At 36.7% G+C, this 64,027-nt stretch overlaps 1 protein-coding gene across 1 annotated transcript; it reads left to right on the top strand.

Annotated features, from left to right (window-relative positions):
- Positions 1-3,642: 3,642 nt before the first annotated feature.
- On the top strand, positions 3,643-37,187 carry RAPGEF5 (Rap guanine nucleotide exchange factor 5; the record flags this gene model as incomplete). Its single annotated transcript, XM_072412558.1, is given in 15 exon segments — positions 3,643-3,721; positions 5,964-6,108; positions 7,514-7,611; positions 9,210-9,240; positions 10,650-10,728; positions 12,851-13,000; positions 15,677-15,768; positions 17,186-17,308; positions 18,577-18,755; positions 20,941-21,031; positions 22,392-22,442; positions 23,416-23,503; positions 24,786-24,850; positions 28,199-28,253; positions 32,603-37,187. Coding segments are annotated over 15 exon segments (1,445 nt in total), but the record flags the coding sequence as incomplete, so codon positions are not given.
- Positions 37,188-64,027: the final 26,840 nt, after the last annotated feature.

Genomic DNA, 64,027 nt, shown 5'->3' with positions numbered 1-64,027 from the left:
GCCAAGGTCAGCTGCAAGCTTTTTGCTTTATTAGTAATGAATGAACTAATGATGCAGTGTTCTGTATATTAGTGAGTTTTACCAGGAACTACCCAAGGTATGGAGTGGCTGTGCATGGTTATATTACGATTATCCATGCAGTAACATTACTTACACAATGCAGGGCACTAATTTACAGGTGCTTTCACATTCATTTAGGTTATAACATCTTGCAGGTGACTGTAAAGACTTTTCAAAAGAATTTGGAGTGTGTTTGTAGAACAAAGTTCCCTTTCAGTCACAAAGGCATTTTTGAGGTCAGATGCTGATTTTAGATGTGAAAACCCGACTCACAACTGGTGTTTCAGTTCATCCTGAACTTGTTCAGCAGGGTTGGTCAGAGCTATGTGCTGCCTATTTAATCCCTGACAACCTGAACCAAACCTGTCAAGCTATTTCCTTATGAAGCTGGTTTTTAATACAGGTGCATAATACTAGAAGAGAAAAGACCTGTCCCAGACTATTTTTGTTTTTATAGAACAGAATTTTAAAGGGGTGTCCCAGGAACCATAATTGTTTACTATCCTGTATGTGTAACACCTCTTAAACTAGTTTAGAATACATTTTAGTGTTTTAGCATCCTTTACAACAGCCTTAACTGGTGACAGGTAAAAAGGATTGAGTATGACAGGTAACTGTCATGGAAATCAATGTTAACTTATTGATAACATTACTAATTGGTCCTTGGAAACTAGCACAAAGACTTTATAGCTAACAGATCCAGTAAAATCCCGGTGGAAAAATGATTTGCAAATTAACACATAGACTATTCATTTATTTATAAGAATGTCACTTTGATATTTGAAAAAAAAAAAAAGAAATACTAAAAAACTAGTGACAATTTTATGAAGCCATTCTATATCAAAACTAAAATTTGAAAATAACATGCATTGAACTCAAATACAAAGAAAACACAGCTAGAGCTCCTGCATTACCACTGGTGAAAGCCAATAAAACAATTGTACTCGCTTGGTTTTTAGCTCAGTTGTGTTCTATGGATATGGCACTCAATGCTCCAGATCTGCATATTGCAGTATGCATTTCCAATATATATTACGTCAAGGTATTCTGAGAAAGGACCCCACCCTAAAAAAAAAAATACATCTAATTACAATTTAAAAGAATTGTGTCCTAAATTACATGCTTCGATGTTTCACAATAATCCATTACATTGTGGCCTGTAGAATTCATTAGATCAACAGTTCCACTGTGGCCCCAGGTTCAAATGCATTTTATAACAACTCGAATATGCACAATATTTGTAGTGCTTTGTGCTTCGTATGCAATAGAGTTACAAGATTTTAGGCTGTTCACAAGTATTATTTTACTTAGATTAGTAAATGAAGTGAAGCTTTGTTGACTTTATTAATCCAATAATACGTAATCAAAAATCCAGTTTTTTCCACAACTGTTTACATCATTCCATTTTGCTGCCCTGCTTTTTAATTTCAGGCTTGACCTAAAAATGAAGTTGATTCCCCAAATTGTTTTTTTATTTGGGTAAAACTTTTTTTGTCTTTATAGCATTTAGGGAGGGTCTGTTGGCATGTTCTCAATTAAGACAGTAGCTGCCAATAGGCATGTAAGCAATGTTTCTTCATGAAGCAGTATACTTTCATTGAGTGCCAAGAGACTGTTACATAAGACATGATTGTTTCCAGCACACACCTTCCTAGCTGAACAAGTGGACAGAGACCAGGCAAGGACTTGTCACTTTCTGTATATAGCTTCAAGCTGTTTTCACTCGCTGCCACTTCATCTCCCTAATTTAATCTGCTGTACAGAATGATGTACTGTTTTGACTTGGGGCAAGGTGCCATTTTTATCTGTCATATGCAGGAAAAATCATGATGGTGACAAAGAAATGTACAGATGTATTTAAAGAACTGCATATATCTATCAACTGCAAGGCCCACATTATGACTGCTACACTGGCCAAGTCTAAGCAGTGTCTTTGCCAAGCCTTTTTTTTAGCAGTGGCTGAAAAGCATCAGAACATCCAACCCTGCCAGAAAGTGGTGATACTACATATAAAATAGAACAAGTGCCATACTGTACATATTTGTACTATTGGGCACAAATGTAAAATAAGCTTATTACTAAAGGTAGCAAGGAGGGCATTTGGGTTATTGGTGAGGTATGGTCCCATTTGACCCCTAGCCTGTACACGTCTTAGATGGACCTATATACCTTCAAAGTAGTTTGTACCAGAGCTAGTAAATGTGCAACACATAATGGGGGTAAGCCAAACCCCATGTCGAGATTGACAGAAGACAATGAAAGAAATAACTGAAGCTCCAACAGTGTGTACTATCAGCAGGGAGCGTGTTCTAGTTAGCAGCCTTTTGATTCCTTATCCAGTGACATATTTCTGTGCCTTCACTATGTCAGAGAACCAACAGATATATTTAGCTATTTTTGTAAAACAGGAGTTTCATGCTCTCAAGAACAGGATTTTTTTTCTTTTATTCCATACTATTTTAATTGAGTAATAAAATATTATTGCATACAGACATGCATTTATTTGTTGAGCAGATCCTCATGGAAAGATTCACAGGTAGCATAGTCTGTAGAATAGGTAAATAGTGTGTTGGAAGAAATCATTACCCTTGAAATTAGTTTCTAAACAAAGAAAGTAATTTGGTCTGATCCCCTTTTTGTAACCTCTGATACATTTTGAGTTAAAAAAAAGCACACACACATGCTTTTTTTTTTTTTTTAATATTTTTTTTTACAGTTTTGTGGCCATTGGTGATCCTAAAACTGTAAAAAAAAAAAATAAAAATTAAATATTTATAATGTCCCAGTGCGTAGTGCTCTTGCCAAGTTCAAATTTCAGCTAACATACTGTCTACAAAGAAATTTCTTCAAATGCCTGCATGGGTTTTCTCCGGGCAACTTGGGTTCTTCCCGCAATTTAATAAATATACTACTAGGATAACTTGCTTGCTCCAATTGGCCTTAGAATATGTTAGGTACATTAGATTGTGACTGTGGTAGGGAAACCAGATTAGGAGGTACAGAGGGACATGACTACAGACCCGAATATGTTGGAGCTATATAAATACATAATAATAAATATTATTATTACAAACACCTGAAATTTAAAAATATAATTACACCAGGTAATAGTAGCCATGAAGCATTCTCAAGTGGCCACCTAGGAGTTTTGTTAGGTATTTGTATTGTCCTTTTATTGGAAAAAAAAATAAATTATTTAAATGTCTATACATCAAACCAAATGGGGGGGCAGACAAGGAATAAGGAGAATGACTTTGTACAGGATGTTCAGTCGACATTATCTAGGTGACAGATTCTCTTTTTTCTTATTTTCTTTATGCAAAAACATAATTGTTATTATTCTGTTGAATAAATAATATTTAAGTGCTTTAGACCTTGTTAATAGTTTCATTGCCTTGAACAGACAGCAACCCTGCCAAATTAGGGGTATCTCTTGAATAATTCATAATTTTTCTCATGATTAATTCTCAGGGCATTATACGTTCCCTTTGGGCATGTTGGTGGATACTGTTGCTGCGACAATGACAGTCTTTAGAGGCTCACACCCTCACCTTGTGATGTTATGTTTGTGTTTTCCTGCAGATACCCTCCTGGATGACTTCCTCCTCACGTACACGGTCTTCATGACAACAGACGACTTGTGCCAAGCGCTCCTCAGACAATATCCTTAATTAACTGGAACAGTCATGCCCCTGATTTCAGAGAATGAAAAACAGATGCCTGCCATTAAAAGCAGATGACATCTGGTAAATTGCTACCAGAGATACACAACTGACACATTTCTCCATAATGTGGTTGCACCAGATTTACGTACTCTTGCAAAGCAGATTGTTGATAAATAGGCTTGTACAACTGTTGAGGTTGCACGGTTCTGTCATATCTCCCTGGAGTATTACCTGTGGATATCCAACATAACCTGGCCAAAAGTATCCAAGGTCCTATACTAAAAAGGTTTGTGCTGATTTCACTGCACACTGTGAACCTATTACAGTGGGCATTAGAAGCAGCAGCAAGTCAGATAAAGCATCCTGACTGAATAAAACATTAAGCATCCTCTAGCCCTTTCATCCCAAGCCTTACTGTTCCTGACCTTCTTTTTTGTCATGCAAACTCAGCATCACATAGAGCAATCTACATGCAAATGCAGTCTGCCAAAAACTCCCACTAATACAGGCTGATATCCCCCATCAGAGCTTTTCGATATGTGCAGGACTCCTCTAAATAACTGGCTTACTTTTTCTATCAAGGCTAAAGGCTCTTGAGAGGAGCACTAAGGTAGTGTGCTGTGTTCTCCAGATGCTAGTACAGTGTTCAAACCAGAAATTTTTTCAAGCTGGTTGATCCTGGCCGTGATTCAAACCTGGGACCTAGCGCTGCAGAGGCCAGAGTGCTGACCACTAAGCCACCGTGCTGCCCACGAGACACCTGTCTTTCTTTGGATATAAGATGTGAAAAGTTTGCTATCCTATGCGTGTGATGAAACATACCTACCTTGATTATAATAAGGAGCCAAAACGATGGCATGCAATAGACAGCACGCATATTGCACCACACATTTCCCTTTATGATAAGCCGCTGATTAATTGTTTTTCTTCTTCTGCTTCGGGAGATTTAATGCATTCCAGCTTTTCACCCACATGCCATGTTCATGTACTGACTTCTGAGAGGTATAGCGCTCCAGGGCAGAGTACACAGCTAATCCAGGCAATAGGAATATTATGAGATCAAACGCTGCTTTGCAAACAGCCCTTGAAAATCGTGTTACCTGAAGACAGTTAAATATCAGCAATTAAAACTTGTCTGTTCCAGCACTGTCATGTTTCAGGACAGGCACGTAACATACCTTCAAATGTGATCAATCATTTCTGTGGAAATTAGGTAACGGATGATTTTACATATTCTGTGCCGAACAGTAGAATAGACAAAAATAACATTGTGTTTTTATTTTACATGGAAAAAAACATGATGAGTGTTATATAAAAAGGTACTGTAAATAAAAAAATAAAAATCCTACTGAAATCGAGGTAATTTTCATGTTTGCCTGTTTTCTCCTGTTGATGGTATGGACTAGCAAACTAAAAAAAGCTTGATTCATATGAAATGTTAATATATTGCACGATTCCTTTATTTTCTATATAGAGATAGTCAGGGCAGTTAGTGCCACCCTAATCAGTGGCCTTAGAGGAGAATGATGATGAAGCACCTTTAGTATGAATGGTAAACACATGCTACTTGTACTGCTCCCATGTTTTCTCTAATTTACAGTAGTTAGTTAATCATATTAGTTTATCTAATCCACTCTGACCAAAAACTTTACAGCCGGTTACTGCAATCCACTAAATTTAAGTTTATTTGTATAGAAATCTGTAAATATAGAGGACATCTAAACCCATCATTTTAAACCAAGTATGATTGTATAAATCAATGGCTGGGCAAAGAGAAATGCTTTATTAGATAGAACAGAAAAGAATTAAATTTTGTACTGGTATATTTACATATAATTTGTATATATATATGCTTTTGCTACAGTGCTTCAGTTCTTGAATATAAATGTAACTTAATTGGAACACATGGTTTGTGAGCCTTAATAGGGTCACATAGGACACCAGTGTGCAATACAAATGTCAAATAGAAAATGTAGTTAATAGTAAAAATCCAATACTTGCTTATATATTCATTTCAGCATCTATATAAATCTGGGGTAATTTACACACTAGCACAGGGTTGCCCGGTTTCTGGTAACAAACCTCTCTTCAGTCATTGAAAGGATGGATGATGCATAGCGGCAGAGAAGAGTCTCTTAATTAGCTCTGTATTTGTAGCCTGGAATTATCCTATCTCCAGAATTGCTTGCTCTTTTAAAACACAAAATGTTTTCTTGTTGTGCCTTGACCTGAAATTACCTATTGTGCCAAGAAATACGATGGCAAGGCAGACAGCCCAGAGGCCCTGTGCACAAAGAGAAAGGTCTTGCTTCTTGCATCCCAGTGGACGGCTCTGTACAAAGACTGGTTACATGATGATGAACATTCAAAGCTGTTCCTAAAGGTAAGCGAAGGAGCGTGTTACCCCACGGGACATTACGCTCGTGGCTCCTATGATAACTTAACATTCTGTAATGGATACATTGCTATGGTTTGTTTTTTTAGCATGCCATATATATTTACTAGTAGCAGCTATTGTGTAGGCTATAATTTCAAAAGACTGTTTGCTTCCACTGAGGCATGATAAACACAGCCATGCTTCTAGTTTTTGAGGGAAAAAATGAGCACTTAAAAATACAGAAGTATGTATGTCTGTTTGATAGAATAACAGATTCTTTTAGGTTTCCATTTCCCAGAATACATTTATACCATAGTGCTGAATTTACTATATGCTGCTATTTTATATAACCAACTACAGAGTCCTGGTACAGTGAAGAGCTACCAGATAAATGCAGGTAAATTGAATTATTCCCACATAAGAACACTGACTTAGTCCTTAGGAAACACTTAAAATCTGGGAGACAAGCACAAAGATTTTTCCTAGATTCCTGAACTACGTTTCTGAACCTTACTGGGAAACTAAGTAATGAAGAGAACTTCATCTTTAAAAAACACCTTAAAGCTGTAATATTATGACCGTGATTTATTAAAGCTCTGCAAGGCTGGAAATGATAAACTTTCATCAGTGAAGCTGGGTGATCCAGCAAACCTGGAATGGTGTATCCTCTTCAGCCTCAGAAAGCTTTATTAAATCAGGCCCTATATGTGAATCTTACTAATGTGTAAACATTGCCATCATCTGTTGATAGTGATACAGTCATTCCTAGTTTCACCAATGCAAAGGACAATGATGATGAAAAAAGTATAAAACCTTCAGGAACCAATCAAAATAAAACACAAATTCATTTTTTTTCTGATCTGTTCCCAAAAATGTACAGTGAGCAAGGAAGGTTTTAGTTGACATAAAGCAGTCACAGACCATGGAGATGTGAAGCGTCCCACTAAATCAGCTGAAATTCCTGTTGTGATATGACCATATATGTCTTTGTAGGGCTCTAATGCTCTTTAATATATGGATTTACACAAGCACTCCACTTGGCTGTAACATAAACTTTGTTTTTATACCTTGTATTCATAAAGCAATAACACTTACAGTTAATGTACTTCATGAACTCTACAGTGGAGCAGTTCTTGTTATCATAAAGTTATATCAACTCAGATAGCAGGAATTCCCATTAAAAAAAGAAGTTCTTGTTAGATGTCATTTATTTTATCCTTGTCTCTGCTCTAGTGGCTTGCTTGTAATGATATCAGGGTTGCGTGTAAATATCACATGATGTTTGCCCAGACTTCTGTTTCATCAAACAGTATTTCATCACTGCATTCTGCTATTTGATGATACTTACTGGTCCTGTTGATGAGGAATGCAGATCATTATAATTAAGTAATTACTTTTTAATATTTTTCAGACCCTCTACCGGTATGTGTTGGATGATGTTTATGAATATCCTATTCTAGAAAAAGAATTAAAGGAATTCCAAAAAGTGTTGCGGATCCATCGTCGCCAGTAAGTTTTTTAATAATACATTTTATATAAAATCCAAAATTATTTTACAAAGCAGCTAAGATTATGGCTGTGCAAGGTGACATATACACATCATACAGATCAGAGATACATATACATTGTGGCCCTGGACTTGCTGAATGTCCCTTACAACAGTGTTATCCCTTTTAATTGAAAACCTGCTGACCTTCTCTGCCATTTACCTCTGCAGTCTCCGCATAACAAAAAGTAAAAAGCCAAGGATTTAGAGCAGGAATATTTTTTTTTATTTGATGTGTATTATTTTTCTATAGCCTATGTGACAGTTTTGAGCCACATCTATGTATAGTGGGGCCATTCCAGACTTGCAGTTGACCGCAGCAATTTACCACAGACTCAACCACACTTCCAGTTGTTCCTATTCAACTAAGTGGGGGCAGTAGGGAACTACTTTGTGCATGTGTTTGCACACAGTTGTGGTGGATCGTTGTGTGGTTCCTAGAAGTAACAAGTCAATTCTGACTACAAGGTTGTTTTTCCTCAACTGAAGAAAGAAGTGCACAGCAACTACAAGGACAATGCATGGAAACTCATTAACCTGCTGCTCCTAGGCACATAAAAGCAGATTTTTATGCACTTGGGAGTAGCTGATTGCACAGTTACCTAGTGAGGAAGGGGTCTTATAGAGTACCTTATATATACTAACATAAGTTTGCTAAGTGATGGGTCTTAATTACCTTAACTAATCAATAATAATAACCTCACAGTCTAAAAGGAAAATGACTGTGTTGCAATCAGTTTTGTGCTGTCCCTGTTTAACTGAAGGTTATAAAATGAACACTTGGCTGATCATTGTGAACAATGCAGATACTTCCTTCTCAGATCTTTTATTGATTAGAATGTAATAGCAAAACACTGGGATGACAAAGACTTGGAGGGGAGCAGCTGCCCAGAGCAAGTAACAAGAAAACCAAAAAGATGAAATATAGTTTGTTGCTCTGGACATCTGATAAACTCTTTTCTGCAAATTCCTGTTTCCTAGTCTAAGCTACATATAAACATTTATTGATAGTCACTGGAAATTATTATTAGTGATCAGTTTCAGTAACAGTAGAATGAAAGAGCACTGCACAGACAGCATTGACCTGTTCTGTGTAGAAGTGAAGTGGAGTGAAGAAAGGAGGATTTACAAGAGGTGGTCTGTGGTACATTCCCAAAAGTAAGCTATAGCAGTCCCTTACTTGCTGGTAGATTGGCAATCCAGCATAATGGATCTTTCAAACAACATTGTGTGATTGCTGCATTCACATTAGATTTTTATCTGAGATTATCATGAGACGACCATTAGACCATACTGGGTCTAAATATAAAATGTGTGGACAACAAAAGCAATGTTTCTTGTTATGCTCACAGCATGTTTTTGTGAAATAAATAGGTAATGTTGCTAGCAGTGAATGAGAACATGCTCATAGGTGCAAAATATCCTGGGGCTTATTGCTAACAGAATTGTTTATACTCAGAGATATGTAATGGAACAGTGATTGTTCAGAATACCATGTAAAGTTATTTGTAGTTTATTGCTCAAGAAACAGATATTGATTTGTTTACTTTTTTGTTTGCAGTACTGTCGATGAATACTCGCCTCATCGAAAGGTATCAGATATTTAAATGTACACTTTTTACCTATAAAATGTATTTCTGTATAGCAATTATAAAGCATTTACATCCTGCTTCAGTTTTTAGCCACTGATATTTCCATAAACAGACAAAAACCTTATATTGATATGGACATGCAGTATAATGTGTTTGTCAAGCTTTTATTTAATTGTACAGCCTTTAAAATTGCCCTTTATTACTGTACATTTGTAGATTATGTGATGAATAAATAGTTGTTCCCAGAAAAGCAAATATAAGGTTTGTAAAGAAACCTTGTGCGGCTTACTGCCCGATATTAACCTCTCAATCTGCCAAGGAAGCTTACTATAAGGGCAGAAGAGAGCTGCAGGCTGTCACACCTAGCTAAAAGATTGGCGATTGGCTAAATATATAAAGTGAATCAGCAGCAATGGCTTAGTTTAGGCCAGATTCATACACGTGTACAGTGATCCATTTTTTTGTGACCTTTACTGTAGGTGTAAAAGCAAGGATGTTGTGTACTGGTGCAGGAATTTATTTGTTGAGAAGTAAAACAGATTGAGGCTGGCCACATTGATACATCAGGATCTTTGAGTGATTAGGTTGTCCTCTGTAATATGTTTAGAATTTCCATTAGTATTCAATAGCCATCATCCAACGATGACGGCAAATTAAATACTAAAGACCAGTTTTCTAAATAAAATTTATATATATATAAATATATATATATTTATATATATATATATATATTATAAAAAATATATCAATATTAAATCTTTATAGACCTTTGTCATTATCATACTAGTACATGGTTTGTAGATGGTTTGGGCATAAAAATATTACTTGATACAGACAAAAGGATCAGAAATCTGGTCTTAGAGATTCCCTTGTCTTGCTATATAGGTTGGTGGAGTTTTACCCACAAAACTGTTAGTTTTATGAACTGGAGCAAATGAATTGTAAATGTCCACAGTGTTAAAAAAAAGTGGGATTCATTTACAAAAGAAATACAAGATATCACTGATTTTTAGTAAAGCGGTGTTCACTAGAGCCCCTCACTGCCCCCCTATTTATTCACTACGGATCTGCCACAGGGAGAGGCTATATGTAGCATCACCCCAAAAGGCTGCGGTTCCTGGCTTCAGCAAATGATAAATGCACCACAAACTTACGGCCAGTGTAAATTTAGCCTTAAGAACTCATTTAAATATATATTTTTATACATCTTTTTAAGACATCACATCTACCCTCAGGTACCCCTTATGTAAGATTCAACTACTTCCACTCCAGCCTTTTTTGTAAATGAGAGCTGTAAGCAGTGCATCAATTCACGTAGCACACTCGTACTGGTCTAATTTCCTCTTTTGCTCTACAGGGAACATTGTAATATCTCAGTGATTCCATTGTTCTCTATCTTATGCCCACAGAACAGAGCTCTCTTCCACCAATTCAGTTTGAAGGAGAACTGGCTGCAGCACAGAGGAAATGTTAATGAAATAGAGGAAAGTAAGTATGGCAAGCTACAGGGTGGAGGTGTTCAAACATCAGTGTGAACCCGATACATAATATACCCAATACATTGCTCAACGTTTCGTCAGAAATCAGAGAAATAACGAAGAAATACTGTACAGTGTCATTACTGTGTGGGTTGTTTCAATCTATAAAATGTTTAAACTGCAGTTTCTATTCTCCAAAAAATATATTTTAACATATTTCAGTTACAAAACAGACCTCTTGGAAGCAATTTAGTAGACTGGGGTTTATCATTATCCAAGTTAGTTCTGAAATGTTTTGTTTAGCTCCTATTAGAAAAGGTAACAATGAAAAATCAACTATCTTTGTCATTAAAAACAAAATTGATTATTTCTCATAAAAGGTAATTATCATACAGTAAATTGATGTCTCATTTAAAATGCAGATCTTTGGTTGACATGCAGACCCCTCAGCTAGTGCGCTCAGCTTTGTATTTGGTTGACATGCAGACCCCTCAGCTTTGTATCTGCTTATACAGATACAAATCTGCATTCCAATATGTATCTTCTGTAAGCATTTAGAAGAAAAGTAAGTTCTTTTGCAGAATGCATTTTGATGCACTGGAGTACATAAAGCCAAACAGTTCCTCCTGCACATTTGCACATCATTTCACAGGCCACTGAGTCTGTTGATAAAATAAAGGTTGGAGGGGCACCAAAGGAACATAAATGTGTAATTGCGACTGAAAAAATCCACTTAAAGCAATATCACTTTAAGAATAAGCACCTTGAGGGCAATAGATCTAGTACAGTATTCTGGCTTTATGGTAACTCAAGGCCTTATATGCAGTTGGAGGCTGATAATGTTTATAATTAAGAGTTACAATGAAGGAAGTTTTAACGTTAATTTTAGACCTAAATTCTATTGGATTTATGAGATTGGAATCTACAGACATTTATATACAGTATGGATACTTACAGTCTTATTAAGAAAACTTAGTAGTTTTCTAGATACTTACTAGTTCGGATCCATTGTTTTTAATAATTTTGCACATAAAACACAGCTCAGGTTACTTATCGCAATACATTAATGAATCAATCGAAATTAGAAGAAAAATTACTATTCCTCCAATTTGCTAGGGTAAAAATGAACTTTGAACAGAGATGATGTAAAAAAATAATAATCTGGAAATATGGAGTAATTCATAGACAGCAACTATACATTGTTTCCTCCATCATACCCTTGTAAGCTTATGATATGATAATTAATGGTGAGTTAACATAAAGAAGCAAGGCTTTATTTAAAGCTTTGGAAATCTCTGTTCCTATTTGATTTCCCTACACGTCCTATCTGACAGACAAAGACAACAATATAGACCCAAAAATTCCCCATCTATCCAAAACCACCATAGGAGTTCTTGCTATCATTTTAGGAAAGATTATCCATTGTGCTGGGATATTCTTAGCCTCCTGCAGCAGGAAAGGAAGTCAGTTTCTGTGTTTGGCCAAAAGTGTAAAATTTTACTAGTTATTGACACAGTTACAAGTTTGCATCTGTGTGTTATTATTGATTGGTACTACAGAGTAAAAAATATGCACCACACAAACAATTCTTTAGTCAAAGTAATTGCTCAGTTTTAAAACAGTGACCATTGTAAAATAGTCCTCTGGATGTGTTCTGTACAATTACTGTTCAGTAGGAATGCTCCACATTAGATTGTATTTGTTTTGGTGAGGTATTTCCTGTTGTGCAGTTTTGCTCATTTATAACATTCATAGATTAAATGGGGCTGGTAGTATCACAAGATTAGTATATACATTGTCCAATTTAAACCATCAACTCTCGGCTCATTTGCTGTAACACTGTACTTCCACTATACTGCAGATACTCAGCAAAAGCAAAGTAACTTCAAGGAAAAAGTATTCTTAAGAATTCCTTATAAATGTTTATATTTTGCTGGACTTCTGCTATGATAATTACTGGTGTTATTATATCCAGCATACAGATGGTTAAGGCAAAGATGCTGTTGTTTAGGCTGTCAGGCTCTGTGCTGTCCATTGACCATACATAGCAGCAACACAGAGGCTGACAGCAGCAGAGTTTTACTGAGATCAGCATGGAATGCTCACCCTTGTACCCTGCCTTTTTTGTGCAGTTTTCTGTCGGGTCTACATAACAGATCACTCCTACGTCAGCATCAGGACAAAGGTATCCAGCACAGTACAAGATATCCTGAAGATTGTAGCTGAGCGGATACAGCATGCCGAAGAGGACCTGGCTTTGGTCACTGTCACATTTTCTGGGGGTAATTCCAATTCCATGCTAATTCTGCAATTACTAATGTCACAGAAGAATAATAGCTGACAATTTCTTGCGCAGGTACTCATCTGCCCCAGGGGAAGCGCTCAGCTGTGTGACTGCAGCTAATGTACGGAATTTCAAGTAGAGGGCTGTTGCCATAGTGACAGCTAGTCACCCCACCATTATTCTTAAACATTAGTCTGCTTCTTGCTGGCGCGCAGAGCAATGTGTTTCTCTGTGTTTACAAAGGTTTACACTCATCCGTATGTCTTAAGCTGACGGCAAAACTTAAAACACAAAACAAAATTCTCTTAATCATTTTTCTACAGACAAGACTAGTTTTAAATGTGTCAGTACAAAATCATATAATTTAGTGAATAAAGGATAGGGAGTAATGTTTCATACATAAGATAGTATTAATTTAACAATTTCTTTTATATATAAAGAGTATTAAGCAGTATGCCTAATGTAAACCTGACACAAACCTGAACAATTCAAAAGTAAGCAGGCAATGCTGGGTACAGCTTTATGGGAAAAGTAAAGTTTGCAAAACTCCCTTTCTGGATCCATCAACTGTTCTGACATGCAATATTATGGATCATCATGTCATGTATTTATCATTGAGGGTAAATCCTAAAGAGGACTTCAAGTTTGAGCTTGACATATATATGATACATACCTCTATTTTAGGAGCAGTAGGTCTCTCTTGAGATCCTTTTTAACTAAATATCGACTCACAGATAGATGTATATTTATTGATTTGTATTTTTAATCACTGGATTTACCACAGTGACCTTTTAGTCACATATCTAATAAAAAGATCAATATGTCATCTCCTGACTCCACACACAAATGTATGCAATGCACATTACCAACTAGAAGCATGTCTTCCTAATACCATTTATCCATCATCAATTTCCTGTAGAATGACATTGCTGCACTCAGGGTGCTGTGTCCCTGTCAAATACCAGCACACATCTATGAGCCCACACCAAGCATAGAGACAGCCGTGCTGAAAAGTTTACATGCCCCTGGTAGAATTTGAGAAATTTTGGCCAATGTTTTTTATGACTGATCTCAGAGAAAACATTTATTTTATGTAAAAATTGTGATCAGACGAGGCAGTATATTATTCAAATGATTTTGTGTGCTCTTTTTAAATCTGAAATTACTTAATTAGACGTGATAAATAGTTTAGATACTCTTGAATGATGGGGCTGAAAAGATACATACAAGTCGACACACAATCAATGTCTGTGTATAAACAGGTAAATTATTTTAGAGCTGGACCGACGTTGCTAAATACCAAGCCATAGAGAAAAAAATCCAACTTCCAAAAAATCAAATTGATGTAGGATGAATGCAGTTACCAAAAAAATATTGGAAGGCAACTTGCACTCATCAGTCCTGAGTATGGGACGTACTTTGATCTTTCAACATGACAATGATCCAAAATACAAAGCTAATTTGAACATTCAGTGGCTACTGCAGGAAAATGTGAAGGTGCTGGAGTGGCTATCACAATGTCCTGACCTTAAAATCATTAACCACTTTGGGCATTGTTCATGAAGTTCATGCTGGACAGCCCAACATTTCTTGGGTGCTGAAAGCTTTTTGCCAAGAACAGGCAGCTACAATCAAAGAAAATCGAGGGTCTTATTTTCAACTTTCACAAAAGAACTGCATGCCATTGTTAAGGCTAAAGGGGACAATACACATTATTAAGAACTAAGAGTATGTAAACTTTTGAAAAGGGATCTCATTTTCCCCTTTTTGCTATGGTATGTTTAATTCTTGTATATTCTGTGATGCATTACAGTTTAAATTGGGTCCTAATAAAGGAAAGGAAATGTGTTTTTTCCTGATCATTTGTGTTTTCTCTAAAGAAGGGGGATTGTTTTCTAAATTGTTATACTGCACTGGTATTCAGTCGATCTACTATAGAGGTAGATCTAATACATGTTTCTTATTTTGAAACAATAATTACACTTTCAAAAGAGCTGTCAATGTGCTGCAGGATCTTCATCAAAGCCTTGCAATGAATTTCTATTGATTTTGCCACGTACTATTAACTTGCATCACCTGTCCCTACTGGCATGTTGCACAGACATAGGGCCTGATTTATTAAAGCTCTCCAAGGCTGCAGATGATACACTTTTATCAGTGAAGCTGGGTAATCCAGCAAAACTGAAATGGATTTCTCCAAAGTCATTTACTTTTTGCCAGCAAAAGTTTAGAATCCTGCACCAGATCCATTCCAGATTTGCTGGATCACCCAGCTTCACTGATGAAAGTGGTCCCTCTCCAGCCTTGGAGAGCTTTAATAATTCAGGCCCATAGCCCTGAAAATTCTGCTGCTCATCCTATTTATATTATACCTTTTTTTCACTTAGTAAATACAGGTATACTGTTTTCCTTTGCAACATCTATAATTTTTACATGCATGTGATTATATATTTGATATTAACACAGTTTTAGCATATTTAGTAACCCTGCCAGTTTCCTAAGCCTGGACAATTTTCTAAGTACAAGTCTCTACTTTTTTAGCAATTCAATCCTAACATCCATATAAAGGATTTACAGCTTTAAAATCATTGCACGTGTTCATCACTTTTAGCAGTTTCATTGTTTGTCATCTAAAATTGACTTGTATTCTCACACTTTTGTTTTCGGTCCATAGAAAAACATGAACTTCTGCCAACAGAAATGGCATTATCAAAGTCACTGGAGTCATCAAGTCGCATTTACACTTACAGGAAAAGTGAGACTTTGGTAAGTGAAATAAATTCTAGAAAAACACACAGATTACACAAAGCTTCATATGTCAGTCATAAAACTAATGGAATAATAGTGGTTCCCTCGTGCCAATAATCAGGTGCTAACCTGCACAGTGCTATGAATACCTTATATTTGGGATAATGTTCCCATACTGTGCAGTATATTATAAAGGATTCAATAGGGAGTTCTGTTGCTATGTCCATGTATGAGGCCACAAGGCATGTGCATTTATGAAAGTTATAGAACACCAACTAGAATCTCACATCTTCGAAGTAGACCTTATTGTAACTTGTAACAAATGTGCATGAATTAATTCCTACTTTACTGCAATACACATCAACTAAATATAATATAACATTCTCCATTTTATTTTGAGAATATACATTCCAGCCAATCAATATTACAGAAAACAAGCATGAGGCAAAATACTGAATGAACAGTCAGTAAAGCACATAATTTGTTCTGTTTTTTTCTACAACAGCATTCTCTCAGGTCAAAAAAGCATGTATGGCTGCTCAGAGTGTAAAGCTTTCGATGAGTCATACGATCCACGGAGATGCATTGGACCTGATTTATTAAAGCTCTCCAAGACTGGAGAAGATAGACTATCATGGGAGAACCTGAATGATCCAGAAAACCTGGAATGTATCTGATCTAGGACAGAAAACATTTGCCAAATAATAGCAAATTATTTTTAAGACATCCATTCCAGGTTTGCTGGATCATTCAGGGTCACCCACGATAGTCTATCTTCTCCTGTGTTTGTAATGACCAAATCTGACTGCCTTTTTATTCATCACTAAGCACAAACTATATAAATAATTAAGGTTTTACAAACATTACCAAATATTAATAGGAATATTTGTCATTTCCCAGTTTATCTAAATGCACATTCAAAAATATACATTCCTTTTCAGCCAAACACATTATTATGTATATGAAAAAATATTGACTAAGACTAACTTTAGGAGTTCTCTAAGATTCTGTGGATTGTAAAAGTGTTCTATGTTTCTTTCTCTGTGTTGTTTTAGAATATTCTGTACATAACATATTAAATTTTTGCTATTCTGTTTCCTCATAAAGGACGCCATGTTGCCATTTATTCGTACTATTTTGCCTAGCACAGAGAGAGTTAATTACTACCTGTTTATTTTCATTATTCTGTCTGCCCAGTCAGTTTTTTATAATTGAATTTCCGACCAGAGTGCTTTGTTCAATGAGTGTCAATTCATCACACTCCCCTGCTTTCAAAGCCTTTTTCTAAATTGACTGAATAATTTCACTGAAGGTGAACAGACTTGAAGAGGAAATAAAGTCCACTCAGCCTGGATTGCTATTGCTAACAGCCTCTTTCTTATTTTGAATTGTCTTTTCAGAAGCAATGTTTACATAAGATTTTACTGTTTTGCAGAACCCATTTGCAGAGAATGAAGAGGCACAAAACAGATCTGTTAGAATTCTGGGGATGAATACCTGGGATCTTGCTATGGAATTGACCAGTTTTGATTGGAGCCTTTTTAATTCAATACATGAGGTAATATTTTCTAGAAAGCCCTGATTTATACAAGGGCAACAAGGGAAAATTATATCAGGCTAGAAAACCAATTCATCATGGGTCATACAGTTTATATACAGAATCATAGGCCACATTTTAGATGAACATATAAAAAATGTACTAAAGTAATGCTATGAATTACTTTTATTACTCAACACCAATTTAAAGTGTAAATCTGGGGAAACAAAAATACATGTACATTTACCTGTGTGTAATCCTTTACAAAATGCTGCAAGTTCAAAAAATAAACCTGATGATCCTGCCCTAATCCAATGAATTCCTATTTTCTCTTTGAGCAAACAACACAATGCAATTTTTGCTCTGAAATCCCAAAAAATGCTGGACTGCAAAAATCTACTTATTCCCCACCTCGTTCTGTTTTCCTGAGAATACCTAAATTTATTTATTTCCTAGCTAAACACTGCTGCATCCTTCCCCCCAAGGAGCTGTAAGCATAATGTGTGTAGAAAGGGTTCTTGGGAGTTATGGGGTGTATCTGGATAAAAAAAAATAATAATGTTTTATAAGCAGCCACTCAAAAACATCTAGAAACCAGATGATGATGAATATTAAAATCTGTTTCTTGCTACAGGAACCAGGTAAAAAGAAATTTATGATGAGGCATAGAATAGGAAAATAGGGACAGGTTTGGGGGTTTGGGGGGGGATTCAATACTGCTTACATTAATCCTTCAATAAACAGCGTAAATATCTATTGATAGTTTATATCCACAGCCCAGACAGGTTCAGAGAACACAATTATGAATTATATCTATCCCAGGAGGTGACGCATGTAATAATGGAAAATAACATTTTAAAACTTTTTTAAAACACTTTACAGACTTTACATTCTCCAGAATGCATTGTGCATATGTCATTGCATGGCACCACAGTGATCAGTTATTAACCTCAATTGGCAATCAGGATGATTAAAACAAATGCCACTAATTTACATTCTGGCCCTTGGTGTTTTTAATTTTTAAAGTGTAAACCACTTTCTGGAGAACTCTAATTTCTGCGGCCAAGCCTGGATCGTGTGTAGCAATTTTCACAAGTAATTTAAACACTACGCAGTATTTGTTTCTCAGAATTTGATAAGGATGGCAGGATGGTTTGGATGCAGAATATTGTATCAGTGCAGTTATCTTAAAAAGCTAAGTATACATGTAATAAATTATATAATATATATTCATAAATTACATTTATTGTTTGATACTAACCTTTGTAAAAATTCTCTTTGTATTGCAGCAAGAGCTGATATATTTCACATTCAGCAGACAGGGGAAAGGTGAAAACACACTGAACCTGAGTCTTCTACTGCAGAGATGTAATGAAGTCCAGCTTTGGGTGGCCACAGAGATCTTGCTCTGTAGCCAGCTGGGGAAACGGGTGCAGCTTGTGAAAAAATTCATCAAGATTGCTGCTCAGTAAGTTACAAGCTTTACCTTTTGCTCTATTTGAAAAAAAATATTTTGAGTTCTTTTCCACTACATAAACTAAGCTCATTCTTTGATGTATTACTGTGGTGCCTAATTTAAAGCTGAATTTTATTCTGTATAAGTTTTGCCTGGGTATTCATCACTGAGTCTTTGTGATTCTCTATGAAATTCAGGTATATTATGACTGCTAGGGGGGAATGACAAGGTGCTGTACACAGCTTCCTGAAAACATTACAGCACCCTGGCTTAGTACCTTTCTTTCAAGTCCCCAGCCTTGGTAGCTGATGCTTGAGAAGAGTTTTGCAAATCTTAAAAATGCCTTCATGAATAGGTCCAAAACTAAAGAAGTAGGCACCTAGGACATAAATGAGAGGAACCTAGGAAATAAATGACAGGCCAGGGACAGTAATGCTGGATAGAAAAGAGCAAGATAATGTGGGATGTCTTTGAGCCAGAAATGAGGGAGACTGATTTGTGGGAGTTAAATAATTGTACAGTGTGCTCATAGTGTACAGTGAAATAGGGGAATGCAATATTAGTACAGAAGAGGACTTCATACAACTGTGCAAGACAGAAGAGAATGCTGTAATTGGATTTTTTATAGTGTTCTATGTGACTTTTATATTTTTTATAGTGTTTTATGTGTATATTATTACATGATTCCACTTCAGTATTGTTATTGCATTATTATTGTACAAATGAAAGGATTTATAGATCAGCAATAATCTGTAAGGAAACACTCTGCAACATTTCTTAAAACCTGAAGGAGGAGATGTTTTCATTTAATCATTAGCCAACTCAACATAAGCACCAACATATTATGCAGTGCTGTACATTAAATTGGGGTTGCAAAGACTCACAGATTCAAACGATGAGACAGGAAGAGGAGAGGTGCCTGTCCAAAAGAGCTTACAATTTAAGAGGTGGGGGAAAGTAGTACACAATAGGAGGGGATGTGGAACGATGGGTAAGTAGTGAGGGTTTAGAAGACAGAAGAATACAAGAATACAAAAATGTGAAATGTATATGTGTGGAAAGTAGGAACAGGCCTAATAGGACCAGAAAGAGAGTTCCAGAGAGTCAGGGCAGTTCTAGAATAGTCTTGGAGCCATGCATGTGACGAGGTTATGAGTGAGGAAGTCATTTTTTGGTCATTGAAGGAGTGAAGAGAGCGTCTAGGGGTGTATTTTTCTATCAGGTCAGAAAGGTAGGAGGGACAAGAACAGTGGAGGGAATTGTAGGCAAAGCACACAAGCTTTATTCTGATTCAGGTACTCATGCTAGATCTATGCAAAGATATATTTATATACAAATAAAGTAAATAAAAAAACAACCAATAACTAAATAAATGGTGTTTTTCTTTTTTTTTAGCTGCCATCATCATTATCCTTAAACTGCAAGGTTTCTCACTAGAGACTTGTTTTAAGTGAGAATGATTAGTGTCCTCCAGCCACATTTTCTTCTCATTTGTGGAAAGATAAAGTCACATTTTTGTACTTGTTAAGTAAAACATCACAGATCCCCCTGTCTTGCAGCAATTAATTGTTCTTCTATTTCAAACAGTGCATTATACAGAGAATTCCTAAGGGTAAATGTGTGAGCCAGAAAAAAATGTATATTCCATGCATGTTATTTATGAATCAGCGAGTGTGTTTAGGACTGCCTCTTTCTATTTATAATTCTGAGGTTTAAACAGGTTCCATTGGACTCCCTGATGATTTACTATTTACAGGCTCCATCCATCAGCAACCTGTTCTATTAGTCATAAATAATTTATCATCATTTCCAATACAATCAGTTCAGCAATGTAATACAGCACTGGTTTAAAGCTGGCTTCTCGTGTTAAAGCTCAATACATATATGGGATTTGTACTACCTGCCAAAGAATTTGTAATTTTGTATGGTCAGTCTTGTAATCCAGTTGGCTAAATCCCAATCACACAGAGTCAGCAGCAATATACTGATCAGGTAATCCTTCTGCTCCTCCTGGTCAGAGTAATGTTGCAGAGATTGTAGATAAGATGTATGTCATTGTGCTTCTTGTGCCCCTAAAAAACAAATTCATAATAGCAGCTCCAATATTTCTCTACTTGCAGACTCACTTTATGTACAAAATAGCATTGTGTGTACGTATCAAAAAAACGAGTGACCCTTTTTTTTTTTTTTTTTACAGTTGTAAAGCTCAAAGGAATTTGAATTCTTTCTTTGCAATTATAATGGGTCTGAACACAGCATCTGTCAGTCGGCTGTCGCAGACATGGGAGGTAAGATTTTTCAACAACCCATTTATAATTGCTTCTATTCTTCCTTTTGAGAACCTAAAATGCAGCAAGGTATTACTGTATTAAGCTATAGAGATTTAACAAAAACTTAAATACGGTATCCAGAAGACATGTATTTGTGAAGATCAAAATGTAATACACAATTTGTGTGTTTTTATTGTAATTCCTCATTTAAAGATGGCGGATGAAGCCATACATACCATTCCTTTATGTCAATAGATAGTTTGTCACCATTGCTGGTTGAGCCATGAGCTATTTTAGGTTCTTTGATCTTCATCAGGGCAGTTTGTGGAAACAAAGGCTTCTTATAGAGGGAATTTATACATGTAAATAACCTAATATTGTTAATAACTTTATTGTTAACAACTGAAGCCTTTGGTTTCAAGATTGTAAATTATTTTACATTATAATTTCATCTAAGCACAGTGTAGCCTTCTTTACCTACTTCTATCATTTCAATAAAGTGGAACTAAACCCCGAGTTACTTACCTGTCCCTCACGGGGCCCTGCCATTTTCTTTTATCATAACTTCTTCTATGTGATCTTTGGCCATCTTGATTGGCTGGGCTGGGATGATATAACTCTAGTGCAGGCATGCAGGAGTTTTTTAATTCCTAGAAGCCGGAAATACTGGGTATTCTGGCAGACAAAGTTGACACCGCACATGTACTGCTCGGATTTTTCACCAGAAACCCAGCAATATCAGACAGGTAGAAAATATTATTACAGAAGGGACATTGCTTGTTTCTTTCTGCAATAATGACCTGCCTGGAAAAAAAAGTGGAATTTAGTTGCACTTTATGTAAAAGTGGGTAAAGGTCTTAGATCCATCAGGTGGTGGTTTGCATTACACATACCTTGATGTCAGACAGTTTTTTTTATTTTTATAGCCAATGCATTTCAAGCAATTAAATTGCCTTCTTTATTGGAGCTGTTTGTATGGCCTTTTTTTTTAGACAAGAGACAATATAAAGAAATGTAAAACCTATCCCATAGTAAAAAGAAATGTTGTAATTTGTAGTGTTGTTGTTTACTTTCTTTTATTAATGCAATTTATAGGCATTCAGCTTGTCTAAATTGTAGATTAAACTGCTTTGTAGCCCAGTCCATCTGGATATTTTTGTGTGTTTAAGTATGCTCTCACAGGTATACAAAATTGTGTTCTTGACATCTTAGCTTCATTTGCCGTATCAGATTAAAAATGCAGATTCTTGTCATTCGTTGCACGTTTGTTGTGCGTACTACTCCACAGGGCACAGAATTCAAGCAGAGCCGTCAAACTATTTTTTGTGTTCCTGTGCTACAGGGTAACATTATATATTCTCTTTATTTTCCTTCCAAGAAAATCCCAGGAAAGTTCAAGAAACTTTTCTCCGAACTTGAAAGTCTGACGGTGAGTTTCCTGCCTTGTTTACACTTGTTCTGTCGCAGTGCAGATATTTCATTTTTGCTTACAGCATGCCCATCACTACCTTTCAAGGTTGCCTGCCACATACCATGCCAAGCTATCATTGGAGAAAATGGGGATATAAAAAAAAGTACAAAAGATATTTGCTGTTGCAGAATTGGGATTAGCGGTGACTATGGACAGAGCTTTGCATGTTCATGGGCTTTGTTTATGTTAAGTATCATTACATATGCAAGTCATGTTTCCTGCAGGAACAAATGATTGTTAAAAACAAATGCACTCTCTATAGGAATCTAATGTACAGTCTGTAGGCCAGGAGGCTGATCATACTCTCTGATGTACTCACTAGAAACAGGATTTACAATTTAGTAGTGAATTATTCACAATGATGGCAGCAAACAAGTAGAAATATGAAAGAATTAGAAGAGAGATAGAGAGAGATAAAGAGGTGCTGCCACTGGTGACCCTATTATCTGGAATTGCTAGTTGCCTGGCTGCCAAGTTGACCTATTTACTTCACTATTTTGAGTCAGTGACCTGGGGCAAGGATACACATATGAACTTCTCCATTTCATTTTACTTCTATGTTCTGCATATTTGTTTTAGGCCAGTGTCCTAAACAGTAATAAATGCAGAGGGTGATCATATAAGCCAAACTGTGAGCAACATCAAAACCTGGAGTTTTCACCTTCTGTACTGCCTGTTATAAACAAAGAGAGTAAGGTTGGCCAACATGCACAGAATTACATCCGTCCATGTGCATATCATACTTCATGCAGACCAGAACAACATATGGTAGAGAAATGAAGACTAACTATACAGTTTAAAGGAATTTTTACATTTGGTGATAGGATTTGTTTAGCTTGCTACTATTGCCAGATATTGGTTGGAGCAGTCAAACATGTATTACTTCATTTTTTATGGTTTAATTTGACTTTATGTTCATTTATATTTACAGGATCCATCTTTAAATCACAAAGCTTACAGAGACGCTTTCAAGAAAATGAAACCACCCAAAATCCCCTTCATGCCTTTACTTTTAAAAGGTAATTTAATCACATTGATCTGTATGTAGCAAGTATTTCTAGTTTTCTTCTATAAAATTCATGGTGGTTCGAGGGATATTAGCAGATGTCACACAAGGGTCAGCCAGGAACAGTAATGATCATTTTGTAGTCTTCAATATGATATTCATACAAACCTATCATAAAGTCTTAGCAGGAAACCAGTAAAAGTCTTTATTTAGATGAATAATGGTCGTGCATATGTTGCGCATTCTGCGTAAAAAGATATTTCTCCTTTCATCTATTGCTGAAATTCATGGCCGATATTTCAAATAAATGCATTCTGATTGAAGTACAACTGTGCGGGCCATGTCTATAATTTGTGGCTCAATTATTTCACAATTTCCTCTGCTTAAAAGACAGCTGTACCCATGCTGGTTTAAATGCAAATTGCATTCTCGCTTTTGTAGCTTTGAAGCTTTGCTGAAGCTCTTAAGAATTTCTAGTAATTAAAATTTAAAGCTAAATTTTGCTCTTTCGAGTGTTACGCTTTTTCTGAATGTTAAGTATCTTAAATTTGACTGATTCATCTGCCTGTCCTGACTGAATTCACTGGCATCCTAATACCTATAAGTGTTTAATATTCAATGTACAGACCTATGCAGGCAGTTTGGAAATGGAATTGTCTTTGCCCTTTACTTTCTTTGCTGTTTGTAGACATCTGCTTAGTAATAAGGTGATGGGATAAATAAAGAGTCACCAAGATCAGAATAATATTTTAATAAATTAGTGGAACTCCAGGTAAAAGAAAAATAAATAAAAAATGTCAACTCCCTGATGGAGGATATAATGCTTGTTTTACTAGGGAATGCTGTAAAGTAGAAAAAATACTTACCTTAAGGGTCTTGCCGCTATCCATCTGTTCCTCAAATGTCCAATTCCTGAATGTGAGCGGGCACATTGATGTAGGATTATCATTGGCAGTTAGTCCATGATGATGTTGTAGCAACACAACTGGCATGAAAAGCAGCTACCGGGGACCGGTCTTTACAACTGTAGCCTGCAGGACACTCAGTCAAGTTAAGCATTTCTTTATATTGTATACTCCCCTAGTAAAAGGAGCATTACATTTTGAATAAGCTGGAGTTGAGTCTTTAGTAATAATCCTAGGTTAGGCTTTACTTTTCAGGAAGAAATTAATTTCCCATGCTGGAAAGGATTAGTTTATTTTTTTTTTTTTTACAGTTTTTTAGCAGCCTGCAGATATTGTCAAAAATGTTGTAGAATGGGCCAATGCAGTCATTGATCGTTTTTATTTCTTTAGATGTCACATTCATTCATGAAGGAAACAAAACATTTTTGGATAACCTTGTCAACTTTGAAAAGTTGGTAAGTTACACATTTTTTTACCTACATCCATGTCTATGTTTTATATTGTTTTGTGCATGAATACTTGATTATTCATATGTCCTTGTAAAAGTGCAATAAAATAAGATGCAATGAGAAGTAAGCAACTGTAATAAATCACTGGAATTCGGTTTTACTGATCTGATTTCTAGTATCCGATTTTATCCTAGTACATTTGACATCATTACATAAAATATCACATTATGTCTTTGATGGTTGAGGAAGACAAGAAAAACTTTTTTATTTAGTTTTTTAAGACAACTGCCTTTTCTATTAATTTGGTCCTGGCATTGCTACCTTTTGAGTCACTTGGGAAAAAGCATGCGCCCAGTTAGTAATTGAAAGCCTTGGGAGCTATTATTTTTGTATTGTTTTAGTCCTATGTTTTATTGAAGGGGAAGAGTAGAGTAATGTCCAGCCCTACTCTTCTAATAGTGGAAAACCAATGCCTTGCCATGCCTATTGCTCACCAGACACTGCCCAAAGCTATTTTCTGTTCCTTAGGATTCAAGGCATGGCAGTGCCCCTGGAAAAAGGAGGATTGGCACTGATAACAATACCCCTGGAGATGATTGGTGGAGCTCTTATCAGCTTAGATCTGTAGAGTTTTTAGTGAGGAGACCCTCCCTAGTCAGTAGTAGGTCCATATAATAATTGATTTCCTTTATTATTAGTAATCCCTGTGAAAACATCAACATCATGGCAGTCATATTCCTTTACTTCCCCAGCTAAAATTGATCTTTTACAAATGTAAAAATTAAATAATCTCATACCTTAAATGACATAAATACTATTTTGTCCCATTTTCATGTATGTGAGTTTTCTACAACTCAAACACAATATCTGGTAAACAGGAGCCCTAGATTTTTATTCAACTTTAAGTTAGCCACGTTACATTTTTCTTCCTTGCTGTGTGTGTTTAAGTATAAAGCACACTGGTAGTAAATAGAATATTTTAAGCTGCTGTTTCTCTTGAAATGTTTTAGTTCTGGCTAAGTGACATGTTGTTGTGATGTGGCTCATTAGTCTCCTCCGCCCCCTAAAAACACCCCCCACCTTGTGTTGTTCTCCTTCTGTGCTAAAACGAAGATGCTGGGAGATTGATAATCAGGAAATCATTTCCTGCGTGTACAGCTTTGGATTGTTTTAATTTTCAGAAGCAGTAAATACACCGCATGCAGTTTCTGCTTCCAGTACTGCTGTTTGGCTCCTCTGAAAAGATACAAATAGGTTGTCAACATGTCCTAAACCACCATCAGCCTAACGGACGGTGTTTGCCATTTTTGATGCATTGTGTCTATTGTTTTGATTCTGTTCTGGCAGCTTTGTTCCTGAGCAGGAAGAAAATTGACATTTAAGCTTATGTGTACATGTGACCCCAAGTCCAGATGTGGCTAAACAATGAGGGACGAATTCCGAGTAACTGAAAAAGCAATGTTTCTTGGCATCCGCCACCTTGTGTTTTGTCTAATAGACCATGATTCACTTCTGCCTGTTGAACTCCTGAGTGTAGCTTTTCCTTAACCTCATTGAAGCGATAACTATCAGTTTCTGGCCTTTCATTGTGATTCATTTTCTGCAATATAGGAATCAGATGATTTGTGAGTCATGGTCATGTGTACAGATGTCTGTTGGTTTAAAATTTGTACACCAATAATATGTAAATGTATAATTCAGTATCCTATAACTATAAGGTACTCTTCTTGATTGCCACCTAAAATTGCTAATTGACTGGTAGAGATTTGGTAATAATTTAGACTTAATTATACCTGTTATGTGTAGAAGTGATGGCCAATATTTGCTTTGCCACACAAATATTAAAACACCTTGCTTATAAAAGTGCTAAAAAATGGTAGAAACTACCACTTACCATTTGCTTGTTGACACATTGTCCAAGAGCAGCTTCCTTCCCCTCCAAAAAGGTATTATTATAATATGCAGTAATTATATAGTGGCCACAAATTACCCAGCGCTGTACATGAAATAGGGGTAGCACATGACAGACAGATACAATCAATGACACAGGAGGAAACGAGAAGAGAGCTCAGTGTGACATCACTGTTTTAGATAAGGAAGCTTTATACTTCATTATTAGCAGAGCTCCTGATATGAAGAATTTTACTTATAAGGCTACAGCTGTCATGGAGTCAACAATTCTCACCCCATATTGCCCTGCAGCATGTTCAATATGCGTGCTAATAGATTTTTTTTTATTTGGTAATGCAAATCTAGCTGATCTGATTGGTTACTGCACTTTGTCCACTGAAAAAAAGAAGCTGCAGATATACTTTGCTTCAGTGCTAAGTTTTATAGGGTACCTCATGAAATTTCTTTTTTATACTAACCCCCACTCAGCAGCTTAAACAACTTTATAATCATACTGACACTGGAGGATGTATGAACAGGACATGTAGACATGGAGCCAATATACCTCTAAGGACTATTCAGAAAGTCGTGTTCCAACTTTACTCCACTAATTCATGCATAGGGAACCTTAACTATAGGTCATAAGTATATGCGGAATGACCAAATAATCTAATTGACATCAGAAGAGGAAGTAATAATCAGTGACCGGCCTTTATCTGAAAGCTGGTCATTAAGTCTCCACATGGAAGAAAGGCACAATCACAATGTCAGAGTAATCAGAGCAGTGAGCGTGGACATTGGCAAAGATGGCAATGGCAGTGTGCACAGAACAGTGTGATTGGAGATGGACAGTGCCAGAGAGAATTATCTTTTTCCAGCACATGGCCTCGTATCCGGTGTAATCCCTATAGTTTTCCAAGTAACACCCATTGCTGAGTATTATGTTCATTTTATGAACACACAGAGCTGCCCGTATTACTCTGTGCATTGTTCTACTTCTGCAGCTGTGTGGGCCAGATAAAGTATGTGCGTGCCTGAATTAATACTTTTTATAGCAAACTGCTGTACACCATTTTTATTTTATTTTTGCTAGTGCTGCACTTCTCCACCTTCAACCCTCGAGCAGTTTTATTATTACAGAGGTGCATTTTGGCAAAGGTTACTTTAATGGGATCTAAGTGGTTAAAAACAGACTGTAAGCCCTTTATATCTCAACTTCTGTTCTGAGAATATAAAATGTGAATTATACAAAGACTGGAATAATTATGGTAATCTCTTTGCCAAATACTTTATTCTTAAGTGACAGAGATAGGTTAGTCCCTGAGAAGGGGAAAATCTCATTTATTTCAAGAACTTTTGGAAGTGACTGCAGGGAAGGGATTTATGTTACATAAATTTGATGCAGTCAGGGCCTGATATTCTGTTTGCCTCATGCTGATGGTTTTTCTTGGTTTTTATTTCCAGCATATGATAGCTGATACAGTTCGATCTCTGCGGTACTGCAGGAACAACCAGTTCGGTAAGTGATCTTCTTTGCACAGTTGTGTAAATGGCAAATAAACACAATATTGGTAATATTAAATACCAATAATGCCACATCTGTCATCATGTACATCAAGCTCCTAAGGAATACACTACTTTCTACTGATCAGTAAAACAACCATTATTCCTAAATTGGAACTAAAGTTCCACTCTGAAGCACACATGATCTGGCAGGTGGTTATTGCAAAAAGGGCAGGCGATGTCCATTCTGTAATAACTGTCCTTACCTGCCCAATCACTGTCCAGATTTCACATTTTGCTTGTGCATGTGCAGTGATGTGCATGTGCAGCTCAGTAATGGTTGCCAGGGTGACCCCGCAATCCCAGCTTCCCTTGTATGTGCCAGGATTTAAGGAACTGGCTAGGCCAATAAAGATGATCAAAGATCTTCAGAAAGAAGAAGGCGCCCCTGCAATGAAGACATGGAATATGCACCTCTCCATGTAAATCTTCAGCGGTAAAAATAATTAGCCAGCTGAAGCTCCTGAAGAATCCAGCACTTCAAGGAGTGTCAGATCTCTGACCCCAGTTCTTCATTCTGTAATCTCTACATCACTACTGTGTCCTGTAGTGGCATAGGGGCTGACAGGATCCCAACATTCAATGGTGGAGCAGGAAATCAACACTCCTAAGGGCTTTAGGTGTCTTCAGGATCTTCAGAGAACCTTTTACCTTCACTACTGCAAATATCAAGGGCATAGGCAGCAGAAGATGCAAGTTATGTTTGGTAAATTTGGTTTTGGCAACAATGTCGGTTAAAAGGGAACATATAGGCTTTTCAGCAATTTTTATATGTTGAAAGATCATCTTGAGCCACGTAATGTTAATAATTTGAGTTATTGTTTAAATAGGTTGCTATTTATATACTGACATGTACAGGGGGCTACCATATATGCTTATTACATTACATTGCACTGTTACACAAATGTTGAGTTTTACTCAGTTATCAGTTGGGTAGGTTGACAGTGTATTCCCTTTGTGGCTGATATTTCAACAGAGCAGAGGGATTGCAAACAGTGTTATCTCCCTCTAGTGGATAATCTAGCAATCTCTGTTTTTCATACAATTCAAAAAATATGGAACAGCAAATGATTACAATTGTCACAACTACAAAGAAATGATAGCTACACATAAAATATGTGAATATTATTATTAAAATATTATTTCAGTCAACACAATGTATTTGCTACAGGAAAACAATAAATGAAAAAAAAAACTCGTTTTTTAATGAATTTTCTTGTATAGCTTTGTTTTTTGAGGTACTGCCCTGATTGCCCCATTGTAATTTTTTAATGCTGGTTTGGGTACCTCCCTTGAACCTTTCTGTGGTATTTCCATGTACCTGGCCTGGAGCTGCAGATGCACCCAAATATTTTTTTTAAGCTCTCTTGAAGCTGGGGAAGTTACTCCATGTACTATAAAGAATATCATAAATCATATAGAGGCAGCATATTTTCTAAAGGGTTCAAATTTTTTTGCATTTTTTGCATTTGCAAGAGACCTAGGCAAATGCCTTTTATACAAAATCTAGTACAGTATATTAGTTAAATAAAATACATATGGTTGCACCTAGGGAGATTTTACTTATCTATTCTAACATTGGGGCTGATTTATTAAAGCTCTCCAAGGCTGTATAGGATATACTTTCATCAGTGAAGCTGGGTGATCTGTTAGCAAATATTTTTAATCCTTGACCAGATCCATTCCAGATTTGCTGGATCACCCAGCTTTACTAATGGAAGTGTATCCTCTCCAGCCTTGGAAAGCTTTAATAAATCAAGACCATAGATTTCCACATTGACACACTTGGTGGAATCCATATTTAACACATTTAAACAGATGATGTCTAACAATGCCACTAGACTGGAAGAATTATATACAGTTGGGAATTCCTGACATTTTTATTGCTAAGTTCAGAACCAGAAATCATTTCTGGATATAAGGAAAATTGGACAGTTGGAAAAGTGTCCTTATTGGACTCTCAAATACCAACAGCAGTCAAAATGATTGTTATTTATAAAATATTGTAATTTTGTTAGTGAACAGATCTTAGCAGAAATTAGCTGTTCCAAATGACAAATCCCATCAGACACGTTGGATGCTCATAAAACTATTTTTATGATTTCAATTGTTACTGTGCCTATAAAAAGAGCACTAAAAAAACAGACTGAGCTCGATATTTTCACCCCATAGAGAGTCTCATTACTCACCCACAGCTCCAGGGATAGGAAACACTGAGAGATGATGGCAGATGAGGATAGAAGCCCTCCAGGCATAATTTCAGCAGTGTGAATTTTATAAAGACATTAGACTAATCTGCCAAGTCCTCCTGAAGTCTTTGTTGACCATTTGGATACTCAGGGGATTCAAGTAATCTGTATTTGTTGCCAGAATGTGGAAATTGTGTTAAACACTTATGCAGACCAAAAAACACAAAGAAGCAAATGACCTTTGGTCCTGATGCATATTATGTGTTTGATTATGTACAGAAGACTCTACATAGAAGTCACTGAGATGGAAACTGGCCCAGCTAATAAAATAATTTAATTCCAGAAGAAGAGAAACATTTCATTCTTGACTAAATCCCAAAAAAGCCAGTAATCACCCTTTTAGAAAGCCTCCTACAAATATTATATTTAGCTGATCCGCTTGCAAAAACAAAAGTAATTAAAGCACTGAATGCCTTTGTAGACAATGTCAGTCATGCTATAAATTGCTAAATTCCTGAAATCACCTTCCCCAAAGACAGAGATTGTGGAGACGTCTAAATTATTTTGGTTGAAATGTAGAGTAGCATTTTGCTCTATTGTTTTCTTACTGCAGCAATATATCTCGACTACAAGCAGCTGCAGAATTACTTTTATTTCTATTTTGGTTGTATCCCAAGGGCTTTGAATCTACAAAATAAATGTCCTGCAGGTAATTTGTACACGTGGATCAGATTTTATATGAGAGGCGGTGCTGGCTGAAGCTTTAAGCTTCCTAAAATTATTCTGTCAAGAGATTCAAAGCGTTTATTGTTCAAAAGAAAGTGAGAATTGTTAAATCTATATACGTTAAAGGATTTAGGGGGAGTTCAGTATAAATAAAAATCGTCTATCCTCTTGGTATGGTAAAACAGCAGGCCCAGCTCTGCAAAACTCTATGAGAGAATATAACAGAAGACCCTGACCACCCTCCTCACCCTGAAAGCTTCTAAAAACCCATTTATTCAGTCAAGGCAATTGCCATGGTGGAGCCATCATACCAGCCATTACAATGCAATACCATAATTTCTTGCAGAAAAGAAAACAATTTGATTGAAACATTAGGGTGCAGAAGGCAGCTAATAGCAATTGTCTAGTTAAAATGAAAATCTGTCTCAAAACCCAGTGCCAGAGAAAGACCGATGACATGTCTGTGGTTTGTAACCAAACAAGTAACAGCTGCAAAGTTGCAGGAACTGGGTGAGAAGACAGATTGGCTCTCATTGTGGCTGATTTAATAAAGCTTTCCAAGGCTGGAGAGGGGACACTTTCATCATTGAAGCTGGGTGATCCAGCAAACGTGGAATGGATTTCCTAAGTCATTTGCTATTTGTTGGCAAATGTGTTTAATCCTAGACCAGATCCATTCCAGGTTTGCTGGATCACCCAGCTTCACTGATGAAAGTGAATCCTCTCCACTTTTGGAGAGCTTTAGTATAATAGGTCCAATATGTTAAACACTGCACATCTAAATTTGCTAAGGTATTATAAAATATGTGCTAATTTAAAAAGTGCTAATTTATGGAGTAATACCATTTGGGAAATACATTTTAAGACCATTTCCACTTGGATGTTTAAGAATTTATATATTATATTGCATTGAAATTAATTTTTCATGTGTTTTCACATTCTTGTAGTTCTTCACAGTAACAGATATTGAGTGGTAAATGCTAAAAGTACCATTTTCCTGGTTGTCATGCAAATTGTTTTCCTTCCATAAAGCAAATGAGAATATCTGCCATTCATTGCTTAATGCTTATTTTGGGAAAATATAAAAGAAGTGAGGCAATAACCGCTCATTTATGTTACGTGACAGGTTCACTTTAACATGCACTTCATGTGGGCTTCTAATTATCCCCCGTGAAATTTCAGGAGCAGTAAAACACTGCTAAAGCACAGCAGTCTAAATGTTTTTTTTAGAATGTATTTTTGGGTCCTAGAAGTCTTTTCTAATGTTTTCTGGTTTAGTACATATACAAGTTCTAACCTACAAATACAAATTATTATGTAAAAATACACAAATAGTATTTGCCATATTAATAAATCTGTGCTAAATATTTTTTTTCTTCTGTAACTTAAGGCAATGACACACCGCAGAAAGAACGCCAGGAGGCCCGCTTCTACACACATAACCTGCTCGTGATTGACAACCAGCAGACTCTGTTTGAGCTATCACACAGGATAGAGCCGCGAGCGTAGACACAGCCACGTCTGGACTAAATGACCGCTGATGCTAAGCATGTAGCTTTACAAGGAAAATATTTTTACTGAGTTTTATCAGTAATGAACAGAAGAACACCGCCTAGTATGGAGCAGCCCATTATCCCCCCACCCCACCTTACCCCAACACAAGAAGGGTTGGACTGAAAATTCACTCTTCTGTGTCATGCATAATGGCTGAAAGTACTGCAGCTGATATGCTTTCTGCATTGTGTGGCTGGTCCCTGATGTCAAGAAACACAAACAGCTACTTCTGACCCCCTGAATTTACACCGCTATATCACTACAGCTCCAATGTATAAATCTGCAGTGTTTTAATGATGTGTTGTGAGAAGCCAAAGCCGCAACATTGGCATATTGTTCCATGGTATACATGCAGAATGTGATTTGCTGACAGGCACCAGGCACGGCTTGCCAGGGTTACACTAATTGGTAACAGTTCCTTGTCTTATACTAATCATTTATAGCCAGATATAGCGGTGTCATTACTATAAACTGAATCCCAAGCTAACAACTACACTTAAACTTTCAGGACAGGTCTGAATCTGATTGGTAATTGGGTGGAAATAACACAACCATTGGCATTATTATATTTCTGTGTCTTTGCTGTAACAGCAGAAGTAACAATGATACCATTTGCCTGGTGCCATGTTAATCATCACTTTACTACAATTTGACATACCGCATTTTCCCACTCCGTTATCGGCACATTTTCTTTCCAGCCATGTATAGGAAGTTAGCCAAATGGTGTTCTTCCTTTTGCAAGATTCACCTGTGTTTGGGGGAGGATGGGATCAATGCACCAGCTATGAGGCTTGTGGCTAGAGAAGGTGCATGGGAGGGAAAATCACAGTGAAAGCTTATTTCATGATTTACTGAGCATGAAATAAAACAAGCTGAAATGTCGGTGTCTATAAAATATGAGTTTCAATACCTAAAAAGAGAAGAAAAAAAAAAATTTTCCTACTAACTTATTCTTCATGCAAGTATTTATGAAGCTCTATTTTTATGTGGCTATAAAAGTAGTATTTGTACACAGTATAGCAGATGGTTTATACATTATGGAAACAGCGGGTGTTACATTCCAACAAGTTTCCGATTGGCGCGCAGAGAACAATGGAGTCTCCAGCAGAATCCTCGAAAGTACAAAAATTTGCATTTAAGTACATTTTGTTACAATAACATGGAAGCAATTAAACCATTTCATTTCATAAGGCACGCTAACTACCAAAGCCGTCTACAGGCTTCTCTGTATTCCACTGTCTGTAATATACTATGGAAAGTGTCATACAATGCTATATACACAGAGTTACAACCAAAAATAAACCTGAACTGGGAAAGTGTAAGGAACGAGTTTCATGTACTAGTAATCATTCAGTCATTATCAGTCATTAGTACTCAACTAAGCCAAAATACAGATCCCTGTGAAGTTATATTTTTCAGGAATTGCATTCCAGACAGCCACCAGAATTCCCAGCTTTAGCCTATTGTCCTGCCAAATAATGGTGTCAGTTCTCCAATGGATGAAAACTAGTCTGGTGCTTGGGGAATCAGACTGCAGAAAGGTAAAAATGTTACCAATTAAAGAAAATGGCACATCTAGCAGCAATCTATACCAGAACCGAGCAATCCCAGTATGTCCGCTACCAGATTCATTTGTCATATCATTGCACCTTTTGGTAAGGCCTATTTTTACACTGCCACTTTAAAAAAAGCCAACCATATACAAAATTCCAGATTTATTAGCCCAGGTTATATAACGTGAATCCTGTTTTTATGGACAACAAAAACAGATCATAATTTGATAACATTTTATTGGGCCTCTGATATCCCACAATATAATGCAGGTATGTACAGTCAGCTTCAGTGATTTCCAAGATAAACTGAAGTGTAGATATGTACATGCAGGCCTTGTGTAGCTTGCTTTCAGAGATTTTGCATGTGATGGGTTTAAAGCCAACATATCACCCCATGGTGACAGTCAGATATAATGCCCTATGTGCCAAGTGGCAATTGCAGATATCAATATATATTATTTATTGATATGTTGCTGCAGAGCATAACCTAAGAGTCCTACTGTTGGCTATAACAACCTCCAGGCCAGCTTATATAGATGTTTGGGCCTCTCTGATTGGGTTGTGTACATGCTAAGGGCTGACTTTTTAAGTAAAATACAGCCTATCACATCCATTCTCTATTATATTGTTCACCAACATAGTGGCATGTTATATTTACCAACATTTACTACCCATTGATACTTCATATATAGCTTAGCTAATTTGATACCCACTTTTTCCTATAATTGCCAGTAATTGCATAGGTAATGTCCTTTAGCCAGACACAGACTTGTCCTGACCCAATGAACACTATCAGAGTAACGCTTTTATCTTGTAATAATAAAAAAAGCACTTTGGATATGATTCTGCACTTGACAGGCTGCCTATTGTCACCCCTCAATCCCTTTATACTTTAGGGTTCATTTATCACAGCTGCTAGCTCAAATGCAATGCTGTGAGGGCACTGACACCATTGCCAACTATTTAATATCGCAGTATTTTTATTACAGATACTGTATTTCCAAATGTTCTATTAGGTATATTGTATGTAATGATGGAAGGTCATTTTTAAACTCCAAGCTGGAGTTCTACTAAAGCTGTTACATGTATATAGACTAACAATCTACATTTACTGCCCGCTTGTTTTATATTTGCATGTTAAGCTTTGTACATTTGTTAGGCATTTAAAGGAGCTATGCCAAAAAAAGACTTATGTAAACTTTAAGCACTTTCTGTTTGAGATGTATTATATTTGAAAACTTGTAAGTACAATTGTACTGAACTCAGATTGGCTTTTAAGATGATTTTGGGGACAGTTCCCTTTTTAACGTCTAATAAGGATATTTAATTCTACAAGAGATAATGTAATGCTTTTGTGGATAAAGCATTTTGTATAGAAATATTTACACAAATGGTTTCTTATTATTTAATGTGAGTGAGGATAGCACCTTTAAATGCCATTGTGTCGGTAACATTTCTTGTATATAATATCTTCCAGCGCCATCTCGTGGTTGGTCTTCAGTATGACAGTGCAGTGCTAACATTTTTCAGTTACTTTAGTAAAAATGAGCAGAACAGGCACAAAGATTATGGATGTCATCAGTTCTTCTTTAATGTTTCTCTAAAGCATTTTTTGATTCTATTCTATGCACCATGTTGCAAAACACATCAAAATCCAGCAGGAAGAACGAAACAATGTCATCAGAAAAGTGTAAGTCATGTCTGGGATCTCGGGTGTAGGAATCTCGCTGAGGAGTGAAGTTGCCAATGTCCCCATAATACTAAAATAACTATGGGTGCTGATTTTAAATGTCTACAACTTACTCCCGCTGCATTATTCTGTATTCTGTGTAAATCTTTAGTCACAGATCACTGTAATTTAGTTGTATGGTACAATGTTAAATATAATCCATATAAATTCCCCCCTGCCAGTTTCTCCATTTTTATGTTTATTTCAATACTTTTAAAATTAACTGAACAATATTATTTTACTAATCTGCGGTAACCACCCATAAATTAGTAATTTAGTCAGGGGGATACAATCTCTATCACTTTGACTGCAGTAGACAATAGTTATAGGATTGAAGAATTTAGAAAATTATGAATTGTCTGCCAGAGCTGTGAGAGTTATAAAACTGGCTGTACAAATCTTTATATTCAGGTATGACAGCTCCTATATAGAACCTGGTGTTTAGCTGTTTGCTTGTCATTTTTCTTGACAGCAAAGATGAAGTTATGACAGCAAACCTAAACCAGATAAAACCTCAGCCACTCCTAACACTGGCGGCAAGACATGATGTTGGTTCGCTTTCAGCAGTCCAGGACCTGTAGTCCAGCCTAGCACAGATGTATCTCCAGTGTTCTAATCTGCTCAGTTTTATTGATGTGTTTATATTTAGAATTTTAATATGCTTATTAGGTCAATATTTTCAGACCTTATTATTCTGCCGGAGAATATTAAACATACTGCACTGCCATTCTGTACAGTTCTGCGTAGGATAACACTGTTGTTTTTATGTACATTTTGTAGTAAAGGTGGCCCTGCCTCTTGCCATGGTGACTCCTGTAGAAACAAACGGTTACATTAGGGTCTTTCTTTATGGCAGGATCGATCTATTATAAAAGACCTGGAGAGTGTGAAGCAGCCACGCTGTGGATTTCACCAGGGTCCCTGTTTACAGGCAGCCTTTGTTTTTGTATTGACATGCTTTATCACATTTGTACATAAAATGGTTTGTGTATTTATTAGCGCTTGTAAGCAATAATTTAAATGTAAAGTTGCCAAGCAATATAAGGATTTAACTTGTGCAAGCCACTGTAATATCTTGCATTTCAAATGTTTGGACATTTTTTAACCCCTTTTAAGAATAAATTAGAATATCTGTAAAATTCCTGTCTGTTCTTTATCATTCTATGTACAGATTAGTGAATGCTAGATGTGTTTTTCATGCACATACACACTTTCCCAACACTGCACCACAATGCATGGTGGAGGTACCTAGACTGGATTGTATAACAGATGGAGAGGGGCAGCATGAACAGGTTATGGAGATTTAGTGGGTGGGAATAAAGTATATATAGAAGGGACACATGCAGTAAACCTAGATAATGGATGTGAGAAAAGATCTGCAAGACTGGATTGTTTAGGAGAAGAGGAGAGAAGTCATTAACCTGCCCTGTAGAAATGGGGGAAAGAGAAGCATTATAACCAGATTGTGAAAGAAGAGGGAAGACTATATGGGGGCAGCTGGTCTATTATTCTCACCAGCCCAAGGGGAAAAGCCGTTCTGCTACCTGAGCTAGTTTTATCATTATCCAGTGCTCAGTAATATAAAGGGGTACAGATGGGGGCCCTTTGTATTCCGTCAGATACTTAAGCTAGTTGTCTGTACCCAAAGACATCAGATTATCATCACCTTGTCCTATTTACTTCTATGCATGCAGAAACTTAAGTAGACACCTAATGAGCTACTGTTCCAGCAAGACAGGGTGGGAGTAGTCATGTGTGCTAATCTGGCAAAACACAAATCTTATGGTGGTTCATCACCATTTTCTAACACCTGGTAACTCATTATAACTTATGCAGAGGAAATATGAATTATGCTTTTGTATAACATAAGTGGTACAAGTTCAGACTCCAAAAATATATGTGTCACGAGAAGGGATACATGGTGTATAGGAAATAAGGAGATGGAGTAATGCTCAAGGTATAGCTGCCCATCATCTGTTCTTAAAGTTATCCTAATTCAAGTTAACCTGCACACATTGAATTATCACAAAAGCCCAAAATTCCCCAATCTAGACAAAGGAAACTGCATGCAAATGCTAATTTACAAGTTGCCACCAGAACAAATTACAGGCTTGTGAGAAATCTTTCTTTTGACCCCCCTAGTCAGTACACTCTGCCCTCCAGCTCACTGTGCTCTGGCCAGCAGTCACAGGTAAGGTTCAAGCAGGAATGACCATTCCGGGACATTTACCATCATTTTATCTTTTGACCATGGGTGCCAATACTAAACTACTCATTACTAGCCCCCTGTTATTACTGAAATGAATCTGAATTACTTCTCTCTTGGATTCTTTCACATCTTTTATAAGTTTATAGATATTTGTGGAACCGTCGTTGTTACTTTTCCTACTTTTCAAATTCTTTGTTAAGAGGACAGTTGGGGGGGGGGGGTTGGTGGACCCCATATTGGTACAGAATTCTAGTATTTGTTATTTGTATTTTAATTATAATCTCATATGTATTTGTTTAAATATGTATTTATATAGCCCTGTAATTTTCTGCAGCATTTACCTAGTCCTTCGTCATGTAACGAACACTCACAATTTATTGTTCCTATCATAGTCTTAAGTTTAACATTGAAGCCAAAAAGTGTGTGGCAGGAAATGATCCCATGCAAATACCGGGTGAACGTACTAACCTAGAGACCCTTATGCTGCATGTCCAATGTGTACTATTGTGCTAGTCAATATTTACATATCAAACTGTATCCAGGACAAGATGTCCCCACAGGTTTATTAGTTCTATTAAGATACCTCAATGTATTTCATTACGACATAGATCAAAATTATGTTAATCTCGGTAACATACCTGTGCCTTAATGTGCTAGGCTGTGTGTACACTTCTCATTAGAACAACCCTGTGCTGCCACCTAATACCCTTTGACTACAGAGGTGCAATGTCATTGTGATCAATGGGGAAGAGGAGCCAGAGGAACTATTTGCTTCAGCCTGCAGTAGATGTTCTTCTTCATTGCATATCTAACCCTAACCACAACGTGGAAGACTTTTCAACTGTGTAATGCAGCAAGGCAGCACAAAACCGAAAAAGTAAGCAAATTTTTGGACAGAATATTAATATATGATTGCAACTTGAAAAAAAAACATTTGATTTATAACATCTACTTTTATAACCTGGCCTCTAGCAGGGCTCAGACAATCCGAAGAAGTAATATTCATACTACTAATTATTGGGCTCTATTTATAAAGCAAGGAATCTGACATTCTCACAAACATTCCATTCTACATTGGTGGAGAATAGGTTACTACCACATGGACCTGGAGGATTCCCCACACGGGAATGTTTAAAGGAATGGCCTATTGCCCACCTTTTAAACAGAGCCCATTGTATAATGTTTGATGGTCAAACCTCTCTCTACCCTCCATATAACCCCTGAAATGTATCTACCATACCCAATGACCTTTACAATCATTGCTTACATCCTGCACACATGGTATTTGTATCAAAATAAATTATAACTCAATTCAGCTGTCATTTCTTGTGACACCCTTCATTAAAAATCCTGAGGTTCATTTTCAGTGGTGGCTTGATGATATATAATATGAAAATCTAACTTAAAGTAATGAGACCTTTAGGAGTGCCTATCAGATTCTGAGAGCTCATAGTGATTCCAATTTATACAAGCAAGATAACAATTAGAAAATTGTATCAATTATTTATTTTTTTATTATTCTAAATTTTTGTATTCCCAACATTATAAGACAGAGGTCACCAACCCCTGGTCCACTAGTGGCCGTGGCCGTCTGACAGGTAGGCCACACCTCTGGCCTGTGCACCCACCAGCACGGCCAGGAGAAAGACCCCGCATGCGCGGTCCGGAGTCCACGCATTTAGTGGTCTGTGACGTGCAAAATTTTGGGGACCACTGTTATAACATATAGATGGTTAAATTGGTAAAAAGTCAGAACCTAACAATTACCATGCCATGGCACAAATTGCTTTAATGAGGGAAAACAAATGATTGGTTCTTAGAATCTGAAAGGCATCAGCACTTTGTGTGACATGTTGCTACGCCTTTAATACCTAACCTCAAGAGAAGAGTTAAAGACACTAGGATATGGAGTCATAAACTCATACCGGGAAATTTAATTGTGGACTTCTGTGGTACTGGTGTCATACCCAAGGAAGTAGCCAGTTCCTGGAATGAGATCTGGGCAAAAATTCAACACTGGCATAACAATCACTTCACTTTGGAGCCTTTAAATTTCTGGAGATTGAAGGAACGTGAGAGAGTGTCAGCTCTGGAGTTAGTGGAACTGGGTTTAAAGGTTATCACAAAGTTAAAGTGGACCTTTTACTTTACATAAAATGGTGGACAATCCTTTTTATATTCCGCTGCGGTAATCACGACAGAATGGGAGAGCTATTTTTAAAAAAATGAATGAGGTGCCAGATATGCTAAGTACAACACTGCTGATAGGTAAAAGGGCCTAAAGAAGCATTTACCAGGGGTTCACTAAACTGACCTACAGTCATACAAAAATCTTGCAGTTGTTTGTGTTGCAAATTGCAGCAAATGGCTAACTACACAAATAAAATATATATTTAAGTAATATTTTACCTGTTCAAAGACTTTGTATAAGCCCTTCTGTTGCTCCCCCCCAAACTATGTTCATCAACTGCAAGAAGCTAATACCAAGTCACATTCATATTCAAACACTGGTTCTATTAAAACATAAAACATTTAAGGATTCCTGATAACAGAGCTCCAAACAATTGTTTCTTATATTTGTATTGTGTTCACCTTTAAAATGAATTTATTCTGTTGCAAGCTAAAAATGTATGGGAAACAAATCTATAAAATGAGTATTTGTTGCCATAGATGTTAGGAATAGAAAACGTTCAGCCAGATGGTATTTTGTTTTTTGTATCTTCCAACACTTCCTGTTAGATTATTAGTAAAATCTGCAGGTTTTCTTCTGAATTAGGAAAATTTTCACCTAATTTTCTGTATTTACAACACCTTTCCTTGTCTTTTTTTCTTGTATTATCTACAAAACTGCAGTGCAGGGATTTGTAAAAGATTTAAGCAATATAACATTTTAGAGTTAAAAATTGGTCTGGATTTTCCAGCATTGAATTTTATTAGCAACACATTGCTGACATCTAGTGGTCATTTTCCCAAACTGTTTTCTATAGTTCATTAACAATGAGTTGAATAATTTATTCCTGGCGGGTCCAAATTCTTATCCCTGATCTTAAATACAAAGGAGGATAGGGCAAGTAGGTCATATGAATAAACACTCTCCTAATGTCTTATGATATAATGTTCGTTCACATTTGCCATTGAATGTTAAACACTCAAAACATGCACAGGTTGGAGGTTATCTGTATTATTAAAGTGTTCTGACCCCGCTTATCTGCATGCTTGTCTCAGGATCATAATTGCAGCCAGAAAAAAAGTTTCATTTTCAAAAGGAGGTCAGTAATGACAGTTTCATTGAAAGGAGTCCTAAAGGGTAGGGGATCTAACCCTGTCATTAAATCAATCCCCACCACTGCAGAAGGTAAATCCTGGAAAATTACACTACCCCCAAGACCATGCCATGTCAGGCCTGCCAGCACTTTATTCTGTTGGCACCTCCTGTTGCATTTAGCTGCCAGACACCTCTCCCAAGTATGCACATCATCCTTATGTAGAGTCAGACCCCCCTATAAATGAAACATTACAGAGTGCATTACCTAATGACTGAGCTCTCACCAGGTATAAGAAAACTGATCAGCTAAGTTCATAGCATCACGCCAATGTTTAAGGCTGTGTCCTCCATATCTGATGTACTGTGCAGACATTAGTATTCTACAGTACAAGTCATCACAATGCCCATTTTGATAACCAAGAGTGAATGCAAAAACAACAAACTAAATAACTTCTTCTAGCTCCACCAGTAGCCACCTTACACATCCATAAGCTCCCATTCTAACTGGATATAATGGACCAACATTACCGCAGGTCAAGCGAGGATAAGGCTTCTGACCACCTGATCCCAGCAGGATGTATGATGTCAGGCACTGCCGTATCTCCTATCGCTTGCAGAAGATCTGAGATTTCCTGTTTGACACAGATGGGGCTCAGGTGTTACTCAGCCATCTCAAGTCTTCCTGAGGGCAGTCATCTCTCTTCTCTCTGAGCAAGAATCCAGCACAGTTGCCAAGGAGAACTAACTGTAAATGTAAAAGAATAAAAGAAAAAAGTTACATTCATGCAAAAACAGTCACAGCGTGCCCCATTAGTAGGTATAAGACTACTATACATGTTATACCTACTACTAAACCACATTAGTACAGTATGGCACTAGTTACAGTATAAGGATCAGTGGACATTTTCAAATGTCAGAGCAGGCCATCAAATATTAGTTATACTACCACTCTTATAGTACTAGCACTATAAATAATTATACATATATACACACACACACATAAACACACATATATCAATCACCTGTCTTCTGACGTTATCTTGATGTCAGTGATCATTAAGTTGCCTTTCAGCAATTATTTATTGGCTGTGTGACACTAATTTTATAATCTATACTCTTACTCCAGTCAGGGATACCTCAAGCAGCACTGAGGGATACTTGTTTTATATCATTCTATGGGAATGGGTACATTGAAGCTCCACATTTGTTGTGAACAGCCCGGTTCCTAAGCCCCCAGGGACACCTCTGAAGTTGGGAACAACACCAGCCACAAGAAAGCTCGATGGGAAGCAATTACAGAAGGATGCAATAGGTTAATATTACGCAGGGCTGTACAAAGTCTATAGTCATGTTACTGACTGGCCTATAAAGGGGTTCACAATTTAATGTCCCTACTATAGTCATTTGTCTTTCATACAGTCTAAGGTCAAGTTTGTGAGGAAGTTAATTAACCTAACTGCATGTTTTCGGAACGTGGGAGGAAACCCATGCAAACACGGGGAGAACCTGCAAACTCCATGCAGATAGTGTCCTGGATGAGATATGAACCTGGGACCTAGCGCTGCTCTGAGCCACCGTGCCAGCAGTATACACCTGGGAGCAACTAACAGCATTGTTTTCAACCACAAATGTAAAAATATTTTTACTCTTAGTTTAGAATATACTATACTGTAAATACTTCAGTGTGTGTAATCAGGGTTTAGTTGACAAACCAAAACTTTTGTGAGTGTGAAAGGGTTAAAACATCTAACTGTCCCTTGAGAACCATGCCCCCCTGTCTCTCTTTCTTCCTCAGTTTTCTTTGTTTTGGGATGGATATACAGGTATATAAAATGTAATATTTGATGAATAAAACATTTTATTTGCACTTAACCTTTATCCAACCTCCAAGTTATTCAATTTGTTATTTTAAAAAGCTATTGTAGGGAAAGCAGTTGGCTGGTAAACCAACCATTTTTTGTGTATTAATTTGTTGTGAACTGCAAAATGGTTGGAGAAATACCAAAGTGGTTGAGCAGAAACTTTGAGAAAAAAAAGTCTTATGTAACACAGATCAATATTTCAGAATTAATGGGAGATCATTGGATTAACAAGATTATGTACATGGAGGCCTGGTTTTTCTATGTGCAGTTTCTTGATTCTCAACTGCCAACAGAACCTGACCTAAAATCCACTTTCTCTTACTGCTGGTGTTATAGAACATGAGAAAACAGGGAAAGAGGACCTGTAGTGAGCAGCTTCCATGAAGCTAGACTGCATTGCAGGAGCTGTCCTAGATGCAGTACATTCTCAGGTCACGATAGACCAGATGTTGTGATGTATCAGGGTCCACATACCACATACCCACATACAGGAAACAAAAAATTTGCTTTTCATTAGAAGAAATGATAACAAAAGCTTTAGGCAGTAAAAAAAGTCCCAATCTGGCAAAAGTCACTCACAACACCAGACCTGAACCCAGGGTTTGTATGCCCTGCTATAGAGGTGTGTCCTGCTGTAGTCCCAAGGTCTTTGCTCCAAACACTGCTGGCTGGTTACTACATAATCCAGAGCCATATCCTGGTCAGATAAACCTTTTCCCCAGGTAAAATCAAGGAAGATGCTGCCAAGTGCCCAGTACATTTGATCTCACATAACTCACGATGCTTCAACTGACATATGCTAGGAAAAATCTTTCATAGATACAGGTAGTACTGGGTTACATACAAAATGCAATTAGGACAGATGTTTGTCTCAACATACTATTAGGCAGCTTGGTGTCAGTTACTGTATAAAATCCACACTGTGAGCTAATCAAAACAAAACAAAAACAACTTTATGGAGCCTAGACATTCATTAACTTCTGGAGCAAGCTGTGCTTTGATATGCAAAAAGAAACAAAAGCAGAGTTTGTCTTGGTCATAAAGTTACAAGATGCTAAATATCAGCTCAGCTCTTAAGATCACCCACAACCTCAGCTGTGTTTAGCAAAAGACTTCTGCAAGTCATGCCAACCGCCCCATACCCCCTCCAAGCCTCCATCCTGCACAGGAGCGAGCAGGGAAGCCCCGTTCATATCTAGGAGTTGTCCGTATGTCAGATGTTTTTAACCAGGGGACACCCTGTATTAGGGAATTCTACAAACTGACACCCAGACTGACAAAATTGTGAACCCTTTATGCTTAGCAGCCAGAAGGGCAGGAAGCTTTGGGAATTGCTAGTAAATGCAGAGATTCCTATGTCAGGGCACAATAAGGACCACATATGGCATCATTGGGGTAAATGCGGAGGCTGTGGTATTTGTAGGCATAATATGTATGTTGATAATATAAAGTGCACATACATATTCGTCAACGATACTCTTACTTGATATTTTTGAAAAGAAAGAGAAGAGCCATAAGGGATCATTTTGCCGTATTTCACAGTACTTACCCTATGGGTTAAAAGTAAAAAGCATTCCCCAGTTACAGATTAAACAACACAATGTCTTTGAATATCAGTGTCACACCTTTACACCAAATGATTTAAACAGCGAAATGAGGTAAATTATTCTAAGAAGAGAATTATTCTTACTTGTTTGTATCCTGTTTTAGATCTCTACATGGTAAATTCGTTTTGGCATCTCAATGTCTAGACCACGGGTGCCCACACTTTTTTGGCTTGCGAGCTACTTTTTAGAAGACTAAGTCAAAATTATCTACCAACAAAAAAATTGGACCTAATATTTCCTGTGCGCGGTAGAGTTTTTTTTAAACGGCAGGCTCTGCGATCTACTTGCGTTGCGATCCACCTGTTGGGCACCCCTGATCTAGACTGACTTCACTACATTAAGCAAAGTGTGAAGGAGCAAGGTATTTCCTGTTGTTACTGAATATTTTGCCTAGTTTAGATGGGCAAGAAAAGATACAGAGCTACTGACAAGGTTGGCAATAAAAGTGGAACTAAAAATGTAAAAAAAAATTGCAAGCAGGCACTGTCACTTCTGCAATAAAACACACTTACCTGCCTGTTCACAGTCTTCTTTATAAAGTAGTCACTCCAAGTGCAGCTTAGTCAGGGGAGAGAGAAGGAAGGAAGGAAGGCTTTTTGAAGGCACAAAACAGAGAGGTTAAGTATAAAATCACTTATAATTTTATTTAGGTGCAAAAAGTTTTAAAATAATAGTAAGACACTGTTACTGATTAACACAAGAAAGGTGCTTTAGCCACACCAAATGCATCAATAAACTAAGTCATAAACTTGCGTACAAGTCAAAAATCAAGGGACAGGGTCTCAACCCGACACGTTTCACCCAGGAGGGCTTCCTCAGGGGATACAGAGACCTATACTTATAGTGTTGGGATTGCGCCAATTCAATCGACTATCAATGCATGAGTAACTCAATCACAAAAAAGACGTTTGGGTCACATTGATCACAAGTTTGAAACAAGTCATCTATCTATTTCACAATATATGGTCAAGTGATTTTGACAGTTCTATGGGAACACTGAACTTCAATCGTCCATATAAATTAACTGTTTAAACTCTTTGTGATTATTTACATTATTAGTATACTACAAGAAGCAATAAACCCCTAATACATCATCAAGCTCTTTCTCAAGATACCCAAAGCACCCAAACATCATTTTTGTGATTGAGTTACAATGCATTGATAGCCAATTTTTATTGAATTGGCGCAATCCCAACACTATAAGTATAGGTCTCTGTATCCCCTGAGGAAGCCCTCGTGGGCGAAACAAGTCGGGTTGAGACCCTGTCCCTTGATTTATGTCTTATACGCAAGTTTATGACTTTGTTTATCGATGCATTTGGTGTGGCTAAAGCACCTTTCTTATGTTACTCTGTAACAGTGTTTTACTATTTTAAAACTTTTTGTACCTAAATAAAATTATAAGTGATTTTATACTTAACTACTCTGTTTTGTGCCTTCAAAAAGCCTTCCTTCCTTCTCTCTCCCCTTTCTATAGATATCAGTAAAATCTTTGGACAATAAAGCTTTGGCACCCAAACCAATTATTTGTCTAATTTATGATTTATGACAATATGTATACAGCTAGCTATATCTAGGATATTAATATTTAAGTGCAGCTTATTGTTAATAAATTCCTGTACACATGCACAGGAGTAACGTCATCATGGCCAATCAAGATCAACGCTCAAGGCCGAAGAACCGAAACCTACAGGAGCACTGGGTGAAGATAGCTGCGTCGGACCGAAGACAGGTGAGTTTATTTTAGAAAATGTGACCAGGCAGGCAAGTTTATTACATTGCCACTCCCTTTTTCTTTTTTATTGGAGTTGTTGCTTGGATTCCAGTTAAGGGTAAAATCAAACATTCTGCAACTGCTTGACAGGCTATCAAGGTCCACCAAGGAGCATCGGAGAAGAAAGGGCAACCATGTTGGTGGTTGCTGACATACTACTGGACAACTTTATAGCATTGTTCTTAAAAAAATTAAGCAAAACAGAAATTGTACAGCTCCTGAGACCCCGTCTGTATGGACAATATAGCAAATCTCCAACCTGACAAGATCCACAGGCAGTTTAAATCAGAAAGCCTGATTTATTAAAGCTCTCCAGGGCTGGAGAGGATACACTTTAATTAGTGAAGCCGGGTGATCCAGCAAACCTGTAATTGGATCTGGTCAAGGATTCAAAAACATTTGCTATCAAATAGAAATGACTTTGAAGAAATCCATTCCAGGTTTGCTGGATGACCCAGCTTCACTGAGTGCCCATTAGGGAGTTTAATATGTCCTTATCTTTTTCTTTTACTGCAACAATAAGGCGGGGAATTTCTCTGCTGGGAAAACAGAAAGAATATATTAAAAAGCTTTCCCTAGTTTTCATATTTTTTAATTTATTATACAAAAACATACCTCTTATCTTTTGGAGATAGGGAAGAAGCTCAAAGTACTGTTTACAGGCAAATGACACCCCTGCCATTCTCACATTTTGCATACCATACCAAATTTTTAAAATGTTTGATTAAATTGACAAAATAACACATTATATAATTTTGAGGCTGGGTTTCTTAGAGCAAAATAACACTTTTTATTAGTTACATATTTTACATGTACAATTTTATAGAGGTATATATACCCTCTCAAATATAAGGAATACTGAGAAGTAGAAAGGGACAAAATAAAGTGCAAGCACATAAAAGTAAACCATAATTATGTTTAAAAACCATCCATTTTTAAGCACATGTGTACTTTCACCAGGATTTAGTCCTCTTTATGTCAGATAAGAAATCCCTACTTTTGTTGATAAAAAAATAGGCCCAGGTGAAGAGGAAAGTGATGTGGTATCCTGGTAATGAGAACATGCTAGCCAAGCTCCAAAACCGAATGCAAGTTTTTCGGAAAAATTGGGACCCGTGGATTGAGAGTAACCTCTCAAAAGAATTTGATGACTCATACCAACACTTTTCTCTACACCCATGCCGGATAGCAATTGGCACCCTACTGCCTGCACTCCAGTCTCCTCCTCTCCCTTTTATCCCCCTTTCCCTGCTCGTCTTTTCGGTGTGTCCTTGTCATGCCCAGAGTTCGCATAAATATACTTCCTATTGCCTGATTATTAGTGTAGATTGTTCGCTCATTCTGTACCTGATGACATTCACTGAAGCCTTTGACCTCCAGGTACACTATTCAGGCATTTGATAATTTGTGCATTATGTCTTGTGGAGTTTCTATCACCCTCAATTATATTAGCCATATTTGTTTTTGTAACAAATTATATCTGGTCATGTTATTCTGTGTTTCCAACATCTACTATGTTCAATTTGTTCTTCATTGTATGCTTTTCTGACTAATGTTTGTCTTCAAAAAAATTCTAAATAAAAACTTTTGAAAAGAAAAAAATAAGCCAGAGCTATATTCCTCCATGCTAGAATACCAGAGACAAACTGAAACCTAGTCATGTGAACTTTAAGCCTGGTTCACACTGTGATGCCATGGATTCGTAATAGCACTGATACAACTGCATTGAAGTACACCACAGTGCATAGTAACATGCTACTATTCATTGTGATGTGCTGTGTTACAGTATAAGAAAAAGATAAATAAAAATAGCCTATATTTTACTGCATATAAACTCAGTACAAATTCTCAACTACACATAGCTTCAACTATCCTAGGTAGGCAAAAAACATATAGTGAATCAATGTTACATATCACATAGGAACATATTGTCTTTTCTAAAGGTTGTCTCATTTCCCAACGTGTTTCGCCCCAAGGCTTCCTCAGGGGATTTAGAGACTCAGGTTGGTAGTCGGTTGTTGTAGATCATAAACGTGATATGAGGAGAAGAGTTGGTGGAGTAGCTAGGTGTGAAATATAAGGTGGCTGGGTATAATCCACAGTTGTGTTGTTTATCCGGTAGCTTAACTGAAAATCATTTTGTTTCCCAATTAGTGTAATGGAAATTGTTCTTGGGTAGAAACGCAATTGATACTTGCTGGATACTTAATTCTTTTGGAGGGTCTATTTACGGCAGCCGGCATTAACTAAGCTTCTTGGCCAGATGGGGGAGCTAAAGAGGCTAAAGTCTGTATCTTTTAGCTCGCCCATCTGGCCAAGAAGCTTATTGTCATTCAGCCTGGGACTTCAGCAAGCCTTCGGGTCAAAAGGAGAACTGTCTGATTACACAGAAAAATACTCTGCATATAACCTGTATCTGGGACAATAGTACCTATCATCCTGGATGAAACCCTGGGTCTTCATTGGCCAGCTGTTACAATATATATATATATATATATATATACATATATATAGAAATACTCTGCATATAACCTGTTTTTGGGGCAAATGTACCCCTGACAATTAATATAATAAATAAATATTTAAAAAAAATATATTATAATACATAAAATGCAGGTACAACTCTTGGAAGCCTCTTCCTCTACCCATATTGTAAGCAGCACAAATATATAAAATCCAGCTTAGAGCAACATATATAAATTATCTGCAGGATGACAACCAGAACATTTAATGTTCATTATATTTTCTCAAATTGTGGAGCACTTGTATACTTGATTTGATTAAACATATTGCAGTGTACTAGATGTTGCTATTTTGCTATAACACACGGTCCACATGCCCTGTGTTTAGCCTGCACATATGTTTGACTTCATATCACAATATTTATTCAAGTTTTAATTGTAGGATTGTTTTTTGTCTGCATGATAACTCCAAAAACAAAGCTGCATGAAGTTTGTATTCTTTTAGATGATTCTGAAGGTGTACAGCTTTCCTAGGAACACTAGTGGGAGCTTTGGTTCCATATTTGTGCGTATGCAGCACTAAAGCCCACAGATATTCTCAGTGCTTTATAGAATGGCAATAATTTCTCAGCAAATACCTTCATTGAAGGTGTCCATCGACATGATTTCCAACTGCTTTGGTCAATTGCAGGCAGATTGGAAAGCGATCTTATGTCTGACATCAGTATGTGACCAATGCAGGTGCTCTTTGGCAAAGTGTTCTGAGGTTAAAAATCACAATTTGTTACAATTTGTTGTTTATTGTTAAAGCCAGCCACAGGGGTTTCTGAACATCACACAAATAGCATTTTAAGTTAAACAAGTGTACATGTTTATCATACCTTGAAAGAATTTTTTTAGGCCATCATCTGATTTTTGTTATAATGTTTAGGACTCATTCACACTTTTGCAGTACATAGAGCCTCACTTGGTGTCCGATTCAAAGGAAAATCAGACATTGCACGTAATGTAATGCATGTGGTCAGCCTCACAACAGTGAGCAACTGGAAAAGCATGGGATAGGATAGTATGTTGCTATTTATATTCAATCCCAGGGCCTAACTTCAATTAATAATACACTTACTCCAATGCTTCAAGTCTATCTTTGGGTATATTAATATTTCAATAAATCGGTTGCCGTTTTATGCCTGAAATACAAACCATCTTCGCACGTAAAACCTTTTTAGTGGGCCGAACAAATATTCTCCTACCTGGGGGTAATACTTCCAAAGAATACTTCCTATCTTTGTTCAGTCAGTTTTTGCCAATTTTTACATTTCATGCACCAAACTTTCTCAACGTATTCCTCCCTTACAGTGTTCTATTTTGGACAGATTGTCTCCCATTAAAAGGGTCACATTCCTTTGTTTATCATCATTACTGATATACAGTCTCAACAAACCCCCTGAAAAATCCGGTTGGTGAAGCACGTTGGGCTATGAGACACTACATTTTTTCCTTTTTTGGATTATAAAAGGAAATCTTTATATAGTAATGGTCATATATATTATGGTAGTAATGGGATTGACCTCTGTATGCTTTGTTTCACAATATAATTTGATTTGCTGCTTAAAACCCCAGTCTTCTTTTCTCTTTTTTTTAAATGTATATTTGAAGCTTCTGCATGGGGGTGGTTTTATTAATGTACTGGGAGATACACTACATGAACCTACAAACCAACTAACTTCTGACAATGGAGAGGATGAAGAAGAACCCTGGCTTGTCACATGGCTTTGTATAACTCCTTAACCTGTAGATAATGTACAATTCTGGATATTATTAAACAAAAGGTGTATGTGTGTTGAGGAAGTATTAAATGCAGAATTGAAAAAAAAACAGTTGCCATAGACATATATAAACCTAAAAACTTTGGTAGCTTGATACTGGAGTACATTGATATATTTTAGGATTCCTTAAAGTGGACATAAACTTCTTTACAAAAATGGGTAGACAACCCAAAATTTTTTTTATTTATTTGTTTGAGCAACATGGCAATCAAGACAGAATGGAAGCGCAAAACCTCCCAGGATACGTGACGTAGGTATCGCGGGAGCCTTTGCACTCCCACGTCTTCATTGCTACAGCACTCAAAAAATAAATAAATAAAAAAAATTGGGTTGTCTACCCTTTTATGTAAAGGAGTTTAGGTCCGCTTTAAGGAATCTCCTAGGCTCTTAGCTGCTTCTTCTGTGAATGTCCTGTGAATCTCGGGCATGCCCAGAAGCAGCCCTTTCATTAATGAAAAAAAATTTGCCAATCCTGCACAGTGAGATCGGCAATCTTTTTATCCCCATCTACGTCACCCAATCCCACGCCTGCACAGTGCAAGATCGGGTGTCGAGGAAGAAGAACCTGGAAGTAGAGAGAAAAACATGACAGCGCCCGACACTTTTCTCTGTGCCGGGCTAAAGAGGGATACTGGGACGATGTGGGACCCAAACGAAGAAACCTCCCGACGGGTCGATGGACCTGCAGAATTAAAGGTAAAGAATTAAAGGTTTTTAATTTGGGTTTAGTTCTGCTATAATAACCAATAGAGAAACAATAATCAGCTTATCAGGAAATACCGTGTTCACTGTCTTTTATTAATTGTGAGAAATCTGAGTAATTTTGAGAAAGTGATAATAATACAGGAAAACACATTACCATGATTTGGTATTGTCCTCAGATGCTACACTAATCTAAAATATGTGTGTAATGGCAACATTGTGTATGTGTGTCATCACATTCTTATATTTGATATCAAGTGGATGAAATATGTAGAGCAGCACATGCCAGAGATGAATTGGTATAAGTTAAGTCAGCTCTGGCTCGGTTCCATATGGCCGCCACACTTTTGCAACCTATTTATCAAACACTGTTAATGTAATGAGCCTGTAAGCCACCCAGCTCATTACAATAATAATACAGTTCAGTGAACTCAGTGCTGGCATTCTGAGGATAAAGATAGATACACCGCTCTGTTACAGTTATTCATGGCTGCCAAGAGCCTACAGGACCCAGACATTGATTTTTACATCACTCTTAACTGGTTAACATGCCTTAAACTACGTTTAAAAAACAAGTAGCAAAATTCTGAACCGTGAATGTCCTATACTAAGGTTTAGCAAATATGTCCAATTTTAGTGATTTGATTGTAAGGTTGTAGAACTTTGATGAAACCATTTTTATTACTAAAAGTATACGCCAGTAAAATACAGAATATATACTAAATCAGGGAACGGCCTACTGCTGAACGGCTGGAATCTAGCTACACCACGTCATATTTATAGAAGCTTTTACAATTATGTAATTACTGATTCAAGGGGCAATAACTAATTTAAAAACCTAAATGTCGTCAACGTTCAACCAGTGTATCATATCTATGATATAACAATATTGTTACTCTAGAAAAGGACTGCTGAACGTCTACGCCTCTTTTACTCTCCATAATAGAAGAGAGGTGTCCTGTACTTTTGAGAGACCTGATATGCAGAAATTGCACTTTAAGGTATAAGCTCAAGAGATTCAACATGTATTTCTTTTAACCAATCAAACATATATTACAAAACATTCTACTTAATATCTAACAGACCAGATACTAGAAGTTTATTGGAAGTGATATATGAGTAAAAAAATTATTAGGATTGTAGCACCTTTTTTTTAAATGTAATCACGCCATTGGTATAACAATGTCAATGAGAACTGTGGAAATTTGGGGCATTACAAAGTTTCTGTTACTGCAGAAAAGAACTCCAAAGGAAATGGAGTGCAGAATGCAAACATTGAGTAACACGCGTGTCCACTCCCGAAGAAAGTGAAGGCACGGCATTCCCACCTGTGCCCGCCCCACTACAGCCCTGCTGCTTTGTTAGTCAGGAAATAGATAAATTCATGCATACCTAGCATACTTCTTAATAGCCATTTCCCTTTGATATAAGCAAAAACAACACACCTAAAAGGATCCCTGGCTTGGTTTTGCTTATACAGAGGACCAAGCTGGTGGTCTATTGCCCTCCCTTTAGGATCTTTTTCTTTTAACTGTTCACACTCTCATGACTGCAGTTTCTAGGGATATTTTGGACTATGCAAACAAGAACTTTAGCTGCAGGGTTTGTATCTGCCAGGTAACATAATTATTTTTTACAAATTGTTTTGTTTTTTATTTTGACAATGCAGAGATGAAAATATTACTTATTATTATTATTAAACAGGATTTATATAGCGCCAACATATTACGCAGCGCTGTACATTAAATAGGGATTGCAAATGACAGACTAATACAGACAGTGATACAGGAGGAGAGGACCCTGCCCCGAAGAGCTTACAATCTAGTAACTTGGTACTTACAATAGAGGAAATAAGGTAAATACATTTTTTTTTACCAGTGATCAGGTCCAAATTTGCATTTCTGGAGCTTATAGGCATAGAAAACCTGTCACCTTAAGCCCTACTGAAAAAAAGGATCCTTTTGACACACCTGCCAAGCTTTATTCACCATTACACAGTATGCAAAAAAATGTATGTAACAATTGGTCAAAAGTTACCAGGAACTTTAGCAGTGGGGGACCTAATAATTTCAGGTGCTACACTTGTAAAAAACTATGCTATTTACCCGAGAATTCTTTTCCATTTAAAGGGGAACTAAACCCATGATACTCACCTATCCGTGTTCCCTCCTAGGACACCGACATCTTTCTTCTCTTCCCATGGACATTCTTGATTGGCCAGGCCAGGATGACAAAACTCTGACCTGCCTTATCATGGATTACTAAAAGTAGAAATTTAGTTCTGCCTTAAGTTACAGATTTGGTAACACATTTGTAAAGTGCATCTGTTTTCAGACTGAACAATAAACATTTTACATATACTTAACAACGAGTATACAAGCTGTGAGACAAGTTACCCTGGCTGCCTAACTGCTTTAAATGTGAAGATAATTATTCTCAAATATTACAACAGACTCTAGAATTGGATTTAGGTTGTTTTTGTGTGTTTGTATTAGAAGGATTACAGTTTGCCAAGATCTGCTCACCATTAAAAGAACTATGGTACCAGTGTGGTGAACAGGATCTGTTTTTTAAAACTATAGCCCGTCTCGGCTGCCACTCCTGACAGACATAGAATGATGCCAATAGACATAAACCTATCATGTTCAATAAAAACTCCAGGCCTGCCAATGGTACAAGCTTTTTGAGCATCTACATTGATATATGCTAGATATTTGGTGTAGTCAAACATAGAAAAGCTCATTTATTTTTAAAGGGAAAACTGAAAAGGCCACCCTTAGTAGGAGAGTCCTAGCCATATTTATTGTGGCACACTTGGCTGGCACAGTGTCCCATTTATAGATAAACTTATTATTTAAACTATTTCAAACATTTACCCTAAAGGATTCTGGTATTAGAAATAATACTGGTGTGGCAAATCTATATAAGCAGAGATGAATATTTGACTTTATTTCCAATTTAAATGAAAACAAATACGTTTTTGGGTATAATTCTGTAAAATCTATAATAGATTGGTGCTCTGTAATGTAATTTATTACAATGTTTTTAAATAGATAAATTCATAATTAGATTTTTTGTCTTTGATAATTTGAATTTTCACAGGAACATTTTGATTCCGAAAACTTTGAAGCACCCTCCCAATGTTGGAGGGGAGCTTATTATCAATGGTAATGAACTGCAAGTAAAAAAAAACTCAAGGAATGTGTTGAAGACAAAGGTTCTCTGTAAGTATCCTCTCAGTGTCCCAATACAAGTAATTAGCATGGTTCACTATGACCTCCTAATAGAAAGCTTCTTCAAAACTGTTACACCCATTGGTTTCATTATTATAGATGATTATGCATGTTTTGCTAATCCAATAGTCACCCAAAAGATCTATACAGATGAAAAACATACCAATACAACACTAAACCCTTAATTACTCTAATATATGTATAGAAGATTGCTCTCTCTCTCTCTCTACTGCTCCCTCCCATTCCATTTTTTTTTATTCTTTTGGGCACCATGCACTAGTCGAAGCATCAAATCCATGGCAGCGCACTTAAACAGCTGCAGGAAATTTGTTTTACAAGGCTGGTTTTAACTGAACTACCTGCTGTGCACCACATTGCTATTGTTTGTGAATTGAATGATGGGAAAGGCAAGTCTGTGATTTCATTTGTTCAGACCGATTAGTCACACGTTGCATACAGTATCATTTGCTTGTCACTTAATGACTGTCCAGCCTGCCTGAATCATTAGCGCTGCCGAGTAATGAAAGGAAGACAGAGGCATAATGATGAGATGAAGGAAGCGGGGTGCTGTTTTACCTAAAAGAAATGGTGTGTGGAGATCCAGCGCAGCTGCAGGTGTTCCGATGACAATGTGGGAAGCAGTTAGCTTCCAATTTAGCAGAAAATTAAGAACGAAAAAACTGTTATTTGTGAGAGAAGATACTCATCGTAGGCAATCATCCGTTCCCTGTATCCACAAGATGAGCATTCAGCTGTCTTTGTCGTGACTTAAAACAATTGGTATTTTGGGCTGCATTCAACACCAGATTGGTGCTTATTATCTGCAGTTTATTCATTCTTGTGATATTTTGCTTCTGTCCGCTGAAGCCCCTCCCCTCCCTTATTTTTATGGTTAATTTACTGGCTTGAATGTAAAGTCATTTATGCTGAAATATTTGGATGGCGTCTTGTATATTATGGGATGAGTCGTGTGCATTTTAGCTTGAGATGGTATTGTGTTTTCCGCTTGCAGAACAAAGGAGATTGGTTGCTTCCAAATACCTCTGTAGGGAGGGGGTGAAAAAAAAATTATGAGCAGGTTTTTAAAATCCCTTTCTAAACTACACAGTCACTCCATGCCATATATTTTAAATGGAAAAAAGCACTAAATCAGTGGGTTCACAAATTATTGGCATTCATGACATCATTGGATATTGTAAGGTATCGTTAAAATACCATGACAAATGTAATGCTGTGCCGCGCGTAGTAAATTGGGACATAAAGTTTGTTTGTGCCTCTTGCTTGGTTTGGATTGCAATAGTGTGCTACATTAACTAATCCTATAGTATGTCAATAAACATAACCCAGCAATGTGCAAATGTGTGTTGGCAGAAATTTGACAAGAATAGGACTGCAAAATCTAGAAAATAAATTTCACTATTGCTTTGGATTTTGTAAAATATAGACTAGATTGTCTACTGATTAATGACAAACTAACAAATATGTGTAACAACAATTCAACCAAATATAAAAAGAAGCAGGACCTAATTGACCTGATTAACTAATATTCCTTACAAGATTTCCACACTGTGGTGTGATGCATTTGGTATGGAAAAAGGACCAATAGACTGTAGAATTGTAATGTTTATTAAACCCCCATCACCATTAATATATTATAAAATTCCTTTGTTATACTGGTAACAAGAAAACCAGCAAAAGATTGAAATATAAAGTTTATCTTTACAACAGTGGAACAACATAAGCTTTGGAACATTTATTGTCCCACTTAATTAATAGTTAATGAAAGACTGACACCATACTCACGTTTTTTTTCAACACATAGCTCTTGAATGAATAACCACCTTTTGGTAAAAAGTCAATAGAAGCTTGAAGTGTACTGGTCTCTACCATTACGTCAACCACGGTGAACATCCCAACGTCCTACCCATTCTTTCCCATTTCTTTATGTCCTACCCTTCTTTACATCTCATCTTAAGTTTTTTTGTATCTTGTCTCTTAAAAACACAGCTAGTCTTTCAAAAACTTACACTCTCTGGGCCCTAAATTGCCTACTCTTATGTGTAACCATGTATGAGAAGTTAGCGATGTATTGTTGGTGGGTTTACATAAACTGGCACACCAATGTCTAGAGGTTGCGTTGTGTAGATTAGATTATCTGTTACTTTAAAGCACCACTGAAATAAAAGGTGGGTACATATATGCTAGGGTCATCCTATGAATGATTATTTTGCCTATTTTAACCAATGGTATAATGGGAAAGCAGTGGTATTGGCAACAGTTAACTGTGCTTCCACTACCAGCGAACCCTATTTTGATCCCTTTATGAATTAAAATCTATCAGTCCGTCTTTCCTTAACATATTTCATTTTTGATACAATGAGCCTGATTTATTAAAGCTCTCCAAGGCAGGAGAGGATACACTTTCATCAGTGAAGCTGGGTTATCCAGCAAACCTGGAATAAATGTCTTCAAAGTAATTTGCTATTTGTTAGCAAATGTTTTGAATCCTGGACCAGATTTATTCCAGGTTTGCTTGATCACCCAGCTTCACTGATAAAAGTGTATCCTCTCCTGCCTTGGAGAGCTTTAATAAATCCGGCTATGTTTAGATACATGTACCATGAGCACCTTACCTAAAAGTAACAAAGTACGTGAAGGTAAATCTGGAGTGGAATGAGAGGCATTTTAGATGGTCTTAAAGAAGGGCGAAGAATGGCAATTTGTAGCAATGAAGGAACGGGGCAGTAGTAGCAAGGTTTGTGAGTCATAATGAATAGCAAAACTCAGTTTTTCTATACACTGCATTATACAAAACATTTTTTATAGCAAACCGCATGTCAAATAGTATACAACTATAAAACAACAATTTGTACTAAGGAACTTTTCAGCACAAATAACAGATGTAAACTGACTTTGCAGATAAAATTCTATATTAAAAAACGAATAACATCTTGCATTCATGACACTTGCACAGCCAGCAAAGGCCCTGTATCTTTCTCTCACCAGCTGCTCTGTGCAAGCACTGAGCTACAATTCGTAATGCATTTCCTTTAATAGTCTCTATCTCTTGTTCTGCCAATTTTGTGCATAATATCTTTATTTTTTCCTATTTGTCTGCAATCCTCTAGATAGTCATCAGTTTTTGCTTCATTAAACCTCTCTTCTGGTTATTCTGTACAGAATGATTCGCTATGAAGTTGGCATTAGTCTGATCCTGTTTCATAAAGCACAAGTCATTGGTATTTAAGTTATGGGCACATTTATGGCCCCCATTTAATTGGTTTAGATGCATACATTCTGTGATTCTTTTATATTTTGGTATACGGTACAACAAAGCACTCATTAGCAAAGTTCATACCCCACTCTTCCAAATGTGCGTCAATTTGCACCGTGACTAACAAGCATGCACTTCAGAAGTCCTGGCTAAATGCTTTTCTCATTAGCCAGGACCAAATAACTGCAGGCAAAGTATTTCCAGAAGCCATAATCTATATTTAATCTGTAACCTGCACATATTTCACAGACTTTTCTTTGCTTACCGATATACATCATTACTTTACAAACCCCCCTCACCCATTCGATTTTATTTTATACTTCTGCAAATGTGTGTTATATAAAGGGATTTGCATCTATATGTTTAGTTCTTTGGGATTCTGCTTTTAGCTATCTTATAATTAGAAAACAAATGGTATATGAAAGTTATCTTGATGACGCCGAATAATTAGCCTTTTCCTCAAGAAACCACCTGTCAGTCTTCTTGAAGATGCATTATTATCCTGGAAGTAATATGGAAGAAATCCCTGGTGACAGCCACTTACTTAGTCATTATATAGAACAGTGGAGTAGTGGTTAGCATTCTTGCCTTGTTATCTGCATGGTGTTTATATGTGCATAGTATGTTTAGGTGCATTGGAATACGTTTAAAATGTATTCAGAAAAATTGGTCTACAGGTCTACAAAATCGACAAATTTACTCTAGGGTACATGTTTTATGACCATGATCTAGACATTAAATTGCAAGCCACTCTGGAGAAGAAAATTATATGGATGCCTTAATGTATCCTGTACAGCACTTTGTAATATGTTACTGCTATATACGTAAAGAAAATTGCTACAAATAATAATCATCCAAAAACCTATAAATATCAGGTAGCAAATAGCAGGTAACAGGGAACTAGTCTCCAGTATCTCTGATAGCATGCAGACAAACTGATTATCTTTTATGAGGTTATGGTTCCATCGAGATGAAAGCGCAATCTACATGACAGCATCTAGAAATTAACAATTAGGCAGTAGTGATGTGGGGGCTGGCAGGAGCAACCAGTGCACATGGCACTGACCAGAAATCCAACACTTCAATCTTTTCTTTGTACCACATTTTTTCTAATATTTTAGGGAGTTGCTTTAAAATAAGCAACCCTTGAACATTGAAGTGGAGCAATATGTTTTCTGCCTTTAGGGTTTTGGAGAGTGCCTTTAATTTAAAAAGATGGTCCTGGTCTACTTTAGGGATGAGCGAGCGAGATTTTTAAACTCATTTTTGTGGCGAATTCGGCCGTTCTCGCTTACCGAAGTTGTAAGCGAGAAGGGCCAGTGTAAATTCGCCGATCGAGATCAAATTTTCCTTTAATTATTCTAACTAACCTCTAGTGCCCGGTGATCGTACACAGAAGGATTCCCAGGGCTGCATGAATGAATGCAGCCCTGGGAAACCTTTGTAATGATTTCCTGGAACTTCCGATGGGTCAGGAAATCGGTTTGCTGAAATTTTGCGGACCCATCAGAAGTTCAACGAAATTTTCGCGAGAATGCCTTCTTTCATGTCTGAGAGAAGCCTTAATGCTAAACTCCCACCTACCTTCCATCTTCCAAACTTGCAGTGAATCCTCTCCAGAAATAGTCTCATATTCCTTCATACTTTATCTTCACTCCACCCTATTTCCTGACTGGTGAACTACAGGCATCATCAAGTCTTCTTACACTGACCTGTGTTGTACATGACCCTTCCTTTAGCTATTTGCTTTGCCTTCTTTCAGTCATCTATACCTAGAGAGTCTTTTGTGGTAATAAATCACGGCAGGCTGCATGCAGACATGCACACCTCTCCAGCCTCAAACATGAGCCCTAATGATATGAAAAAAATATATATTTTGTAAATAATATTTCTGTTTCATTGTCTGTGGTTATCAGTGCTGCCCCATATGCCTATGCTTGTGGGTTTAGGACTGGGAGTGATGTTTTAGCATTTTAATTTTTAAATTTTAGTTTTAGTGTATTCATTTAGCTTTGCTTAGTTACTTTTAATATTGGCCAATTTCTGTTTTAATAAATAACGTTTATTTTTAATGGTCAGCATATTTTCTGTTGGCACCATTGGTTCTGTCCTACCTACCACGACCCTCTGTATAACGATAGCTATCATATAAAGGTAGAGTGTTAATAATTACCAATAAGATGTTAGAGAATAAAATGTGCCAGATGTTACTTCACCAAGTTATGATTTATGATTACGATTTTACAATTTTTAAACTGATAATGAACATCCTTAAATCCAAAACCTGGTGTATATTGGACAGGAAGACTAACATTTAACCAAAGCAACTTTGACATGTGTGAAAGGAATTTAGATACCAAATCACTAATATTATACAATGGTACCTTGGTATAAGTCCTTAATCCGTTCCAGATCCTTGGATTTATACCAAACAAGACTTATACCAAACACATTTTTCCCATAAGAAATAAAAGGAAAATGATTAATCCGTTCTCATGAAAAAAAATCCTATTGTTATTGACATAATATACATTGATGGGGCTGTATGAAATAATTTAAACACTGCTTAATGCTAAAATACATAAATACAAAAGCAATTAGATGAAATAAATGAAAATTTACCCTCACTTTACCTTGCTAAGAAGAGTTGAGTGCCTACTAGGATGGTGCTGGGAAGGCAGGAGGAGGAGGAGGAGATGTTGTGTAATTCACAGAGAGTTGTAGCACGGGTTGTTCACTGAATGGCGTACTGACGCTTTTTCTTGAGAGGTAAATAAGGGTAACGCGCAGTGTTGTCTCATTTTGACCCATACAAGTCTAGCACAAAGGTTGTATATCAAGCAAAGGTTGTATACCAAGCAAAATTTTTCCTGTCCAAATAGTTGGATTTATTCCAAAGCTTACTTATACCAAGGTACCACTGTACATGCAAAGGAACCAACAGTTATATTTTATAATTTTAGGGGGTGGAAGAGCAGAAGCAGCTTTCTAGCTACAAGTGAAGTGGAAGTGACAGGGAAAATGAGAACTCCCCTGTCAATGCTAACAGATCTGCTCCTTTACAGATCTCTCCTCCCTCCCCCAAGATTCTTCAAATAAATTAACTAGGGTTATGACATTATTGTAATAAATGCTTAATTATCTGCAGAATGTTTTAATATTAAAACAGAGTAAACTTATTCATGAACTGTGCTTGGAGAGGGGGAAGATTGAGTGAACAAAATACTCTACTGAAAACTTACTCTAATTATATCAAATTATAATTATATCAAATAATAAATAAATACACATCCACAAACAATTATTCCAAATGTATTAAACTGAAGTAATCTAAACTGAAAATGTGTTATATTAAATAAACAACTATACAGTCCAATACTCACCCACCAACACACACAGAACCAATCGGAATAAGTATATGTCCACATGTATGTTTTCCTATTGAGTGGATGTATTTTATACATTATATATACATTGTGACTAGTATACAAATATACATTGAATGTAAATTTCTTTGTTATTTTAAAACTAGCACAAAAGTCTTTAAATATTCCATCTCAAATATCTCTGGTAGACTGAAAAAAGTTATTTTGAGTAAAACATTTTTAGCAAACATTTATTAGATTTGTACAATACCCTGCTTTACAATGCAAGCTAGAGCCATTTTACTATTACTAGAAAAGGATACAATTTAAATGCAAAATACACTTCTGTATTCTCTACACTAATAGATGTTGAAATGCATTTGCCATTTACTTTCACTGAGTATGTTCTATCCCCCCACATACACCTCTTCACACACCAAAGTACTCTAACTACACAATGCTTGGTGATGGAAGTTGCATCAATCTGCTAGTTACAATAAGCGCTAAAAACATTATCCTTATTTAGGTTTGAGTAGTGAGTTGTCCCTGAAGTTTTGGCGCCAGTAACCACAGGGCAATCAATCATTATGTTTTAGAACATGTCGGCTAAAAGTACCAGTGACTCGCAATTCAACGTTTCTTCAACTTGAAGTGTCTAAATTAATTGAGCAATTAGCCTCTCCAACAGCATTCTGAACTCTGCACCCAAGACTCCAGATCAATATGTGTCATTTTTCCTTTGAAAATGCAACTCAAGGAATGTAATTTTAGCAGCAATCTAAAGGAAAGTGCTGAGTGACTTTTCTGTGTTACACAATGAAACAGACATTCAATGAGAACACTACTAAAAGCTGTGGCTAACAGCTCAAATGCTTAAAAAAATTACCAGAAAGTAAAAAGGTAGGCAGAAGAAGAAGACAGGAAAGGTAGAGTAAAATGAAATGCTTCACATGACACCTATACAATAGAAAAATAATGTTAATTGTGATATTATTCTTAGATAAACATGACATGAAGTACGGTGCTGAGTGGTTATGTTCATACTGTTACTCTAATCAAAATAGGGTCCATATTATCTGAGCTGTCATGTAACTAATATTCACAGGTATGTAACAAATTGTAATTTTTAAGTGGACCTGGTACTCAATACAGTTAGGTCCATAAATATTTGGACAGGGACAACTTTTTTCTAATTTTGGTTCTGTACATTACCACATCTCAGATGCAGTTGAATTGCAGACTTTCAGCTTTAATTCAGTGGGTTGAACAAAAAGATTGCATACAATTGTGAGGAACTAAAGCTTTTTTTTATTTAAAATTAATTGTGGTAATATACAGAACTAAAATGAGAAAAAAGTTGTCTCTGTACAAATATTTATGGACCTAACTGTAATATACAAAGCTTGCCTAGTTAGAATCCTGATCATCAAAGCTCAATACCCTCTGAATCACTGACCGACTTTGAGTATACAGCTCAGTGTTTGTTTAATTGCAGCACAGCAGTCACAATGTTACCTCCATGCTTTCTTCAGGTGTGACTGACACTACTGAAACTAAAAGATCAGCGTTACAACCAGGCAACTAGCATTCTTTAAAATGAGTTTAGCAGTGGCAGCCTACATAATCTTTTAGTGGTTGGTCAATTTGGTAATGGTTCAGATATGCACAAACTGAAAACAAGAACATGAAACATAACCTAATTAAAACAAAATAAACTACATCTTTTCCATCTGGCAATTCTCCTGATTCCTAAGTGAAAATTAAAGGAAAGTATTTAGGGAAATACAGCCAATGCCCCTCTATTTAGATATAATCAAAAATGGACTCTGATTTAACAAATAAGACACTCTGGCCCTGATTTATTAAAGCTCTCCAAGGCTGGAGTGAATACACTTTGATCAGTGAAGCTGGGTGATCCAGCAAATCTGGATGTGGTCCAGGATTCAAAACATTTGCTAGCAAATGATTTTAAGAAATCCATTCCAGGTTTTCTGGATCACCCAGCTTCAAAGTGTATCAAAGTGTATTTTCTCCAGCCTTGGAGAGCTTTAGTAAATCAGGGCCATTGTATAACTTTCTTTGAAAAGTGGTATAAATCAGAATCCAATTCCCAGGACTCAATTTGGTACCTTTGGAATATTTGGTACCTTTTGAATATTTGGTTATGAAACAAACAGCTGATAGTTGAGCAGTCATAACCCCTGGAAGCCTGTTTACTGTACATCAGTATACCATTGCTATATGAGGCGAATAATGCATGTCTCCTGAAGAAGCCGAAATAGTTGCGCTAGGGTAATGTGAAATTGTACACCTATAAAACTGCAATAACTGATGTGCTGGCTTTATTTATGTGTATTTATTTTATGTGTATATGTAAAGAAAACATTTTTTTAAAGTAAC

This window comes from Pyxicephalus adspersus, chromosome 5 (genome assembly GCF_032062135.1).
Source record: "Pyxicephalus adspersus chromosome 5, UCB_Pads_2.0, whole genome shotgun sequence".
Lineage (NCBI taxonomy): Eukaryota > Metazoa > Chordata > Amphibia > Anura > Pyxicephalidae > Pyxicephalus > Pyxicephalus adspersus.
The sequence above is the reverse complement of the archived record's forward strand: the minus strand, read 5'-3'. Positions and strand labels throughout refer to the sequence as shown.